Genomic DNA, 56,993 nt, shown 5'->3' on the forward strand with positions numbered 1-56,993 from the left:
CGGGGAGTGTAACCCCCTGAACTGGTATAAAATATAGTTTAGGCCTAGATTAGCTTTCCCACTCTAAAACGAGCATGTACTTAAAAACTACCTTAGGACGCCGGGATGTTAGCATGTAACGTGTTGATTGGCCGTGTTCTGTGCTCTTAAGTAGCTGAAGGATAAAGTTGCCTGTTAATGTTGATACAAGTCAGGTGTTTGAAGTCCAGCAAATGCCGTTGTTAACTGTCTTCCTCAATAGAGTACAGTAACAGTTAATAAATAACAGCCTCATTACTTAAATTGAGTAGTGTGTTCACAAAACATCGCAGCATGGGTATCTCCTTTGAGCCTTGTTCAAGCTGTTACACAAACCCTACGTAAAAGTACATACACGCAAGGACATGAGGGCAGGTTTGGTGTAATGGAAGCACTAGTTTTTGACAAGACCATTTTTAAAAAATGCTAGTATTTATATGTCCGGTAAAAGGCTGTAACTCTTTCAAAGACACACACTGCTTAAGTATCAAACATATCCCCCAAACTCTTAGTCTTGTTATTTCCAGGTTCTCCTTCTAACTTGAAATTGAACACATAGAAAATGTTAGTAGTTGGCACTGGTATCTCCTATTTATTTACTAGTAAGCAAAAAAGTTTCCAACTGTTTTGATATCAAACCTGTACTCCAATTTTACTTGATTTTAAAAAGGAGAATATAAAACAATTGCGTTGAGAAATTTTTCTTGACAAAGCTTTGCTTAACTCGGCAGTCATACATTTGGGGATTATGTAGCTTGTTTATAGTTTTAGCTATCTTTTTAATATTTCTTTTTCAGGCTGAAGCCATTCAACAGACTGCAAGTAATATTACAACATTTGGTAAGAACAGCATCTTATTTGACTTGAGTTGGAAGCTTTTAGTACTCTTAACTCCTCCAAGGCAGACAGTATATGCAGCTTCTAATGTGTCTGCTCACATCGTTTATTGCTCAGGCATAACATTGCCTATGTCTCTGAGCACTTTGTTACAAGTTTTTATTATACTGTAAGTTAAAGTTTAATTATTTTGGCCTTACCTGCTTTTACAGTTAGTTTCTATGATAGCTTCCATATATTCCTGAAATATCATTCAACTGTGAGTTTTAAATTAATTGTGAAAATAGTTTAGTGATTTGTTCTCTACTGTTAAAAGTTATTTACAGACAAAGCAATTTGGTTTTGCAGTGTGAAACTGCCAGGAGGGACACATGGAGCTGTCATTGTTATAATTGTTGTAGGTATTTTCAGAATGTCAGGTCTTAAAGAACCATGGTTTTGTGTTTTCTTTTTTTTTTTTTTTTTAAAAAGAACTCAAATGTCATTGTCAAAGAGTGTGTGGCTCAAAAACTTGTCCGAGGGTTATTACTCTGAAAGACTCATAAAAAGGTTTCAAAAGAACTGTTTACGAAATGCAAATAAATATTGAAGTACAGTGGGAAAGCCTTAGCATACAATTCCAAAATGCATGTTTTATGATCTTAAATAGTGCGTTTTAAGAATATATTTCCATAAACACTCCTGTAAGTATGTTACTGAAGGTATCTAACGGATAACATTTGCTTTATTTATTTGTTTTTGCATGTACAGAAAATGTCTAAGCATACAGATTCGACAGGTGAAGTGTTGTTGGAAAAGAGAGGAGGTGCAGGAATAATAACTTTGAATAGACCCAAGGCTCTCAATGCACTAAATCTTTCTATGATCCAACAAATTTATCCACAAATAAAGGTTAGTAGCTCTGCTTCTACCCCATCCGCTATACATACGTTATCCAAAACTAGTTTTAAAATTTAGTCTGACACTTCTTGGTGTACTGATTTAAAGAATGAAAGTCTGTGTGAGTGCATTGGCCAATGAGCTCAGATTTAGAGGATGGGAAAGAACAGACAGTTTCAAGCAAGTTTGACGTGTCTTTTCCTCTTTCTAAGAAACAAGCTGTCAGACAAAGTTAAATTTAGCATCTGGATAGATAAGAGACACCCATTTAAAACCAGGACTGAATTAAAAGCAAGCAGCGCTGAAAGTTTATATGTTCCTTTTGGCAACACCCAGCTGGTCAGTCGGCATGCACGAATTCCAAGCTATACAGTGGTGTTGCCTCTTGATTGGGTGCATGTTTTGTGGGGAGGCTGCATGGCTGAAAGTCATTAAGAAGCAAGGTGCTGTCAGTGTCATTCTGTAAAGAACAACTTCATGGATTTACAGGCACTGTTTCTACAAGCTAGTGAAGTAATGTGAAATTTTAAGCATGCAAATAGTCCTTTTTAATTTAATGATACTATTTATCATATGCACAAAGTCAAACTTATTAGATACCAGTATTTGTTGGATAGTTGCCCACCTTTTGGTATTTTGGTAGATGGTTGTTGCAAATTTATGCATTCTTTGAAGAACATTTAAAGAAAAAAATACTTAATCTGTAGTGCTGAGTACCAGGCTTTATTTGAAGCACAACCTTAAAAGGGGGCATAATTTTAAGTACAGTTGCTGGCTTGTCTCTTTTATCTGGCTATACTTACTTGAACAAGGGATATACAAGCACAGTTTAAGGGGGGGAAAAGCCTGTAAAAGGCATCTTTTCTCAATATGGTTGCACTACTGCTGAAGTCTTGTACCAGTGTATTTAATTCAGAACATGCCCCCCGTCTTTGTACCTAGCAAAACATCTGTGCACAAATTGATTTGATCCAGTCCTTGATTAGCATTGATTGCAGTCATTTTGACAAAATCCATCAACAATTTAAATGCTGTTTTCCTTGCCATGCATCGTAGATTTACACAACTTTCATGATTTGGCCTGAAACACTGTTGTTATATCTTGCATGTTCCCAGCTTTCTGCCCCAGCATTGTGTTCGCACTGAGATTTAGGATGGGCCCTGTTTTAGGGAGTGCTACCTTTCTTCAGAGATTGGGAGCTCTGCATAGGCGTTTTTCTGAAATACACGAGGCAGCTCTGCTGATTTCTGATGTCAAGATTGAATAGGACACAGGAGTGGCAGAAAGACATCTAGCTCTCAAACTTCAGTTTAAGACGAACTATTTTAAGTATGGTTTGATTGGCTTTTTTGGAAAAATAAAATAAGAATTATAGACAGTATACAGAGAAAGCATTTTTTGCACAGACTTTAATCTTACATGGAAATATTTACTTCTTTTTAGACTTGGGAGCAAGATCCTGAAACTTTCCTAATAATTATAAAGGGAACTGGAGGAAAAGCTTTTTGTGCTGGGGGTGACATCAGAGGTAAGGACTGTAGTCACTTAAACATTTGACATATCTTTGCCAGTTACTGCTTTGCATTGATTTCCTTTATTTACTGTGACTCAGGTAAACAGAGGCTTGCTACACAACAGTAAGAGAGATTAGTTGTGCTGACTTCTTATAACACCTTGATGTGCAGATGCTATTTAAGTTATTTGTCGGGAGACATCTATCAGAACATTGTATAAAAGAGTAAAAATTGGGTTTTTTATGAATAACTGGTAATAGCAGCCAGTCATTCTTGGGAAGAGAGGTTCTTGTCTCTACCTTCTTCTTCCCAGATTTTCATTACTGACAGCTTCTTTACAAGACATTTGAAGGGTCCTAATAGATACCTCTGTTACTACTGGATAATTTGTGTCTGATGTTTGAGATGGCTAGATACAGAGCTGACAATGGTGATCAATGTATCTGTGATTATTTTGTAACTATGTAGGAAGTCTCCAAACTGTGAAAATTAGCAGTTATTTAAATTTTAGGTAAACAAGAAGCACAGGTTATTGTTAGATTATGCCCTGCCCTAATTGGCTTCTCATTTTTAGTATGCAGTGTCTTCAGTATAATCAGTTTTAAGTGGTGTTCTATATATTGATATGAAATATCACAAACAAGACTACCAGACATTAGGAGGGGTTTCATAGCGTACAAAATAGACTGCACTCTCAAAAGAAGTATGTGACAAAGCCTCCAGCATAATAAAATTGACTCAAATTTGCAACTTCACGTCCATATTTAAGTTTGAACAAATTTTCTCAAATAAAATGAAGCAGGATTAAGTTGCTGTTTGATTGCTGAAGGAAAAAAACTGTTATCATGTGATATTAATTTTTTTACTTGTTATTGTATTTTCTATTAAACTTACAGTTATCTTTAGAATTTTTATTTCTCTTAAGCCATCACAGATGCAGGAAAAGTTGGAGGTAGACTGGCACAAGATTTCTTCAGAGAAGAATATATCCTGAACAATGCCATTGGTATGTTTAATAGCAAATTCTGAAGCAGTACAGTTTTCATAATAGTGGCTTTGAATGTAAATTCACTTTCTTTCTTTGCTAACCTGTAAAAGGCTGCCGTAACATAACAGAAGTAGTAATTTTTTTTTTTACTAAGTTCAATACCAGTAGTGTAACATACCTCGTTTTTATACTTTGCGTGCAGAATTTGTTTCTTTTGTTTAAACTATTACGATAGCTACCTCATCCCATCCCATTTTTCTGGGTAGTTATATTTGTACTATGGATGAATTAAGTCTTAGACACAGTCAGTGCAGTTCTGCACAAGTATCATTGATCTACTTTGAAGAAGACCTGAGATGAGAATAGATGCATGGAAAATCATTAATATTCAGTCAGAAAGCAGAAGATCAAATTATGTTAAAGCTTTCTGTTTAAATAAACTGCATAAATGAATACTCAAGCTAGGAGTTAACTGCCTTAATTTATTGCAAAGAACCTCGGAGTATGTGGTCTTAAAATAACTAACAGCAAAGATACTGGGTAAAGTTTACTAGGGTAAAGGATATTCAGAAAGGATATTAATTCTTTAGGGTGAAAGTCAAGAGTTGAATGTTTTGGTGAGAAGAAACTTCTCCAAACATACTTTAATTGAATACAGTTTGAGTTTTTAAACATTGTATCCAGTATTAGTCACTACAGGAGGAAAGGTAAACATGTTGCATATCAACTTAAGCTGACAGAAGAGCATAGTTATTAGAGTAAGAATAATTTCTGAAAAGTTATTTTTACTTTGTTTGACAGAGTTTCCAGTTCTAGCATGTTTGTCATGTGCTTTTCTTGCCTTCATCAAGAAAAATAGTTTAAGGTTTCATGTACTTGGGAAAAACTAGTATTATCATGGCAGTTGGACTAGATGATCTTTGTAGTTCCCTTCCAACTAACTATTCTAGTCTATTAAAATATTGCAAGGGTACATACTTTAAAAGTTTTGGGTTTTTTAAATGATTAGGGTGTTCCATGTCTATAATGCATGTAATTACAAAACCTAGATTTTTTATACTTTGGTATGATTGTATTCATTTAAGACTGAGACTTCTGCCAAAAACATTTATTTATATCTTATATTTTACAACTTAAAAATACACAGGGGAGCTGCTTTCACAGCATTTGCTATTGGAATTTCTGTAGAAATTTAGTAGAAATTTAGTTCAAAGACTAGCATCTAGAGCCCATGCATTAGCTTATATGTTCATGTAAGAACAAAGTTAAAAATGCAATTCCATTGTATTTTCTAACTACTAATTTGAAGGATTGAACTGCCTTTTAAAATAGTTCTTTTTTTAAACAAGGATCTATAGTTGCTGCAGAAAAGCTAGCAACATGTTGCAGTGAATACCCATATCAGCAATCTGACTGAACTTTAAGTCTGACCTGAAAACACTGAATATGAGGCAGTGGTTTCATTCACAGTGAACTTCTGAATCTTTCCATGAATGGTAATAGAAGGCATCGGGTCTTTAGTTTCATGCCTCCTAAAGGCCCCAACAGATAAAGTTGTAGCTAAAACTGTGGTACTTTAGGACATTATCATCTTGACCTGCCTGCGCCACATTCAGTATTGTAACATGCAACGCAGTTGGCAAGACAGAACACGTTTGCATTGCAGTAGTTATAGTCACATTTTGGCTGAAACCTACCAGTGCATTTGGCTTTGTAGTAAAGTACTGGAGTGCTGGTACACACTCCGTGCTGTTAATCCAGGCTGTGAGATGGGGTGAAAGGGAAACTGTTGTGTTCCAACATCCTACAAAGCTATTTATAATAGCCAGATGTGGCTAAATTGTCAGGTACTCACATAGCAAGCAACATGACGTTTGATGGTTGTATAGTGTTCTCTTACAACACTCAGAATGCAGTAAGTCAGTAACTGGTGTTTCTTTTCATTGCTTAAGAATTACATGAAGTACCTTCATTATAAGTTGATATTTTACTGTTTAAGTCACCATTTATTTTCTGTTGCTCTTGCTGAAGTAAGACATGGGGAAATATGTCATGTATACAGTTAGTCACAGGTCCACTCTTTTGAAAAAAGGTACTTTTTTTTTTTTTTTTTTTTTTACATTCCTTACAGGCACTTGCAAGAAGCCATATGTGGCACTTATCGATGGCATTACAATGGGAGGGGTAAGTTATGTACCTTGGTGTGATATCTGATATAATTTCTTTTAAAGTAATGTAATATTCTGTACTTGAGTTGCGTGAAGTGCACACAGGGCATTTCAAACATTTCAGTTCAATAACAAGCATTGTAATCTGAACATTTGTCTCTTGCTTGTCAAAGTAGATTCTAGTGCTTCTGCTGTTCTTTGGTAGCTAGTGCAACTGCTTTCTCTGAGGATCTGGCAACTGTGTTGAGAAAAAGAGCAGAATTGTGTCACTGTAGGAGACACCCCTCACAAAGGTTTTCAGAATACTGAAGTGTGAGTTTGTAGATCATACAAGAACTGAGATGAATTTTCCACTCAAAGTGTATTAAAAAATAGAACTATATAAAAATCAATTAAAGGACAACTCTCTGAAAAAATGGAAAAATACCATTCTAAGCTATACTTTAACAAACATTCATGAGTTCTGTGTTTTTCCAAAAAATAATCTGGAAGTGCATCTACTTTCTCACCTCTGCAGTACTCGTAAAACATGAGTTATAAGATCCCGATTCTACCGCACCCCACCAAGGCCACACCTTATTACTAAAGCAACATGGAGAAGACTCCATCACGTTGCTGGTTATACTCAGTGCTAATAATTGTTTCAGCAATTGTTGGCTCTAAACACCATGAGTAGGTAGTTAAAAGGGCAATACCATGATTTTCTACATGCTAAAATGCTATTCTCTTAAATTTGACATCTGTTGTATATATTTGCATCATAGCAGGGAGTAGAATACAATAATCTTAAGTTACTTTGAACAATGAGCTTGACAAGTGAAGTCTGTCTGTCATATTGTCACTTAGATTTACATTGTTTTCTTGCACGTCAGTATGATATAGGTGTACAGTCTATTTAAATTAAGCTTGTCAAAAACAGGACACGAGAAGTGGAACACTACATGATCTATCACCTGTCATGACTCTTCCCTTTCCATCTTTCCTTGCATGTTTCATGTTGTGTATTTCAATTGTGTTTTTTTCAGCTTGTGATAGAACCATGCAATAGCTCTCTTCCCTTCATTTCTCTGCTACCAGCTAGATAACCATCCCTGCCCCCCGCCTCCCCAATCTAGTATACATAAATTGTTTGCAGCATAAAGGGGACTAGTCTTGTAGCTCTTCTTGCAGAAAAAAGTTTTTTATTGAACATAGGAGACCTGAAGATTTGTGGATAAGAGATAGGGAGTCCATTTATTTTATGGAGTTTTGAATAATAGCATGGATAGCTATGAAAGAACAAAACTGCCCAGCAGCTGATGTCTTTTTAGAGGTCCTATAGATTGCTCATTATGTTTGTGGCCTAAGCAGGAACACAATTTTGTCCTTTGAAAGGAAAGTATTTTATTGGACTGAAAAGAGCATAATGCAGTCAGATGATCCTGCATTACTAAGATTCTTTATTAGTTCCCTTTTTTTAAAAAGCTTTTAAAAGGCAGCAGTTAGTCTGAAATTTTAGTTGGATACCCAAATTTCAGTGGGACCTTGACAGAGTTTAACTGCCATTAGAGTTTGAATGACAACTTACTTGCTTATCCTCAGTTTGATGATACTAGTAGCAGTTATCTTCATTTGGGGATAGGGGACTAGATTTTGATTGAGCAAGTATGCAACCTAACATAGGGAAACAAGTTCCAGACTACTTTTAAATACTTTTTTTTTTCAACCTTGAGTGCTATTTAATTTGCACTTGTTAATACAGCTGCAGTTTACTCCGAGATAATGTCCTTCCTACAGGAGCACATGTTTTCATCAACACACATTTTTTTTTTCCTTCCCCTCTGTCACTGGCAGTACATGGAAGTATCTACTGATAATTTAACAAAGGAGGTCAGCAGTAGTATTTCTCAACACCGATTAATTTTTGTGTATGTGTTTTGTGTTAGTTTTGAGTTGTCTTCTATGCTTTTCCTTTCAGCCACCTCCCCTGTCTGTAAGATTTGTTCTGATTCCTCTAAATGGACCAATGCTTACATAGGAAAAGTGCATTAGCTCCCATCTTTCTCCACCCTCTTCAGCACTGGGAGGCCCATCGCAACTGACCTTAACCAAACTTAAGGCTTTCAGCAGCTGTTTTCTATTGTGCTACAAATAGGTTCATTGCAGTGAGATTTTATAGATTAAAACCACTAGAAGAGCCCTTGAACTTGTCATGGTCATGCTATTACCTTGTTCTGCTTGCTGTGTGGAAGTACTCTGTCCTACTGTAATTATTCACTAGACCTGCATTCATACAAAGGAGTTATTCTATACATATATATGTATCATTAGATGCTTTGTTTTAAATCACTCAAATGCTAAGATCTATGTTTTTGACACAATCAGGTCAAATTTCATCTATTTCATATGCTCAAGATCTGGCTATCTTCATCCCTACAAGTCAGTGGGACCTAGAAACATTTGTCAATTACAAACTACAGTAAATGCCTTTAAAAAAAATTTACATTCAAGCCCTTGGCTTTAGAAGCAAATGGTTTTAGCTTAGGCTTAAAAATCAAGGGACACCTCTTAAACACTGCAATTTCACTATAGACCATTTATCTATGAATGAAAATGCAAGCAAGTCAATCTCAACCTTGCTCAAAAAAGCAGCACTACACACATGGAGTGCTCTGTTGTTCTAATTTAAAATAAATTAGAAATCACACAGTGTATTAGAAACTCAGTTATTATGTGCTTAGGTAGTAAAAGTGGCTACTGATGCACAGATAGCAGATTTGTGATAAAACTTGGAATTGTATCAAAAAAATGAAATGGTTCCACTTCAATATTGTCTAGAGGCTGGTAGATGCTTTCTTCAGAGCTAATTGCCAACAGATGGGGCTGTGGAGCTTGCTTTCTGCACCTTCTTGTCTATACTCCTGTAGTTCATAAAAAAATTGATATTCACTATAAATGTATCTTTTCATCTTTATGGTTTATTCAGAGCAGTAGGTTCAAGTGGCAGGTATGTTTGATGAAGCAAAGATGACTGCATTTTACTAAAAAATAGTGAAAGAAGTTATTAATACCATATTTACTGCTAAAGGGCATATACTGTTGAAGGGCACGGTGGGCACATACTCTCAAGTTGCTAAAAACTACTATTCAAATTATTTTAGTTGAATTCTATCCGTAGATTTTTATTTCCTTGAAATTAAATACCTGAACAGTAGACAAAAAATGCAGAGTATTTAGATGTACTTTTTTTTTTTTTAGAAAATGTTATTGTCTGTAAATGAGGTCCTAAACTTGGGCTTCTTGGTTCTAGAAAAGTCCCAATCTTTTCCTGAGTTCTTTGGAGATGAATAGCAGTGTGCTTTATAAGCTCAGTCTAAATCTATGGCTTTAAATAGGGCTTTGGCACAAAATACATTATGGTGTCAGATGCTCTCTCTAACAGACTAAAAGGATTAATAAAAATGTATTTTAAACATGTTTCAGAACCAAAGAAAGTACACTAGACAGATTTGAGTGGTGGCTTTCGGATGACTTGGCTTAGAATTCAAAGTGAATATTTGACAGCAAAAATAAAAAGAAATACAGGGCATAGACTTTGGCAGTTAAATGAATGTGGTCCAGGTCACTGGGCTAACATTATGTAAACTGTACTTAAAACTTTAGTGGCATATTGCCAAACCAGAAGTACATCATTTTCAGGAGCCAAAGGCCGTTGCTTTTAGTTTAGGGAGGAATCTGTGACAGCGTGTACAAAGTACCTTCTTCCTTAGTATCGTATTCTAGAGCATGCATGATTTAGAAGCTTCCTGAGCTAGGCTTTATTTCAGAACCACAGTGCTAAATAACCATCAGTAATCATACTCACCTCTCTATTCATCTAGTATTTTTTTGTCATTAAGTAGGCTTGGTCTTCAGAAAGGCATGCTTAAAGAGATAAAGGTCACCCAACCTTATTTCCATCCCTGACTCCCTTGGATTCTAGGGCCCAGTTTGTGAGAGTGGTAACAGTATGCAGTACTGACTGCTTTATTCTCTCCCCAGTAGAGAAGGACCTTGGGTATATGGACTGCGAATATTAGAAGACAACCTGTTAATTTGGGTTCCTGAGGGGCTTTCCATTAGTTTTGTCAACACACCTAGCAGTACAGTTTTTTTAGGCAAGGGCTTTTTCTTAAACTGAGAGTCTACATCTAAGTTACTTACATAGACTATCTTTAAGGTGATTCTACTGTATTAGAGTAGAATTTTTTAAAGTACTGTTTGAGTGTGTATTAGTCACTTAGGTAGTAACGTCAAATATGTTAAGCTTTAGACTATACAGAAGTATAGTCTGAGAGGAGCCTTAGGATTATACTTTTGCACTGGAAGTAGGGTTACATATAGCTAGATGATTGCTTAGCAGATTTTTGCCTAATGAATTCAGAACTCTCCAACAGCAGTTCTGTTTTTTCTAGATATCCCACCTGAGTGCTTAGCTATTCTTTCAAGTTAAGATTTCCTAGTGTCTAATTTAAGTCTTTAGTATGTGTAATCAATATATTCCTGTCTTAGTCACAGCTCTCTAAGACCATTTTGAGATACTTGCATTCCTTGCTCCCAGCCATCTCTTTTTAATAGGGATAAGGATAGTTATTCAGCCTTTACTATAGATTAAGTCTCTTGGTCTTCATGCAATCCTCTGGAATCTTTCCAATTTGTGTACTTTACAGTTCATTACTAGAGACCAGACAATATTTCAGCTGGAGGACTCATCAGCACCAAGTAGAGCAGAATAATTATCCCCCATATATTACACAGTTATTCTGTCACAAACAGCTTATGTAAATAGCAGCCTCTCAAAACATCAGGTGCTAGGAGGCCACCACTTCTAGTTATTCGTAAAGCTATTACTCTCACCTCTTTCCTCCTTGCATAATACAAACTTCCATCACAGTACATTTCCTTATTGCTTACCTTTTACCAACTTTTAAATCTTCTTCCTTGAACAGAACTTGTTTGTCAAAGAGTCAATCTTGTGGGGCTACCCTTTTCCTCAAAGACTACAAAGAAGAAGAAAGAAAAATAGTACTCATTTCCTGCTTCAAGAAACCTGTGTGCCCTATCAGCTGACATTGCCTTTTATAGCTCCACCACATCAATCTGGTTAGGCTTCCTAGGTGTATTGAGTCTAGGCTGAGTGGGTATGCTTCAGCCCTTTGGTGCCTGCTAGTAGAGACTCTGCTGTAGTGTAGTTCTTTTTGCAACAGCATTGCATTATTATTTGTATTAAGTTCATGGTTGCTATAACCCCCTGAAAAATGTCTAGGCATTTGTTCCATAGAAAACATACTTGTAATCTCTGCATTTGATTTTGCTTTTGTGGTTTTCTTCATTTCGTTAGTTTCTACCTGATCTCCAAAGTGAGATGGTTTTGAATTCTGATCTTGCCCTTCAAAGTGTTTGCCTTCCCAAAAAGTAATCTGTACATTACAGAAATTCTTGTAATTTCATCGTCCAAGCAGATAATGAAAATATCAAATAAAACTTCATTAATGATTGGCTTCTGTATGACCTCAGCTAGGGTGCCCTCTCAGTTTGATTGCAAACTGCTGGTGACTCTTAATATAGTTTCAGATGATTGTGCCCTCCATTTCATAGTGATACCATCTAGGCTATGTTTCCCTAGGTTGTTTATAAAAGGAAACCATGCTGTGTACTGGGAAGCATCAAAAACATCACAGTTCAAAACATGAAGCTTTTTCAGAATGCTGCTTACTGAGTAACAACGTAATTTTAATCAGGGGGTTATGTAGGCGTTCCAGAGAAACAGATGCAGCCAAATTCCTGAACCTGCTCTGTGGTTTGAAACTATTCCTTCTGTTGTGCATCTGACGGTGCTTCCCTTCTGGACTACAGATTCAGACTTACTGCATCTTTTTATGTTGCAGTAGAAGAGTGAACTGAGTACCTAATATTTAGCTTTACTTCTTCTTTGTGTTAGTGCCACTTCATTTTCAGCAAAAGACTCCAGAGGCTGACATTGTTGGAGGAATCTGACTTTCCTTGTAAATCAGCTCCCAGGACCTGATATGTAGGTCTTTAAGGCAGAAATCTGCTTAGCTGAAGTTTGCATCTTTCCTCTGTAATTATTCTCTGTTGCATCATGTAAAGGCCATTTGTCTTCGTAAGGGTTTAAGAAGAATTTGACTTTTGAGGAAGGGTGACATTTTAACCCTCTTCAGGAAAAACTGGAACACTTCTCTGTTTTAAGCTTTTACTCTGCTTTAACCAATAAAGACTTGTCAAGATTTTAATTAATAGTTTTCTGGAGGGAGTTTGCAGTGTCTTATTTCAATTTTAGCCTGGCATATTTGTGAAATTTTACCTCACAACGTTCTGAAGAGCTTTTATAATTATAAAAGTTTGTTCAGTAATGCTTTGTGTATTTCCAGTGTTAACTCTTTTTAATAATGTTCTGAGATCTATGGGGAAAGACTTGATAGAGATTTACATCAGATGTGTAATTTTTCTTGGTAGCAAAGTTCTTCAGTAGGTGAAAGTAAATGCCTGACATGCCAAATATTAGATTAACTGCAAGTGCTAGTGAAATCAAGCATCAGGCTTTGAAAATAGTGAAAAAACCCCCAGTCCCCTGTGCTCTTGTGTGTGTTTAGGGATGTTTGCTGCCAAAAAATGCATGTTGGCGTGACACAAAAGGAATTGGCCTACTTCCCATGGTTGCACTGTGTGGAAAAAAACATATTTGCTTATTTCTTAGTTGTTAGAGGTTCTTGCATGGAATAAATAGCTGAAAGCTGTGGAGGAGTTTGCTCCAAAGGTATCATATAAAGTTACCACCTTTTTTCAGGAATTGGTATTTCTAATAGAAATCATTCTCAATCACAGAAATAAGAAGAATTATGTGAAGAGAAGGCCAGTTCCTAAAATAAAGGAATTTCTTACATGGAGTGGTGAAGTCCATTTTCAGGAGTATTTTTAGGAGTACTTTTACACTTTGCACTGCTTGCATGTAATTTACACTGTAACATTTTTTTCTAATGCTTATTTTAATAGGAAAAACATCTAAAAAGTTTTCCAGTTCACTATTCAAAATATCAGCTGCATCTCTCATTTTTCTAAACTACTGAAATTGAAATGTCATCGAGGGGAAGATGTTCAGTCAGTATTTTGTTTACTTAATATATTGGTTATTTATTAGCATGTCTGTATATTACCTTATGTAATATATTGCCTATATATGAGTGCTCTGACAGATCTGGACCACGTTCATCAAAGAAAATGAGGGCTTAGATATACAGTACAAGTTTAAGAGTATTTACTGAGACTAGAAATGTAATTTACAGTGAACATTTTCCAACAGCTAAATTAATATGATGTTTTCTTGAACAGTGTTGTTAGAGGCTTGCTATGGGTACCATGGGGATTCTACCAATATAGTTACGAATGTCTAAACTTACCCTTTAGCAGGATTTGGTTAACAGTTCTTATTACATTAATATTTCTTATCAAGTAAATTGGTAGCGATGTCATAAGCAGCTTGTATGTTATACATTTTAGTCAACAGAATTCCAGTACATAAAGGAGCTGGAGTTAAGCAATAGCTGTTCTTACCCTGTCCCATTTTTATCCAGATTGCGTGGCTGTAACTCTTCAGGAGTGTTCCTTTCACTACCAACATATATGTAAAATTTCTGGCTTACATCTGCAAACAACATTTTTTCCTTGTTTCTTCCAAAATATGTTTAAAAAAGTGAACATCAATGTTGAATTTAAATTACGTATTTGTAAAATGGAATTATTTGGTTTTTTGATTGCCTGATGTTCTGTAGTCAGGACCAAAGCAGCATAAGCAAAAACACACCTTTCTTACTGCTGCAGAAAAAAAACACATATAAAATTCTTTATTCCTAGGCTTCATGACTTAGCCTCTGAGTTACAACTAGCTGGACTGCTGCAGTAGGTGGGAGGAGGAAATGGAGGGAACGTCTCAAAGATTCAGTGGTCCACAGCCTGAATCTGCCCACTACCAAAACCAGTTCCCAGTGATGTAAAAGTAGAAGAGAAGGGTCTGCCCTTGCTGTCTGTGCCATTAGTGGGTATGGACATCTAAGCAGAGTCTTTCCTTCTGAGCAACTTGCCTGGCATTCCTATCCTCTCTTCCAGACTAGTGAAACAAAATCATTGTGAACATAACACCTGATGTTTGCCTGTTCTTCTCCATAAAAAGTATTCAAATAAAAGTTGTGAGCCCGTATCTAAAACCAAAGTTTCAATCTTGTAAACCATTGAATATTGGCATTTCAATGTTTAGCTGAAGTGACTGAAGCCTGAAAGAGGAAGGTGGGAAGTGTAAAGACAACCAACTGCTTTACTTCATCATGATCTCAATTGAACTATGAGCTGTTAATAGAGAATCTGCAGAAAAAGAAGCCAGACAAATATTATAGGCTGCAACAATTGCAGCTGCTATGTAAATGTTTAAGTTAGGTGTCTTCTGCTATTCCTCAGGCATATACGATACAATGCGGGGGGAAGCTCCTCATTTTCCTCCACATTGTAATATGTTTTTCCATCTGTTTATTTTATTTATTTGCTTTTAGGATGTATTCATATAAGTTGTGTGCATATAGCTTTTATACAGAGGTGTAGATAGCAGCATTTGAGGCTAACATTCAAAAACTAGGAAATACTAGAATTAACCATATCTGTAAAATCTCACATTTTTTGCCCACTTGTGATACAATTTTTAATTAGAGGAATGTGCATTCATGAAGTGCACAGGTGGATATTGCTCACAGAACAAACAGCTCTTCATTTATTGTTTAATGGGTGGTGCAAATTTTAGTGCAAACTATAGAAATTCTGCTTATTAGTTATTAGTATACATATATACATATCATGCGCTTTGGGTGACTAACTGCCGCATATAAAAGTTCATGAAAAATTATTATTTTACATAGCACAGCTCTTCTATACTGTAATGGACATTATTACCCCTTTAACTATTTTTTACAGCTAGGAAACTGGAACTTAGAAATGTCAGTGCTTCTTGGGGCTTCTCCTGATTCTTCTTTTTCTTCCTTTTTATAAATATGCCATGCCTCTTGTCAGTCATCATGCTCTGAAACTTGAACGTCTTTGGTTTTGTTTTAATTTATGCTCCAAAATCTGCCCCGAAGTAAAAGTAATTGTCATACTAAACCTAGATAAGCTGCTTTCCAATTCTCCCTCTTCCTCTCCCCCTCTCTCCCTTCCTCTGGAAACTCATGCATGTGTACCACACAGAAGCTTGTGGCCCCTTTTGTTGCCAGTGCTTCAAAGTTGAAGGCAGTTTTACTGTAAAATAGAATACAGATTTTGCAAGTAATTATTTGTTGTACTTTGAAACAAATCTTTGTGAGATTGACTTGTGTACACTTAGCTTGTGTAATATAGGATGTTGAAAACAATGCTGAGGCAATACTAAGAAAGGATTCGCTCTTTGCTGATATTACAGTATATTTACCATCTGGCATGTTGGTCTGCCTGCTAAGCTCCTGCATATGATCCTAGGGACAAATGGTGCACTTCATTTTGTAGCTAATCGGACTATAATATCAGCAGCTCTTGACATCAACAAAAATAACCACTGAATGGTCAACGATTTGCATGTGATGTTATTCCCCAAACGGTTTATCGTAAAGCACTGCCTTGAAAACAAGTATTTTAAAGTATGGGTCAGTACTGGTGCAGGAAGTAAAACTCCTCTCCCCTCCCTCTCCCAAATCTACAATGGCTGAGTTGTTTAATGTACACTATGAAAAGGAATGGATGCCGCTATTTTACACCCAGAAAAAAAAGCCAGACTTCCTGAACGTACATTGTACAGATGTTGGTATTATACAACGGTACTGCACTTCGTATTTTAGAATGACAAAATAAGTGTTTGCCTTCCTGCGCAATGTAAGGACATATAGATCACATCATAAAGCAAACATCCCTTGTCTACTATGAGACTAAAGTTGAAGTTTTAAGCTGTACTTTCTATATTTTTTTTTTTTTCTGAAACCTGTGTATGTTTAAAGGAGGTTTTATTTGTGGCTTCATGGACAGCTTTCCTACCACTGCACTGTTGACATCATTGCAGAGATTTTTGCCGGCTTCTGCACAGATTTATGCTTTCCATTTAACACCAGACTCTTTCTTGCTAAAAGTTCCACTATTTTTCTCTAATTCTATGCCTTTATGGAGATGCCTCGTCTCATATTGAGAGTTATCTCATTATTTCCCTCTCCTTCCCTTTATTATAGATCAAGGAAAAAAATTCTGAAGAGAATTATCTTTGCCTGCTTCTCCATCCTTCCATATTTCTGCTAATTTTTCTCATTTCCAGAAGAATTTGAATGCTCATTTTCTCCTTGAGTTAGTTTTAATCTGTCTTATACTTTTAAAGCATTTTTTCCCTGAGAAATAGAACATCATTACAAAATCCCCTCAATTCACTCCTGTCATCCCAAATAACTGCGTTCCTGTTTAAATAAAGTTCTGTTGCATGTGCTGGACTTTAAAAGCAAGAAGTGTTCTTCAGTTTTAGGAAAAAAACCTAAAAGCTTAGTTATGCGTTGATGCAAGTTGCTGAAACAGGTTCCCTCCCACTTGCCTGCCTTCCCTTTAGACATTAAGATGTGGCGAGCTGGACATACAGTTTTCTTGCAGTAGCTACATTTTTAGGTGATAGAGAGGGACAAAGGGACAGAGCTTGTCTTCCAGAATTTTAGAAATAGTAAAAACCCCATACTTACTATCTTTTTCTGAACATAGAATCATAGAATCGTTTAGGTTGGAAAAGACCTTTAAGATCATTGAGTCCAACCATTAACCTAGCACTGCCAAGTCCACCACTAAACCATGTCCCTAAACATCACATCTACACGTCTTTTAAATACCTGCAGGGATGGTGACTCAACCACTTCCCTGGGCAGCCTGTTCCAATGCCTGACAGCCCTTTTGGTGAAGAAATTTTTCCTAGTATCCAATCTAAACTTCCCCTGGTGCAACTTGAGGCTGTTTCCTCTCGTCCCGTTGCTTGTCACTTGGGAGAAGAGACCAACTTCCACCTCGCTACAACCTCCTGTCAGGTAGTTGTAGAGCGCGATGAGGTCTCCCCTCAGCCTCCTCTTCTCCAGGCTAAACAGCCCCAGTTCCCTCAGCCGCTCCTCGTAAGACTTGTGCTCCAGGCCCTTCACCAGCTTCGTTGCCCTTCTCTGGACACGCTTCAGCACCTCAATGTCCTTCCTGTAGTGAGGGGCCCAAAACTGAACACAGTATTTGAGGTGCGGCCTCACCAGTGCTGAGTACAGGGGCATGATCACTTCCCTACTCCTGCTGGCCATGCTATTTCCGATACATAGATGGCCAGTTATGTATAGGGAAACACTGGGGAACAACATTGGGGAAAAAAGAATGCTTTCGAATTTAACACTAGAAAAAGTTTCACTGGCCAGTAATAAATTACTTTTGTTATAGGCTTTTCAGATATAAGTGCTTTTACATCTTCTCTTTTCTTTCTGTTGCAGCAGAAGACTTTGTATTCATAAAAATTTCTGCTTCCTCTGACATGAAAGAGTATTTTTTAAAAGATGTAGCTGACTCTTGTTGCCAGGACATTTTGTAGGCTTACTAAATGTGAGTCTTAGAAAGTAATATACACTAGTGAAAAAGGAACAAGGAAAACATTCTTAATTCTAGAAATAAGTTAGTTCAGAAAATTCTGACTAATCAGAAGCAATTCTTGGTAGAAGTTTTTGTTTGCATCATGGTTGTTGAGCCAGAGTGTCTGTAGGCCAGACTGAGACCAAACCATTCAACCTGCTGCTTTTTGCCTTGGAGAAGCCAACATACATGGAAAGGGAGGACATGAAACTGAAGGCACTCAATCCCTGCTGCGGGGACACGCATTTAACTGCAGGCACTCAATCCCTGCTGCGGGGACACGCATTTAACCACGGCTTCCAGAGGGTCCACCAGGTGGGATTGCAACACTAGTATGGGTGCTCACCATCAGAAGACCGGATCAGTCCCTGCAGGTTATGCAGCGGAAAAAATATGGCTATTGCAGATAACTACCCTAACAAAAATGGTTTGAAATCGTTGATAAGTTTTGGCTGGTAGTAGAAAAATCAAATCAGGGCTTTTAAAAATTCAGTCTAAATCCTGTTGATAAAGGACACTCACTGTAGCAGCATTGGTGCACAGAATGGCCTATGTATTTTTTTTTCCCAAGTTGCACTGTAAGAAGAACCTGACCTAAATGATTTCTATTAATGGCGTTGGATCAAATTTGTTTAAATAATCAGGGGTCAGGAGAACACGTAACACTGGTAGTTCATCATACCAGATATTCAGAAATTGGGGGGTTTTAATATTATTTTTGTGTTTAAATCTATGGTGAAGATAGAAGTGTGTTTTTGAAAACACATGACTGGAATGGGCTTTGTCACTGGTTTGTGCCACAAAGCATCAGAGTCTTCATGAAATATTGGTCATTAATCATAGCACAAGCTTTCTTGCTTTTTTGGCACTAGGCTGTAAGGAAAATACTTAAGAGTGAAACATCAGATATTATTACATATAATATATCTCCAGTCAGCTCGTTGTGCTTCTGTATGTCTTTAGAAATTTGGACTGAGAATCTCTAATACATAATCAGTATGTGGAAAATAGTAATTTATATTTAAATTATATTACATTAATATTTTATGTTTTAAAATACCACACTAAATGATTGAAAAGTTCACAAAAAGCACTGTTTTTTAATGATGTTTTTTAAGTACTTGTATAAAGTTGATTTATATGTCATCAACCAAAGAAAGTTATATTCTTAGTCCAGATTGATCTGTTATGCTGCATTGCTCTGGTTCACTAAGTCATCTTGTCCATTAGTATCTACAGATAAAAATGGATTATAGTCTTTGCAGTGGGTCCATAACATAAATGATAAACGAAGATTAATTTTGATTCAGTTTAAGATTTGCTGTGTCTGAATGCAGGGGTTAATGCTCTTACATCAGTTATTTTGATCTAACATAGCTATAAGCTCCTGCTGCTTCCTGAATCAATTCCATTCGCTTACTTTGCTAACTAAAGCTTTTGAAAACATTTTTGCTGCACCTTGGCTATTTTTACATGTCTGTATTCAGATATATTTGCCTTTTGTTGTGTTATGCTCAGTTTGTTTGTTGATTGCCACATTTCTTTTGTGGTTCTAGCCCTACCAGGAACTGTATTCTCATGCAGTTAAAAATGAGTGTAATCATTGGATGTGAACTGTTACAACAGGACTTTCACTGCAGACAATATGAATATTGGTATTATCATAAAATTGTTTGCTTGAACAGTTAAAAATTCTTTATCAGCCTAGTGAAGATGATACAAGCAACATTCCTGAAGGCCTTTTCTGTTTGTATTTCTTTTATTCTGTTGCTTATGCTTTTCTAGGCAGTGATTCTTTTACAGTCTGAGTTAGGTTATTTAGTAAACAGACAAGTGTGATTTATGGTTTTGCTGTGACACGGATCTACTTTTCTGTATGTGAACAGATGTTTACGTATGTCATTCAGGAAGGGCATATTTATTTTGCTCTGTATGGTTCTCTGTTGTGGTGGCCCTCAATTTCTTAATAACTTCCTAGATGTGATGAGTTCTCTGATTTACAAATATGGGTCATTCTCAATTTAAGATAATACAGCCTCCCGACTACAACTTAACTTTTAAGATTTATAGTAGCTATATTCCATTTCTCCATCTATCAGTAATTTCCACCTTGTTTTTCATTAGAAAAGTACTTTAATAATGTTCTGTATTCATCATGAGAAAAAAAAAGGAAATCAATGATAATTTTCTATATACAGTCACATAATGACTTCTGAAATATGGCATTGAGTAGGAAATCATGTGTTTGGGAAGTAAAATTCGGATACTCTACTGGCTTTTTCAGAAGCTTGTTGTTGAATTCAAACCGAACTGCCTGTAATATTATGTGCCTCCTTGAGGTGCGCTGAGTTTAATAGTCAAGTTGTAACACACAGTTTTCAAGATTAATATCGTAATATCCATGTAATAATAAATGCGTAATTTGTAACCAAACACCTTCGTAGCAAATCTATTTCCAGTAATACGTTGTCAGACCACCATTTCTGCTCTTATCTATGGTTTTGATTAATTCATATATAAACCCTACAGAAAGATTGTTTAAATTGATTGCTTGGTAAGTTCTTAACTCCTTAATTTCTAGTCTCATTCTTTAAGTATCCTTTACAAAATTCAAACATTCAGCTGTCAGTGGGAAAAAAAGTTTCATGCCAGTATTAGGATAAACTATCTGGATTAAAAAACACACCTGATTCACCATAGGAATCTATTATCTTGGAAAAGTCTGAAGGAAGACATTAGCTTTAGTATATATTTGAAGATCATGAAAGGTAGGACTCTGACAGTGCAGGATATAGTGTGTTTTAATAAAGACATTATAGCATCAAGACTTGTATGTGTAAATGCTGGGACTTTGATGAAATGAATACAGCCCAACTGCAGGTATTTTAATAGTGTGAAGGGTCTCCTAAGTGGGACTCTAGCTGTGTAAGATTTCAGTTAAATTAAAAAAAAAAAAAAAAAAAGAATTACAAAATCCAGAAATGGAGGAGGAATGCATTTAGACTTCTGACTGGAAGAGTTTGTTCTTTACACAGGATACTATTAAACTAATATGCATCTGTCCTCCGTATTAGATGGAGAAGGTTAAACACATACAATGAATGTGTTAAAATAACCATTTGGAAGCTGCAAATAAACATACGAAAGCATATGAATTAATAAATTATTGGGGTTTGTACTGTCAAAGCGTTAACTCATTTTTCTTTCCTAATTTTATTTTAATGTTGGATTATTTAGAAATGATCTTCAAAGAAGTAAGGACATATTTGCACCATTTTCTTTATAATGGATAAGAAGAAAATATAGTTCTGGTCTTTTTAATATACATCTGAAATTAAGCTCTTATCTATACTATGAAACTTGAAGGCTATCTGGAAAACAAATCCAGTTATGGCTTAAGCATTTGAGAAAGTGAAATCTGGTTTAATTACTTCTTTCAAAAGAAAATTATCTCTTTCAACTTTTTATTATTAAAACTCTAGAGTTATTTTTATCACTATAAAAAAGAACAAGCTTGGAAGAGAAGCTGTCTTCATGGAGTTCACATTCTAGTCTTTGTTACTTAATACTCAAGCTGAAAATTTGAGTCCTTATACAAACTTCTGATTGTCTAGAAAATAAGCCAGAAAAAATGCATTATGAGAGATAATATTTGTATTCTTAGATAGGGGATTAGAAAAAATTAATTTAAGCATTAGAAATAGCAAAATGGGTATGGTTTTTTTTAAAATGTCATTATCTTTATAAAAAGGTCATTATTGCTGAACATGCATAAAAATAATAGCAGAAATATTGTGCTTTCTCTTGCTGTAGTAAAGGCTTTACCCAATGCAGTGAAAATATGCTGTTATGATATAAAAAAAAGTTGGAAGTGATGAAGTCACATTTCCATTTCATTTAAGAGTTCTAGAGCTGTTTTAGGAGTGAATGTAGCTTTGCATTTGCAAGAGAACTAAATACAGGGCCATTGCCCTTGCTGCTGCTCAGATGAGATCTACGGCCTCTGACCAGTCCTCAAGTGAAAGGGCTGAAGGAGAGATAAGGGACGAGACATAAGATTGCACCCTATTTGCTCAAATCCCATTTGCCTCCTTGAAACAGCAGTACTTCATGCATATAGATTTGGCTTAGTCTCTGGATATAAAATCAAGTACGATATCCAGTTACCTTAAGCGTCCATTTCTCAGGAAATTAGACTGGAATCTTAAAAACTTCATACATCTCTATTAAAGCCTGAGACTGGCAGATACTCATTTTACAGAAAAAACTTGAAGATATTTTCAAATTTAGTCATGTATCACCCTAATGGAATAAGCAGTGACAATTAATTTCTTGCTGGGCAGAATTGTAAGAGAGGCCAGGGAAGAATGCATGAGAATGGTGTGAGGAAATGGATGTAATTTTTATTAAATTGAGATAACTTTTAAAAATTTTAATGTAAAACCCACCCAGAGATCTCTGTAGATAAGTGAAATGAAAAGATGTGCTACTATGTTCTCCCCTTAAAAGCCTATCAAATATATAATGCTGGTCCAAGCAAGTATCACCCAATTAATCCCACTGTTTTGGATGGAAAGTATGAAATATTGTAAAGATGTTTGTGAAGACTAGTAGCTTAGTAGGCTAGTTGGGTAAAGTGCCATTTTTCTAGTATGTAAACAATTAGAAATGTTACTTAAAAATCTATTACATCTTCATGAGAGACTGACTTCTTTTGGCCAATGATATTTAAGATATCTTAGTTTTAATAGAAAAATCAGATGGATAGGAGGACTAAGCAAAGGGAAATTTAACAGTGAGGGAAGGAAGTAAGCTGAAACAGTGGAAAGGAAGAGAGAAAATATTTGTATGAAGAAACTTCTTGTGAAATATTTGGTAGAGGGTTTTGCCTCCAGGTAGGATCTAACACACATTTCTATTGACATGTATCATGTAGCTAAGCTTTGAGAAGTGAGACTCCTTTACCCATGTGTTTTTGTTGTGCCCAGTAATCCAAATATTCTTGGATTACTTTAAATATTATTACTAAATAATAGTAATTTTGTCAGATAACCACTTCTCTTTAAATTTGCCAGTTTGCCTATTGAACATTTCTCTAAATTAAATTAATTTTGTGTAAACTGAGAATACGTTGTGGGGGGGAGGGGGAGGCCCTTGCTGCTGCTCACTGCCTAAATCAGAAAATATGTGATAGACAACACCAGGAGCTCTTCTGCTCTTGAGGGAAGTGTCTCATCAGAAAGGTCTGCTAAAAAAGAGGGCTAGATACTTAGAAATGTGAATTCTATTTCTGACTTGGAGAACAAAGTCCCCAGGTTAAATAAGTGAATTTCTAACTACATGCTTTGAATTTTAATCAATAATGTTGAAGGCTTTTCCTGCTTAAAATACTTCTGTATTGATAAAGTAGATAATTATCACATTATAAGAATAGTTAATTATTATGTCTTTTAAAATTATTATAATTACAACTTTGTGCAATTCATGTATATTCCAAAAGTATTGGCTTTTTTTGTTGTTGGTTGTTTGAAGTATGTGCAAAAATAATACATGGGGTAACATTAGCAAAAGGATGTCAACTCCCTGAGTAGTCTAAGGGAGAAAATGGGGCACTTGTTTCTGTTGTTGCTGTCACTCATGAGTTTTTGAAGTTAATCTCTGTATAACTCATCTTTTAAAGCATAGAATGCTATTTCAGCCAAATCATAAAGGTAATATGATGCTTTATTAGTGTTTGAACCGTAAAAGGCCTTTTAATATTTTGTTGAGATGTGCATGGTAAATCTAATATTATTTAATTGTAGAGCAAAGCAAGAGGTGTGTTACATAGGATTATGATTATTTTTACTGGTAATTTTATAACTCTGTCCTTTGCTTGTGCTCCATGTGTAGGGAGTTGGCCTCTCAGTCCATGGACATTTCCGAGTTGCTACAGAAAAGACACTTTTCGCGATGCCAGAAACAGCAATAGGTAAGTATTTTAACAGCTTAGCACACGTTAATGTGTTTAAAGTTACACTGTTTGTGTAATCAGGATGAAATGTCTTTGACCGAAAGCAGTGGCAGTAGTGAAAGAATTTTAAAAAGGAATTGGAGATGACCATATATGGAAAGTATTTTCTATTAAATTGATTGAAACTTATCTGTATTCTGGGAGATTGATCATTGAGGTTCTTAACCTGGGGTTTACTGTTTAGACTGACACAAAGACTGTCAGGATACAATTTTTTAAAAATGGAAGTAGATCTGAGGAACTAAGTCTTTGCTACAGATGTAGGCAGATAAAGTCTGAAGATCCCAGTGCAAGTATGTCAGCTTTACATTTGGAACTCAGTATAAGCCAAACTGGCTGTACTACAAGCTGATCTGCAATGTTAATGAGACAGATTTTGAAATTCCAACTTTACTTGTAGATTATTAATATAGACCCATTACAATTGTGTACAGATTATGTGCAGGCGAGATCACAGTGTCATCGTCTTTTTTTTTTTTTTTTTTTTTAAAATAGCAACATGTACCTTGTGTTTTCTAATGTTTGATCCTACAGCTTCTTTGTCAATTCTGAGATGTACAAAAGAAAATGTTGTGTCTCAGAGCTATATGAAGATCGTGATACGGCTCAAGAAAAGTCAGTCCGATTAAAGTGAACCCTCCTGTGAGGGCGAACCCTTTCCCTTCAAGACAATCCTGGCACTAACAGGGTATCCACACTGAACCTGTTACTGTCTGGCATATATACTTCTTTAATGTTTCATCAATATCCAAGTCCCTTCTCCCTGCTTATCAACGATGTTTATGAAGAGTGCTCAAAACCTATAACCTATCCTGCATTTCTCGCCTGCAAAATTTCTAGTTTCTACATCTTTCCAAAGCAAGGCAGCTGAAGGATGATTGCAATTGTTCTTATCTCTATGCAGGAGAATGAGGCTAGCCTGTAATATGTGGCCCTGTTGAACATATTTATTCAGAATAGAGAACCTTATCTGGTGGTTAAACAACTTAAATGGCACCAGACATGGTGCTATTAGGTTCCATCTTAGTTTCACCTCAAAAAATTAGTTGTAAGGAGTAGTGACCATTATTTTCTTAAAAGAATTTCCAAACAGTTACGTAATGTTAAAACTAAGAAATAATGTAAAAAAAAAAAAAAAATCAGGACTCAGTTCTGAAAAGAGAATAAAAGTTGTAATATTCTGCTTTTGTTGAGAATATTTTAAGTACAATAATGTCATTACAACTGAAGTTAAAATGCACGCTTAGCTAATGATTGGATTTTTGTAGTGCCCCCTGTTAGTAATGCTTAAAAGGTCTAGCATTCTTCATATTTTAAAGGGTGTCTTATGCATATTATCTATTTTTTATTGCTATCCAGCCTGTATGAAACATTTCACAAGACTTATTCTGAAATTCTTAAAATATTAAATGAGCTGTGAGTGTCAAGTCAAATAAAACATAATAAGCCCCCCAAATGTAAGCAAGCTCATTATCATTTTAACTCCTGGGAAAAATATTAGAGCAATTCCTGCTAGCTGATAAACGTCATGTATTTTTTCTGAACAAATAAGTTTGGGATGAGAAAAAAAAAAACAACCTATTGCAGCACTCCAAATATTTTTCTCTGCTGAAGGAAAACTTAGTAAACTAAATAAGTCAAGCATTAATACAACATGAATTTGCTAAACTCCTGAAGTTCATAATCAGCTGTTGTGCAAGAAAACCATTTGAAGGAAACAATTTTTTTTTTTTTGAAAACTAAACAGAGAGGTTCTTTGGCATATAAAATTATTCTAATAATAAAGATACCTTCTTTGCTTTCTTCTTCAAAGGAAAAGATAGGAGTAGTCTTACATTAACAAAAATTATGTACTTTACATACATTTCTTGTGTTGACAAGGACTTATTTAAACAAAAATAGTCTGTGAAGACATGTAAAGGAAAAGCTTAGAATTTGCTTAGGAAAGTAAGTAATTAAAAGCCTTTTACGATCAATTAGAAGTGAAACCACTGAAATCTGTTCGGGTTTAAGGGCTTAGCTGCTTTGATCTCTGTGGTGTATGTTTAAAATGTCTAGCTGTCTAGATACGGTATTAATTGATTTTTTCATATGTTCACTTATTTCAGTAGGCATTACACCTTTTCTGTGAAATGAAAACAAAGCGTTCATTCAGCTCCTACATGTTCACACAATTATTCTGCATTTATACACCGCCATAAATAAAAGGATATAGATAGATATGCCACTTTGCAAATATAAATAAAAGACAGTTCTAGACTGTCGGAGTTTGAAATTTAAATAGATAAGATAAAGCACTGGAAAACAGCTTAGGTGTAGGAGGCTGTAGGAGGAAGAACCACTGATGGGAAGAACAAAAGATGAAAGTATATTGTAAGAAGTGGGTTTTAAGGAGATGTTCAAATAATAGTGGACGCTTTCTTGTATGTCCCTGTAAGTTTTTAGCTTTCTGTAAGTCAATTACTAATAAATCTCCAACCACCTCTGCAAGACAAGGTAGGAATGTAGTAGCGCTACCTTTATCTTATGCTTGGCAACTGCAGAGTTTCACAGTTGGGATTACAGTGAAGCATGTTGCATCTGTCTCAGAGCATAGACTGCAAGTCAGCATTACAGGCATAGGCTTTTAGCCTGGTCAGCCCAAAAGACATTCAGTTCTTCTCTCATTTAAGTAGGGATTTGAAAAATAATTGGTAAATGCTATCAAAAGGAAAAAAAAAAAACCCAAGTGTTTGGAATACATTAAGAGAAACCCAGTAGCAGGCAGAAACATATGGGAAGCATTATTGAGAGAATTAAGAGGAATATGTAGAACAGAGACAAGAGGAGTAAAATTATGAAAAGAAAGGAAGACAGGGACCTTGAAAAGGATACAGTAGAAGCTATAGTGGACTACATTTATGCAACCAAGTAAGTTTAAAATGGATTAGTTACACCTTCACTAATCCTGTTTGTAAATTCCTTAATAATTAAAGAAACCTTCATTTGGTTTATTTTATTTGCCTCTAAAGCAACGTAAGCTAATCAACTTCACAGTTTATTTAGAACTAATTTCCCTGTGCATGGCCATGTGGAAGGGCCCTATAGATCCCAATAGGAAGATGGCTTTTCCTCTGGAAACTTACTGGAGCATGGGGAGAATAGTACTTCAGCATCGGTATTTTATTTACAGCAAAGAGGAAAAGGTTGTTGCTGTTGCAGTCCTGGTGGATGGGAAGAATAATGTAATTGCCTTTTCGCTTTGGAGGGCATTTGTAAGAGAAGTTTCATTTTGAAATGAGGGATTTTTTTGCAGTAGTAGGATATCCAAGGGGAGACAGATGAATAGAAACATAAAACTAAACAACAGTGTTGGCATCAACATTATAGATACGATGGCTCAAACTAGAAGGCAAAATGCAGAGGAGACTATTCAGAATGTGAGTACAGATCAAAAAGGTAGGTGATGAATTGGGGTTAATACAGCTTAGGGCTTTTAAAGGGTACCAACAAGACATTCAGCATTTTAGGAGAAGAGCTGTATGTCTCAGTGGCCTGTGGGATGAGGAATAAATCAGTTAATGGCAACATGCACATCAGTGGGAATGGGAATAGAATACTACAACTATAACTGATAGGAAGTGGCTCCTAAAAACAACTTTGTGATGTATTAGAGGCAGCAGAACTTATGGAGGACCAAGAGGGAACCAGAGGAGAAGCTAAGAGATGGGTGAGAACATAAGGCAGTGATGAACTTTAAAGATTATTGAGAAGAGGAAAACACTGAAGAGAAGCTGTCTGAAAGAAACCTCCCCTCGATTCCATCCAAGGGGGAGGAATATTCAGGGACCACTAATTTACCACATCTTAAAATACTTGTAATAGGGTCTTTCTATAATACATATATTGGCTCTTTTGTGACTGAAAGCAATTGCGAGTGAAAAATTTACCACCTTTTACCAGAACCGCATTTAAACTCCTTATGTACATCTTAATCTTCCCAGTTAATAGCTCTGCTTTGGCAAGTGTTTTCTGAGTTTCTTGTTGCTCGTTTATATTCTTATTAATTTATTTTCATGTTTCATTTATTCTCTCAAAGTGGAAAAAACACCTTTAATATCTTCACCACACCTTTAATATCTTCAAAAGACTTTCAGTTTCATGAATGCACCATTGGTGATTATTTTGAAGTAATAACTTGACACTGCTTCTTTCCATTTCGATTTCTGAGATTAATACAGCTAAGCTTAAGTTTTCTTAAGTTTAAGCATGTTAAAAGTTACAAAAACTGTTTCAGTTTATTTTGTAGGTGATTAATGTATGTTACAGAATAAGGTAGATATTGACAAAGTGATGATTTTAAATATTTAAACTTTGATAAAAGTAGTTATATATTTTTCAACTACAACTTTTAGAAGTCTCTTAAATTTCATTCACAGCTTTGAATTTTTAAAAATTACCCTACTCTGTAGATTTAAAAAAAAAAAAATGTAAAAGATAGTCACTGAACTGGAAAGTTTTATAATATTTTTAAATTGCAGGTTAGTCATAGTCCTGTCAAAGAGCCAGGTATTAGGTCAGCATCTCGTGCCTCCACCTTCAGGAAGACCCTGGCAATATTGTTGACCTATCGAATCCAAAATTTTTTCAAACATAGCTGTGCAAGAGGCACTTCATCGTTTGATATTTTTATCGTAATAAAAGATTTCAGAGAAAAAGCAGCATCCAGTTTGAGTTTGCACAAATTATTTCACAGTTCTTTGTGTCATTTCTGTTTTTTGCTGAGAGCACACTTGATTCTTCAGGCATCTAAAAATGTCTCAAGTTGTTGGCAGATAGAATGAACACTATTGTCTGGTATATGTTTGTAAATCATGTGCCAGTGGAAAGGATACAGTTTGGAACGTGTTCAAGAGTTTGCTTTCAGGAAGGGTTTTGATGACAGAAAAATGTCAAACAAAGTCAAGGATAAACTTGGGCAAGAGAGTCGTGCCTAAGTCAGGGAGATGAAAGTGAGACAAGAAGAAATAGCTAAGTTAAATGCATGATTAGGACAAGTTCTTCTCCCTTCACGTTCTTCTGTTTTGTTTTGCTTATTACAGGCCTTTTTCCTGACGTAGGTGGAGGATATTTCTTGCCAAGACTATCAGGAAAGATTGGCTATTACCTTGCACTAACAGGATTTAGGCTGAAAGGAAGAGATGTACTAAAAGCTGGCATCGCTACCCATTTTGTAGAATCTGAAAAGGTAAGCTGCTAATCAGTGCTAGCAAGGGCGCAGTGTACAACCATAATGACAAGTTTGAGTTGTGTAGCACACCAGTATACCTTTACTAACTTGAGTGTATACAGAGGCGCGATTATATTAACTGGTCGTGCACTGTGAACAGGGATCATGAGATACTCTCAAGCTGTCATTATAACACTTGCCAGCTAGTGACAGCTTTGCTTGGAAGAGGGGGCAAATGTTGCTGTCTTCATGATTCTACTGTTGAAGGGCATGATTTACTAAGCATAATTGAAGTTGCTTGAAAAATTGTACAATTAAGACAACAGTGTCTGAGATTAGAGATTATTTATACAACTGCAAAGTTTTTAGTCTAGGTAAGATTAGAGATTATTTATACAACTGCAAAGTTTTTAGTCTAGGTAACACCCCATTATTGTGTTCTTTATCAGTCTCCTTAACAGACACCCTATTCGTTTCTTACAGTGGCTGTAAGAAAGTGTAAAAATTAGCATATTTGACGAAGTCAGAGTCATAAGATTCCAGTAACTTGCATGGACATAAGTGAAGGAGAAACAATGACTTGCTTTCCTTCTCTGTGTAAAGACCCATGACTGTCATTGTGGAGCTGGTTAGATACTATTTTGAGCATAGCATGGTTGCCAGGCTCCTGCTCTTTCCTTTCAGACTGTTGTAGGCTGGCTTTAACTGCTGCAGCTGTAGCACTGCATTGGGGGGCTGCTTGGGAAGCAGAGTTCTTTGCTCATCACTGCAGACATAATTAAATCCAGGTGGTTCAACACCAAAAAGTGAACTCTGGCTCCTTGTATTGTTTACTTGGTACCTCTTTAAGATCTGTCCGAAAGTTGGGGGGTGTTTATATACATATGTACTATATAGTACTATTACCATAGCAGTAATAGTCCAAGAAGTACATTTTGTTTTACTTTGAATTAAATCTTATTTTTAATAGCTACCTGCCTTAGAGAAAGACCTGATAGCACTGAAATCTCCTTCAACAGAAAATATTGCAGACTTACTGAACTCTTACCATGTGAAGGTAATCTGATCAGTTAGTGAAATTGAGCAGAACTGTTAAATATGTGTAAAATCAAATTCTTTTTTATCCATGCTACTGATAATTTGTTTTGTGGTTAAAAAATAATGGGTTTCCAAACTCTTTGCACCCTATAAAATACTAATTTCTAGCACTAATACCTACAGTAGTCAAAATTAAAATTTAAGTCTTTCTTCACTTTTTATTCATTTTGGATACCCCTCAAATTCCTATTGTGATCACCTCTCTCTTTTTCTATGTGTGTATGTAAGTTTCCAGCCAGTAACATGATGATGCAGAAAATATATTGCTGCTTAATTTTTCCCCTGTTATTCTTGGATTTCTAGCATGCTTTGCAGAAGGCAAAAAGATAGCCACTAGCAGGCTGGGAGTTGTACATGATGGCAAATGCAATCTGGGGAGTTTGTCAGAATCCCTGAATTTCAGGCTAACACAAATGACAGGGCTAGAACTACGGGCCTAGTCCAGAGGCTGCAGAAGTTATAGTGCCAGTTATTAAATGCCACGCTGCTCACTTGGAAGTGGATATTATATTTCCATCCCAGAAACTTTATCAACCTGAAGAAATATTTTGCTAGCTTGATGCATTTGATGTGAATTTTAGCATTATTTTGATGCAGACCATCTGCAGTCCAGATTTGAAGCCTGAATTTAAAGGCTCAAATTGTCCCTTGAATTTCTCAAATATTTTATATGTTTGTAATCTTGAGATAATTGAAAGATTGTGAATAAGCACAGTGAATAAGCAGTTATCAATAGGATAAGTATTAGCAGAGTGCAGATACCTTGTAGAGACAGCATCTGAGGTCTTAAAGCAGTATTTTCAGGGGGAGAAAGGTGCTGTTTTCCCAGTGGACAAACCCATAGTTCCCTGTTGTGATTTTGGAGGTGAATGTAACTGTATTGATAATACATAATTAGTATTTGCATTAGCCCCATGTAACAATGGGCATGAAAAGAAAAGGTTTTGGCTTTACAATCAGTTTATTCAGTGGCAGTTTTAGCTGTTTTGATGTGCATTGTAATTTTATTTCAAAAGAAAGGAAACTTCTGGAGTCAAATCAGGATTCAATGTGTTCAGTCAGTCTGAGTATTACTCCCCAGTTGTTTGGCTTTAAAATGAGCAGTGTCTACTCTTGTTATTTCTGTTTTGGAATTACTAAGTTTCTATATAAAGATCAATTAGAAAAATAAATGGGATGAGCTAATTTACATAGTAGTACTGGTTATTTTGACAAAATAGAAAGCTATGAAATAGGAGTGATTGTATGTTGCAGTATACTGCTTTACAAGATGACATTGAGTGGAAAAGGAAGCTGTGTATTTTTAGTTATCAGAGCTGAAATGACAGGGAACCTTTCTCAGCTTCAGCTGCTGTTACTGAAACATCTGCTTATGTCCTAAACCCCTTAATGCCAGAAGATCTGAAACATTTGACAGCGTTTCCACATAGGGCCAACAGATCTTTCACACTCTTTAGTTGTCTAAATAAAATTTTGTAAAATGACAGAGAAAAGATAGGGAAGAGAAATGTATTTTTTTGGCCGTTTTTTTTTTTTTTAAATACATATATACATGCCTGTATATTTTTTTAAGAAAAGAAAACTTTTTTTTTTTTAAAAACATTCTCAGGTTTTTGAGTAGATTTATCTACACTGGCTTTCTTAGTATATTTGATGGAAATGCCTTGATAGAATAATCATGATTACTAGATAACCACCCAGTCAAATACACATACATAGTAGCTCAGAGCAAGCACTGCATTATGAGGTGACATCTTTAACATTCACAAGATAAAGTGACAAGTTCATTTATACACACTGCAAAATTGTATTTCGTTAAAAATGTGTGTCTTATGAATATTAAATGTTCATTTATGATATTATGATGTTTCTGTAACACAAGTCATTGAAATTTTTCAGTACTGATAAGCTTTTCAGTCTAAAATAACCAAGTAAAATACGTATTTGCTTTTTAAACAGAGCAAAATTGATCAAGAAAAAGAGTTTGTACTTGATGAACATATGGAGAAGATTAACAGGTATTCAGCAATCTTTCTTCTTTTTTATTCTTTTGGATAGAGAACATGAAGTTAAGTCCAGTAACAGTATCAGTGTTCCACAGGTAAGGCGATAGAAATGACATTCAATTTAGCAATTTAAATTTTTTTGTCTTTAGGGTGCTTCATCTGAAGCTCATTAAATATTTCACTGGTCAGTATATTAAATACTTGAGCATATTTGCCTGATTCATACACCATTATATTAAGCAACTACCCTACGGCACATTAAAATGAACATTTTCTATAAAAATTGGATGGGAATTTGTGAGAGTAATTGTTCAGCTGGACAGGAAATGTTACGTAGCGCATTTATGCTCATTGGTATAAGGCCATTTCTATGATTGTTTGGAACTTCTGTGTATCAGAAAGGGAAGGAGAAATAAGTGAGTGATAAGAAGCAGCTAAAACTCTTGAAGAAGGACGGCAGTAACTAAGTTTAGAGACAAAAGATGTTGATACCAAACCAGTAGAATGGAGCTGATAGCTAAAGATTTAATGTGTTATAAAAATACAGATAAGACTGATGGTAGTAATTAAAGTTTCTGGAAAATACCAGAGTTTGTAAGTGAGGTTTATTGAAATGCTAGAGATTTGTAAAGAAAAAGGAGATGCCTGTCAACTGAGTTACTTAAAACTGAGCAACAGGGAACACATTGCTAAGAAAAGCCAAATGAGCTGGTTACGCTCTGTTTCTAATTTCTGTGTTACTAGCACTTCATAGGGAAGAGGAAGGCTGAAGCAGTTCATTCATTTATTAAATTTTTTTTCCCCTTTTAGTCTTTTTTCAGCAAATAGTATGGAAGAAATTGTTAAAAAATTAAAGCAAGATGGTTCTCCTTTTGCCATTAAGCAGCTAGAGGTAATGTCTTCTATGGTATTTTTGTTAGAGGTTTTAAGTCTGGTTCTGTACTTTCTTATCATGGGGCAGACTTTAGTCACCTTATTAACATAACTAATACTACGTAACACCAGTAAGGCATTGGACTGAGATCCTCAGGTTCTCACATATAGTCCTGTGGGATTGTCAGTAGTTCTACTCAGACAAGAATATTCCTCTGTAAAACCACACCATCGTATGAATACCATCATATGTTGCATAAAATTGTGATCTAGTAAAAAAAAAACAAACTCCCTTTCCCTTTTCCCCTCCCCACGATCAGGGGGTTATTGGTGACAAAGGTTCCTTTTATAGCTTCTCATTTTATTGCCAAGGGTTAGAATAAAACAATGCCAGAACAATGTTGTTCACTTTCTTCCATTCCAGATACCTCATTTAGGTAAACAGCAAGCAATTTACCATCACAAAGTGTTTTTTGATCTTTTTAATGCATTTCTAGGTGTTGGATGTAGTCACAACTCAAAAAATATACAGTAATACTACACACTTAATACACTCTTCAGCCTCAAAAGCAAGAAGCAACTTATATTCATTTATAAGTAAAGTGTGTATTTTCTCTTTTTCCTTTGAAGTATCTGTATTCAGGTGCCGTGTAGAAGTTTGTCTTGGAGCTATTAAAATATTACTTACAATTGGATAGAACACAAGCATTTCTCCAACAAAAGCTTTGTTTTAACTTTAGTTACAGCTCACAGAAGAAATCCTGCTCTTGTAATAAAATGAAACATCCATCATCTGCAGACTTTCATTTGAGCCGAAGGAATATAATTTTATTATGTAGTATCATTAACATTAGGCATCCTGTCCCAGATACACAGATACATTTTTGGTTTTAGTTTTTAATTAAAAAGATTTAACATTTTGTTACTGGAACTCTCAAACAGTTTTTGAGAAAGGAAGTTTTAAAATTATCTTTGTGTCAACCAGTACGCCTAGTACATTGCAAGAAGTTTAGCGTATGTATTACAAAAGAAAAATCGAATGAAAGGGAAAGCTAATTTCCCCCCCCCCCTTGTATTCAGGTTTCATTGAATAAAGGAGTCAAAAGACCTAGTGCCAGACTAATCATTTCATGAGTTTGTAGACTTGAATTTTACCATAGGCTACCATCATGGTTTTGCCCTGAACTATGTAGGCTGTATGATTCAGTTCTTCACTTTTTCCCTATGTTATAGATGGCAGGGAAAGTACTTATATTAAGGTCTGTTGAGACAGTTTGATAGCATGTTAAAAGCAGTCACTTTTGGTGGCTCTTATTTCTTTATAGTATTGAGTTACAAGGCAGTATTTTATTTTAGATTTTTATTAGATTTTATGAAGTTTAATATAATTCTACAGGGATATTATATTGATTAGTTTCAGTGGAGGTTGAAAACAAGAATTATTTGCATATAGCTTTTCCTAAGTTAATTTCATACAATTTTATGGTACTTTAAAACATAATCAGTCCTAGTGGAACTTTTTAAAATAGCATATAGCCTTTAAAGGATGCTTTGTTCCAAATACAGTTTCTACTAGAAAAGATGGAAAGAGTCCGGAAACACTTTGTTACTGAAATATGTTAACTAGATAGTTTGTTCTGCTGTGTTTGCTCTAGTTACCCAAACCTGCTCCATTTGTTTTCTTCATCTGCAGCCTCATAACTCAGATGTCACCTATTAAAAAAAAAAATCTTGTTGTTTGGGGGGGGTACATTTGTTTAATATTTTTAATTTAGAACTTCAAACCATGTCATCTGCTTCAAAGTTATGATTTTGTGTAACTGATTTTTTTTTTTTTTTTAATTCCTGAACAAAAGAAGTGGTTCTTTTATTGCTTCTTCAGTTTTCTTACTTCATGTCTTTAATAGGACTTTATAGCAGCTTTTTTCTTTCATACAATTCATAAATGAATGACTGTCCTTAGAGTTGACAGAAGTTCCTGAACAATTGTCTGTTATCTGTTCTGTTCAAGAGATGAGACTGTGTTAACAGGAGTTGCTTCTGTCCATACAGAAATTTGTAAAAAGAAAAAAGCAACAAAAAAACCAAACCACCTCACATTTTCAAGCAGGAGCAAGGCTTATTAGTATGAACAAGTACATAAGTTTCAGACATGTTTCTAACAGCACATATTCTGTGCTAAGCAGTAGGATTAAGTAAGCTTGTAGGATCAGATACTTAATTTCTTCTGTGAAAGATCCACAAAACCAAAGGAGAAAAATGCATTTGTGGGGGAAAAAGGTTACAAAGGGATTCAGGTATAAATCTGGCTTTCTCCAGGAAATGCTTGCCAGTTAAACTGGAGGTTTTGTTTTACTAGGGAAGCAGAATTGTAATTAAACTTAATTGTAGCTGGAGGAATAATGGTAGCTTGCACCCTGGCAGTTGAGCATTTTACACCACCTACAGACAAGAGCACTGGAGGTCACACCGCTCAGAGGAGCGGAGTTCAAAGAACTGATTAGAGCAGGGAACACGTAGCAAAACCATGGCAGTCTGCGATTATCAGACGTTATCCTTGATAGCAGTTTGCCAACTTGTGTGAAGCAAGTAATTTTCCTTAGTAAGTACCAAGAGTATGTCCATAGATGATAGTTTCCTGTCACTTTGTGAAACCAAGGTTTCACTTCAGCGTCCAGGTACAGGAACAACAGCATATTCAAATGATAAGTATAGAGACTGTAAAGGATTCAAGACAGCAATATGTATGCTTATTTTCTTTGTTTCCCTGTATATTTATTATGATATGTAGTAGTAAGCTTATGGAATAAGCCCTAGTTGGACGTCTAATACAAATACCCTAATTTGGAGATACAACTTGGTACATCCACGCCTTGGATGTACAGATACCTTTTAGTGTTAATAAATGGAACTACTAGTTCTGCTATAATCCAAGTGTGCTGTGAGCCATGCTATCCTAGGTATCCTGTTCTGTTCAGTCTACAGTACTACTGCTTTTTATTTTCAAAACATGCCTGCTTGGCAGGCTTTCATGTATCTGATACTAAAGTGGTTTGCATGAATAAGAAGAATGTAAAGTTGTTAAAATTCTACTTGAGAATGGCTTCGTGATTTAAATCCCATTTTGAACCCAGTTACAAATAGGTAGAAAGCTAGAGTACTAACACACTTTTCGAACTCATAATAAAATATTTTTTAAAACCTTTTATTTTGTAGCAGTACTTTGTTTTCAGGATTTACATGAGCCAAAAAGCTTTAATCTGAGGGACAGAAGTACCACTTCTAACTGGATGAAGTAAGCATGTGGGGTCAAAACCTGAAAAGCATCAGATCATAGAACCACAGAATCATTTGGGTTGGAAGGGACCTTTACAGGTCATCTAGCCCAACCCCCCTGCCATGGGCAGGGACATCTGCAACTAGATGAGGTTGCTCAGAGCCCCGTCCAACCTGACCTTGAGAGTTTCCAGGGATGGGGCATCTACCACCTCTCTGGGAAACATGTGCCAGTGTTTCACCACCCTCATTGTAAAAAATTTCTTCCTCATATCTAGTCTAAATCTGCCCTCTTTTAGTTTAAAACAATTCCCCCTTGTCCTATCACAACAGGCCCTACTAGAAAGTTTGTCTCCATCTTTCTTACAAGCGCCCTTTAAATATTGAAAGGCCTTGGTTTTCACGTGGTGCTTTCTTATAGCTTTTTTTGGCAGGACAGTGCACCTTCTGAGCACCGATACTTCATGATTTAATAGCCTTCATTGTTACTGAATGAATTCCAGTGTAGTGTGCAGGACAGTGCAGAGACTAAGAATTACAGGACACCTTGTCCAGATCTACTGGTCAGGCTGGGGTGCAGACACTAGCTCCTGAAACTTTAAATGGGTATGCAGCGAGTGGGTGAGATAGATTACAGGAATGAAGCTGGATGGTATCTTGGTAGTGTTGTTGAATTCAAGTAAAGAAGCATTCTGAAACTCTGTTAACAGACCAGTAAGAGTGTGATATACCTGTCCTTAAGCAGCTTTCCTGTGTTGCTTTGGCTAGATACTCATATTTTGTCAAAGCTCATCCAGAACCATTGTTCGGTGCAAACAAACAAATGCCTTGGTATCTCAGAAAGTAAGTGATGGGTGTCTTCATCTATTGCAAGGGAAGAGATACACTGGACCTCTGGGAGGTTTTTTTGTTTGTTTTAACTTGAAGAAAGCCTCCCTCAAAGACCCTCAGCAGCTCAGGTCAGAAACTTTAGTGGGCCTTGGAGTCAAAAGATGCAGCCACTCTTACAGCCGTTACACTTATAAGGGACTCCACTGATTCAGTGCCAATTAAATTGGTCACCTTCTGATAGTATCTTACTGGAATTTGGGTCTACTACAAATTCAGCTTATAGCTTTCAGAATCATTATGTTGAAATCAAGACAGTCTCAAAGATACTGGAATAGATGTCAAATATTTCTATGAAGCCTTCTTTGCATTTTAGTACTCCCCACTTCAGCCTATCCTATCTCCTTTTCAGGCTTGTTCCCTAGCACCGATCCCCTCCTCCTCTTTGTACAGAAAATTTATTTATAGATACATTGGTGACTCATTTTTCTGCAATTACACCCACCCATTTTCTTTCCTTATTCCTCTTCCTTCAGCTTGATTTATGGTAGTGCCTCCTCCACCTTCAACCTCATTGATATGCCAAGATACGGCAGCTGCAGGATGCACTAGACTAGTTAAGTGCTGTTTTCAGATCTTCCCCATTTCAGTGCTTTCTTTAACCAGAAAGAACTTGCCATTAACCGTTTCACCTAGGGAGCCATCTGGTTGCACTGTGCTTACCGTTTAACCTGGTCTGAGCAAAGACTTTCTAATCTAGATGACAGAATGTGAAACTCAAAGGAGAAAAGGTCCAGTTCAAAGGTAAAGCCAGCAAGAGCACATTATGGGAACTAAGGGGTCCAGTTAGAGTTGCTATCCATCTGAGACCTACATAGTGATGTAATTAGAAGTATAGCTGGGTTTTTTTTTGTGCTGAAAGGCAGCTTGTTGTTAGAGAGCTTTACCAGAACTCAGGAAATGTTGACAGTTTGAGCCAGCATTAGTTCTTTCTAAGCCAGCTTCTCTCTCAAGCAAAGGGATCAACATGCAAATAACAGAATGACAGAACCAGTGCTTTTAAGGTCCAATTGCACAGCCTCCTTCTTGTATAGCAATTGCACAGCCTCCTTCTTGTATAGCAATTGCATGTTTTCCAGCTTAACTAGGCAAAATGGGTCACTGCTGTATCAGCTGGTGTCTGGAGAGGGATGAAGAATAATTGGGAGCCAGAAAAAATGTTAATGTTGATGACCTGCCATTTCAGTCTGTGGGTAAGGAGTCTAATGTCTGCAATGAAAATAATGTAAAGAGGCAAATCTTACCATCTGCTGCTTTTCAGTAGTGGTAAAAATGTCCTAATTAACAGGCAATGTCTATTGTACTGTGAATAATACAGAGCTTTTAGCTGGGTTTACGGGGGAAGAGGAGTCTTGTTCAGAGTAAGAAAACAAAGATCAGCAACAGTAAGATTTAGCTCCTTTCCCCCACAACCCTGAAAGCTGTAAAGCTCAGTTCTGTTTTCTTAACTAGGTTTTTGTCTTTCTCCCCACCTCCCCCTACTGTTTACTGGCATGCTGTTAATTGAAGGATAGTCATGAGAGCCAGATTTACAGCATTTGTTTGTGTGCCTTAAACAGATCCTGTCTGTTGCATAATATTTATAGCCTGTAGCTCTGTAAAAGAAGGAAGGCAAGACCTTCAGGCTTCCTATCAGCAGAGCAATGGAGGGCTAAATTATTGCAGTATCTGTTGATCCCAGACAAGAAGGCTGGATAAATATGCATTTTTGTTTGATTTCTTTTAATATTTTTTTCTTCCACAATTTTCTTCTTAGTATATTGTCTAGTCTTTGCAGAGGATCATAAAGCAACTACTGAAAGTTCGTGGCTAATCTCGCTATTATTACCTTACTACACTGACTATTGTACCAAATAAAACTTAAATGCTGTACAATACTAATATCAGCTACACTGTCACTAACATCTAAGAGCAATTCAGACTATATATATGATATTCAAAAATGGAGTATAATTGCTTGTAACACTTGCCTTCACTTCTCAAAAGAATCTGTTTGGAAATGGCTTGCAAGCTGCATTACATTCTCTGGCTAGTAGTAATTTGATAATAAATTATATGACCTTAGGAGTTTTAGGCTTTCCACAAGCGATGGCATACATCCCAGAGATCTTGCTGGTAAAAGTTGATACAAGTAAGTTTACTTAGTATGACAGCATGGTGGGAGGGAGCAGGAGGAATAGGTATCATGTAAGTGAGCTCAGGGAGAAGAATGCCATGATTTACTTCACAAAGTTTAAAATGCAAAAAAGACACTTGCAAATGTGCCTAAATTGAAGAGAATAAAAGTAATTGTTAATGTCTTCCCCAGACTATTAATAAGATGTCACCTACATCCTTAAAGATGACTCTCAGACAGCTTAGAGAAGGAGCTTCCATGAGCTTACAAGATGTACTCACAATGGAATACAGACTAAGCCAAGCATGCATGGTAAGCAAGCAACTGAGCCCTTTGTCTCTCTTCAGCCAAAGGGGGGTACCAAGTCTATCAGGGACTTAAGTTTTATATAGATTACATCAAGAGCTCACAATTTATAGGTTTTCATTTTCAGTATCTTTGTGTGTTTGTTAGGCTGTCACTTTCTTTTTTCCAGTTCCATGTCTTTATATGCAACTCGAAGGAGACTACATTAATGATGGTCAGATGGGAATGGTAGAGGGCTTTTGTTAAGAAAACTATGATAATGTTTTTTTATCTTTCAGAGAGGCCATGACTTCTATGAAGGGGTTCGGGCAGGTAAGCATGCACACCAGAAATGTTTCTCAAACTTAATAATATGCAAACTCACTGTTGTGTTGCTTCTCTAGAGGTTAAGAAAAGCACATGCAGCAACAGCCCAGAGAACACTTCCCAGCTTGCTATAGTTTTTGCTTATTGGACTCCTGTATGGCCAAAATTTATTATTTGTTCCAAAGTGTAACAGCCGTGTTGCTTCCTTTGTGTAATCTCCTAAAAAACCCGTTTCCTAATGTTATTTATCCACCTGGTAAGGCAGCACCATGAAAAGGTTTCACTAGTTCAAAATATATTTTATGCTGACAGTAGTGAGTAGCTACATGTATCATTTGTGTGTCCAGATTTAGTGTTGCCACATAGCTGGTTCAGCCAGCTATAAGATGGTTTAAGACTCAAAGTCAAGAGCAACTATTTGTGTAGAAGACTGTTAGGACAGAGACTACTTTTATGCATGTCCAAAATATCTCTGTATAGAGGTGTCTTACTATTAAAAAACTATATATGTAAACTTAATGTTAAATAATTCAGCATTTTAAGGCACTGGTCAGGATAGGTAGTGGTAAAAGTAGAGCAGCAGCTCAGCTGCTAGGGGGACAGACTTAGATTCTGTCCTTGATTCTACTGCTGATTCACTATGCAGTTTGTCAAACCCGATGTCACATCTGTTAGAAACTGCAGTAATTATTTATGTACTATTCAGCACAAGATGAAACAAAGCACAGGCATTTCCTTTTCCAAGGAGCTTACAGTACAAGACATTTGGATGAATAACACTTTGGGGTTGAGGGAACCTAGCTTTTAATTCACACAGTTACATACTCAAGTATGTATTATCATTTCCTCCTCATTTTTTATATCTGTCTTTATAAAGTAGTTTGAAAATCCACTTGAGTAGTGGATATTAGTTTGAGTGTTCACTATTAGTAATACTGTATTAAAGATAACCTGGGGTGAGAGATGCGAAGTTTGTTTGTACAGCGTGGAAAAAGTTTCCGATTTTAATTAATTAACCTTTAGTACTTATTAGCAGAGACTCCTTTGAAGAATTTACAACACATGTTGAGAAGTACATGGTTTTCTTTGTGTTGGTAATGAGGACAAAGAATTCTTAAAAAGAATATTCCTAGGATATATTCTAAATCACCATATAAGCTGCTGAAATGTAGTTATTTAGGAAGTGACAAACTCAAAGTCTGAGAGTCGGATGAACACCAAACCAAATTCTCACTTGTAATGCACAAGGTCATTAAACCATCTGGGGATGCAGTAGAGGACAAAAGCACATCACTTGTCAGTATGGCCAGTAAATTACACAAACTGCTTGTAAAGAAAGAAGCTGCAAGAACAGCAGTTGGGAAGCTTCTGTTTTACGTAGGATGATGTAGCAAAGGCTTAACTATATCAGGGGAAGGAAAAAAAAACCCGCCCACCAGAGATCCAGCTGCACTGAGGGGATTGCTAATAATAATAATTTGTTCTTGAAGCACTTTTGCTCCTGCTTACTGCATATATCTTGTTCTCAGATTTGTCCTCTAAAAAGTGTTTCTCTTGTTTAAGAGTGGTGCAGAATCTGACTCAAGATCAGTTTTGTAGTTGGGTCTAATCTCATAAAAATCATTATCCAACAATGTGCTGAGCATCCTTTTTAATAGGAAGTAAGATTATTAAGTACTTCACAGGATCAACCATAGTGAATAAAAATGAAAATGATAAAAATGTTAACTCAAGTATTAGCTTTTTCTTTATTAAAACATTACATTCCAAGCATTTAAGAGCCAGCTGTTGACCCTATCTACCACAAGAGGCTCTATCACAAAGTAAAGTTAAGATACAATAATCAGATTTTAGTTTTTGAAGATTGTTTTTCAGCAGCAATGGCCACAGGTCAGGTTTTAATAACAGCTTTTATCTGCTTCAAACCATAATTTTAATAGGAATGTTAGGGAAGTAGTTTAAGAGTTTTTTAAACCTGCTTTGACCTGAGGTCAAAATTTCATTTTTCTTTTAGCCTGTTTTCCTTCAACCAGACTGAAAATCTGCTGGCAAACAGTCTTCCCCATTTATGATTCTTGTGATTGGAGCTGCTAAAGAAAAGCCAAAACCCTTAAAGCATAAAATACACAGATCATATTTCATCAACATTTTCCCATAAAATAGTAAATGTGGTCTTTGAACACTTTAAGTATCCATTTTTCATCTTGATTTATATAATAATATATAAACTAAGAAATGCATAGCTCTGGGTAATTTCCAAGAATTTTGTTTTTTAATTCTTACTGCATAAGAGAAGTAGTCATTTTTGGAGTCAGTACTCAAACACATCCAGGTAGACTACAATTTCAACAGCCTGAGGGGACAAAAATCTGTTAAATTAGCCTCCTAACTATTTGTGCAGGAATGTACACTTCAAATGGAATTGTAAAGGCCTTCTACGTATTGTTGATCCTGCAAAGATCTTATTTCTGTATGGCTTCTGCCCTCTCTCCTGCAGTGCTAGCAGCTGGCAGATGTGAGCCTTACCCTGGGCACACAAACCCCCTGCAGTCAGTGAGTAGGCAGAGAGATTTCATTGCAGCTAGCAGAATTTCAGGTGCTTAGAAACATCAGTGTTTTGACTGTGCTGAATAAAGCTAAGCAATAGAACACTAACTGAAGTCTGGTAAAGTCACTGCTACTGAACAGAGAGGGTTTGGATATTTTTTTTTTCTTAAAAAAGGTAAAACACAAGAAGAAACCCTTAACACAATGTCTATGTTCAGTTACTTTATCTTAATGAACTTCCCTTAGCCTACCTTAGAAGTCTCCGGAATTTTTGTTCTGTTCTTGTAGTGATCGATATCTCAAACTGGAGGAACACAAAATATACAGAGATTAATGCAGAAAAGGAATATTTTCATGATACTATTAGAAAACAAGTATTTTAACTCATACAAGATTAAAGATTTCATTGGAGAGACCATTATGAGCATTCAGTTTATCCACCAGAGTAAAACAGGCCACAGATCCAAACAGAAAGATTAACTTGATTATGGCACAGTAGTGCCATAGAGTGGAGAATTATCAGCAATTACTACTGTATTTCAGAGTTGAAGCTGTAGTGGTATACACATGGACTTTTTTTCCTCCCCTCTCTAATTTAAAGCATCTCTTGTCAGTGTTGTTGTGGATAACAGTTAAGATTATTTTGGCCAGACTGTGAACTTCAACTAAAGTTGAAGAAAATAATTAGATAAGTGCTACTCCAATGGAATAAATATAGTTGATTTGGGACAATTAAGTATTTTGACCCAAACCAATCAATGGCTTCGCATCACAATGTTTAAAATTAACTTGTAGGATCATAACTTTTCAGTAAGTTACCCAGTTGAACAACCTAGTAAAATCACTCTTTTACAGGACATTTCTTTTATAGAATTGCCCACATGGATTCTACTATCTGTGGAATTGCAGCTTGTATCTATATAACAGGTTTCTTCTCAAAATTGGTGTTTATTTGTATCCAAGGAGTCCTTAGTCCTGCATTTGCAGGTAAATGGATGCAGGGCTCTGATTCTCCTTTCTCTTTGGAGATGCAAGCTAAAGAGTTGTGATGCCTGTACATCATATTAATTAGTGTAGTTGTAATTTGACTGGTATTTATTTTCTAGGCATTTTCCAAGTGTTGGCTATAGAGGGGAAAGTTAAAAAGTTTTCAAGTCACATTTTTTACCACAAACTGCCATAATGCCCATCTTTTGATAAGACACAATCTTTAGGTGGGTATTCTTTCCACTGAACTTAAAATCCAACTCCTTCGCACATTTCTCATCCTGAATGGTTCTAGTTTAGTCACCAAGAATGAAGTCTGTTGAGAAAGACATGACAACTTACCAAAAAACAGCTGTTACTCTTCAAAATATCTAGTCTCTATGAGTGTCTTCCATTCACATGCCTTTAGAACCATCCTACTCCAAAGTTTTGTCAGAAAAAACAAACAAACAAAAAAACTCTGTTCTCAGCAGAGGAACTTGAGAGGCTTTCTGCCCGTCCTCCCTTATATGCTGTGGGCTCTGTGGGTCAGGAGGTCTCCCAGGACACAGGTGCATCTCCAAATCAGGCGCTGATATCACACGTCTGAAGGGAATGTGTGTTGAGGAGGGATGTTCTGAGTCAGTGCATCCTAGAGAGCCACAGTTACTATAGCTGTTCTTTTTTGAATTATAAAAATTTCACATTTTGAATAGCACCTTTACGGGTTTTCTTGGGCCCAGAAAGGTGCTTGAAAGGACGCTCTGGAATTCCATTCATATTGGTCATTTTTACACACAAATAAACTCTCTCTTGTCTTATTATTGTTTGCTAGTGCAGCTGTTCTTGCTGACATGCCTTCAATATTCCTGTGATACAAGGAATGTTTTTTGAGAATTAGTATTTTCTTGTTACACTTTTAAATGCGATTCATTCACTGATGATTTTATCTTCAGTGATGTATTTCCCAGGATACAGCGTAAAGTATACATACTAAGATGATACAAATCTTCACAGTTAAATCTACATAGGTCTGCAGTATCTGTCAGTATTTACAAATAAATATTCTTGATTTTCCCACAAAGATACTCTGCTTTACTCTTTCCTCATTAGTTATTTCATTATTAGTTTATATGATGTGTTTAAATTAGCTTTAGGCATTTAACACCTATTTTGAGTCATCTCCTATACTCTACTAAGAGTCAGATTTTGCATAGAGATGTGAAAGTTCTTGTCCAAAAGGAGCATTATGCATACTGTTCCCAGTTTCACATGAAAAAGCAGAAGACAGGCAAGAGTAGTAGGTCTAACAGAAAGCACTATTTTCAGGTCTATTCCTTCAAAGCTTGGGCTACTTCTGAAGCGATCCACTGTTCCTTGTATCATCAGGCAGCTCGCAGATATGTCTCCAGACAGGTCACAACTCAAAGAATTTTTATTAGAGTAGAAATGTATGTTACAAAAACTCTGTCTTCTCCAGAGCGTATTGATTTTTCTCCCCCATATATTCACTGTAGTTGTCTGTCTTGATGCAATCTGAAGTCACCTTAATTAGAGAAAGTTTACAAGTAACTTTTGTGTTTTTATACTCCACCTGACAGTGCTGATTGACAAAGACCAGTCCCCCAGATGGAAGCCAGCTGCTCTAGAAGAAGTCAGTGATGAATTTGTGGACGATTGTTTTAAGCCATTGGGAAACAATGATCTCAAGTTGTAAAGATCAAGCCTATTGACATCTTATACATCTGCTTAATTCTATGATATAAAAATTAATAGTAATAAAGTGATAAAGTTTGACAAGACTCTTTTAGCTAGCCTGAGATTCATAAATCTAATTTTTTGCATTCAGGAACGTTCTCTTTTGTTATGCTGCCATAATGACAAAATAATCATATATCTGATTAATAAGGGGAAGAATTACTTCAAGGCAAATTGTTGTTTTTACTGCTTTACACAATGATTAACATTTAATTTTTTGCATCAACTCTTAGTTTAGGAGGAACTTTTGGGGGAGACAGCATAGTTAAGGGATGACCTAATAAGCAAGAAGTCAGGAGACCTTTGTGCTCTTGGCTCTGTCACTGATCTGTTAAATTGGGATTGTGCCACAGATTCTTCTCTATACAATGAAAATAAAATATACTTAAAGCTTTAAAACAGTCAGAGCTACAAAGTAAAATGCAAGACATGCTAAATCCATGGTGTTAAGTAGTCTTTTAAATAAAAGGTCAGACTGACACATTGTTAGTCTGAGAACAAGAAATTGTACTATTGATTTAACATTTGGTCAGTATACAGTCTTGCTATGTGATGTAGACATTTTTTCCAATGTCATAATATTTCCAGAGCCTAGAGCACACTTCTCTTTGCTTGTAAAACCCATTTTTTAAAAATGCCATTAAGTTTGATTGAACTGCATAATTAGTTTTTCATTATTTCAAAAATGGCTTGTTTTTCCTGATGTTAGAGTGGTGAAGAAATAACTGTCTCAGATCTTCCTCTGAATACCAAGCAGCACATTTCCTGTTGATGTTAGTAATTGTGCAATGATTTTAGTGGTAGAGGTCAGCCTGGCCCTAATACTACAAGCGGCTGGAGTTTACCTGTACCAACTAGTCTGGGTTCCCGTTTGCTTGTGCCCGTGAACATCCTGTCTGTGGAAAATCCTGGAAAATTTTCCATCCTGGTGGAAAATTTTTGAAATGTAGGGGGAACACAGAAATATGTACTGAAGGTAGCGAATAGGGGAAAACATGAAATATCTGCTGCTAGATGGATCGTATGGTTTTTTAACATAACATATCCTAACAAATGTATTTGTTGGGACCAAAATTTAAATATACGTCAAAAAACCCTTGTTGTATGTGCATTAAAGGTTGCTGGGTTCTGATACTAGTAATACTTGAAGTTATATGACATAACCAGAGCCCCTTGATAAAAGCATAATCTTTTTGGGGAGTAAAATTAATTTTTCTATTGTGTATGCAACACACAGCTACTAATCTTTCTTCAACATTAAGACTGCATGCTTTTTTATGGTTAATCAAATCATATATCAGTATCTCTTCCTACTTGTTTCTACAGTTATAGGCAGGTCACAAATACAAATTTTGGCTTCTCTGAAGATGAACCACTGAGACTAAAGGAAGAAAACTTTTGTTCAAATAACATAGTCAGTAATCCGCACTGGGGAATCAAAAAGTCAGTGCTACAGCAGAACTGTTACAGAGTTTTCAACATTGGGCAGTTTTTATTACTGACAGTAATGGTCTACTCTGGCTTAAGGCTCCTTCCTTCCTAGAAGCTGTTGCCTGGAAACAAAGTCCAGGAAATTCAGGCATCAAGGTGAACTACTAGAGTGACTTTCAAAGAATTAGACGAGAGCAAAATCAAGAAAAAATGGCACCTTGCTTTGTCACTAGAATCTTAAGATAAAATTGTTAAAACTTCAGCTGCCAGTTAATGTTACCATGTACATATTTGTCCCTAAGTTTATTTTCAAAAGTAATTGAGAGATTTCATTAATATCTCTAGGGAAATTTCTGAAAATATGACTTGAATTTCTACCTCATGCTGTTTCTGTAAGAAATGTAAACCTCCCCCCTTATTTTAAAAATTTTTTATATGTTTTAGTTTCTTAAGCTGGCTATTTTTAATTTATTTTTGTAAGTTGATTCGTTCCATTATTTTTGTACAAAAGGAGCAATCTTCAGTGACTATATTTAATGAAAAACACAGTAATCCCCACGGAGTAGGGATCACGCCTTCTCTGACTGAAAAGGACATACAACATTTTAGCAAGACCATACTTCTGAATCAATAAACTTTGACTTGCATGTTCAGTTGCTTCCAAAATTTATGTGAATGGGATTTATCCCAAACTCATGGTAACAAGACGCTGTCCAATCTGTACATTTTTATCAAATAAAAGTCTTACAAGCAGGTGGTAAGTTTAATTTTATTTGGTCCACAAGAAAGTATTTGCCACAAAAATATTGTAAAAAATATATGTAGTGTGTTTTATTTGGGAATACTGATGTGTCTTACTACAGAAATGACAATTTTACAAAGTTGTGCTGCAGTTAATGTGTTTTGAACCATTATTAGAATATCAAGTCAGTCACATAGTACCCACTCAGACTATACTTATGTTTCCTGGAAGAAATATAAAGCAAATGTATTTTTAACTCCTAAATAGAAGTAAATGGTTTTGCAGAGTATGCCAGTCCCATACTGGAGCGCCTTTATTACATAAAATCAAGTCAAAGAATCAGTGGCAACTTAGCTGGAAAGCCACTATAAGTGGCTTTATAAGACTATAGCACAATTTAGAGTAATCTAATCATAAGTAAACAGATATAATTTTATTTAGGTAAAGAAGTCTTCATTTTTATTTTTATTATGTATTACTATTGTGCCTATTAAAAATACAGCAGAACTCTGGAATGAGCTCTCCTTCAATCTCTTACCAGATTCTAGTATTTAACTTTTTTTTTTTTTTTTGTTAAGGGTAAGTGCATTATTTATTAAGGACAGCATCTTGTAAAAGAGATTATTTTCCTGGTAAGAAGCTGTCTCCCTGTTGTTTGTAAGCTTGTTTGCAAGCTTGTCTGCTTTCCATTTGCTGCATGCTTTCCCTGAAGTGCCAATGTCATAGAAAGCATCATAAACCAGCTGGAATTGCACTTCAGGCCATACTGAAGCTGCTGTAATCTTCGAGCATTAATGAGGGAAGACAAGCGTTGTGGTTGCAGGTATGTGACTGTTGGGACATAACAAGCAGCAGGCGGTTCAGTCGCTGTCACGGGTGGCTCTCTGAGCAAGCAGTGCAGCCGTCCCACACAGCAAGTGCTCCAAATGGAAGCTCACTGTGATGCACGTTGAATTACACCTAGGTAACTTTCTCCTTTGGGGAAATTTTGAGTGTTTATCAGTACAGATGCTATGACTTAACTTTAGGCTATTTTACCTTATAATTCTGCCTGCTGTTGGACTGCGCGGCGGCAGCCTGCCAATGGAGAAGCTGCTGTCAAAAGTGCATCTGATACTCTGACTCCAGAAGAGTGCCAGGTGCTAAGGCTACATCCAAAGAAAGGATTTGAGACATTGCAACAGCAAGCACCGCAACACCTAACTCCCCGTGACAGCCACCAAGGTATTTATTTGTACAGGGGTCAAGGCAGATACACCTAAACGCTCTCTTGAAGTGACTGCAGTTTTCTATCTGCTATTCACCTGTACCCACCTATCTGGCAAATAATGTCTATGGAGTTTGGGTGCGGGGTTTTTTTTTTTTTTGCCTTTTTTTGTTTTAATTACCGTCTTTGGCAGCATCAACATTCTTGAGCCAAGACTAATATTACAGAAAAGTTGGCCTTTTTTTGTAATAAGCTTTATTTTAGCTATAATAAGAATAGGACTCTTTTTTAATACTGTGCTTAAGCAATATCCAGTTAATGTGTACTGATCTGATCAGTGTTTTGGTTTTGCTTTTTTAATTCACCCTAGTATATGGCATGGAGTTTTTTTAGATGGAGCAAATACAGGGTATGATCTAATGTTTTACACGCTTTAGAGCTTCCAGGAGCATCACTGTTAGCAGTAGAATTTAAATGGGCCATAATACCTTAGTCCCACTTTACATATGGCTTCAAAGATGACTACATTACTTTAAAGAAGATGACATTACAACATAGGCAGATTTTTTTCCCTTTTTCAGCAAACGCCTGAGAACAGTCTTAGTAGCAGGGTCTAGTCTGGTCAGTGTGAATTAATGGGAGCCTTGTGCTGTGTTACAAAGAAACATTTTTCACCATTTACTCTTGATACAACCACTTCCCCATACAGGTGAATTTCAAATCACTAAATTTGTGTCAAAGTTTGCAAAACAGCTCAATTCATAGACTGTCCTTTCTGAGAATAAGCTAAAAATAACGATTGACATGGTCCTCTTTCTGCTTGCTTACCATGGCTTGAAAAATCATGCTTTGTATCATTTACTAGAACTACGTGTACCTTTTAAAAACAGTAACGGTTTTTGCCAGTATGGAAAGCATTTTTTATAAAATGAAAACATAAAATGGAAAGCACTTTGATCTAGGAAAAAAAGTCTTTTAAACTGGCCTTAACGGAAAAAGGAACAAACAAGTGCTAAAAAACCAAGCTTCTACAAGGCATTCACTTTGTATAAAATGTCAGCAAAATTGTAGCTTTAAGATGACTATGATTAATTCATCCCTTTCTTGCTATCGCAAATGCTAATTATGACTACCGTAGGTCAGGCTGCAAGTCCTGGAGAAGCAGGGTGCAGTGTGTGCATGCAAGGTAGATAAAATCGGTAAAGAATGTAGCCCTTTAGCTTTGGGCCTAAGGCTTATTCGCTAATTCAGTGCACTGCTCAGGCTGTAGGCTTCTGTAGCTTGTATTTGCATCGCCATACACAGTTTTACCAACAGGTAAGCGATGAGCCTACAGAAGCTGAAGGAAGGCGTTCTGTCCCAAGGGTGTTACTTTAGAGGGAAATTTTAGCGTAATGCAGCCATAGTTCCCATGAAATACATAGTCCTAAAACATTGTTACACCTCTGAAGGTTCATTTCACTAGTTAGCATCAGTAGTTTTTGCACACCTATCTGGGTTACAGTGAAAAAACAAAACAAAACAAAAAGCCCCAAACCCCAGCACCCTAACACCGAAGAAAAAAAACAAACAAAAAAACCAAACAGCTTTGGTCTGAACACAGTGATCAGATGTAATTAAACTATCTTACTGCAGGATTTTAGAGAGCAGCCTTCATGCGTTTACAGAAGCTAGAGCATCTGTTAATTATAATGCACTGTTTATCAATATTGTAATGTTTCTCACTGGTTCACTTAAGAATGGAAGTTGAATAGTACCGTAATCCACATGGTTTTCTGAATATTGCTTGGCTTTATAAAACGCTTCTCATCGCCTTCATTATTTTGTGGTTTACAGATTTAGTCAGGTCAAAGAATCAAAGTAAAATTTATGACAGCAGTTATTTTTGCTACATGTAGACCTTGGTTTCACTTTAGCAAAATGTGGACAAATTTACCAAGCATAGAGAGTTCTTCTCTCTCCACCTACAAACAGGCCACTGATTTTTTATGCAATACATAAAAATAATCCACGCTTTGTTCTTGAGCATCTTTGGGGCCTCTTATGGCAGTGCTTGTACAGTTGCAGGGCAGCCACATTCTTCTCCTCTTTCTTAACACTAATTTCTGATCACATTCAACACATACAAAGACAGAATATACTCAACATACGGCTGATAACAAATGACACTTGATTAATAGATTCTACTGTAATCCAATTAGTTTCTTAGCAATATAGATTAAAAGGCAAATTTTTTCAGCCTCTCCTTGCAAACACATTCCTAGAGTGGCATTATGCTCAAATCACAGCTGATTTTACTTTATTTGCACTAGTACCAAATACAAACTGCTCAACAGACAGGACACTCGCTGTGAAGACAGTCCTTGCCAGCCAGGGCTCAGGGCACATCACTTTCAATATAAGGGATGTCGCTATATTTGCTTTCAGTCACTGCCCACTGTTTCACCGCCTGATCAAGAATCTCACGGGAGAGACGGTGTGCATAGTCTAGCACTATAGTGCTCGATGGACCTTTCTCATCCACCTTCACTGCTATCAGTGATGATTTCTCCCCAGTGCATCCTTCATTACCTTCCCTGATCCTTTCATCCTGGATAGCATTTGAACCTGGAAAGGCATCCTTGGATTTGATGCATCCCATGGTACATTTGAAAATGCAGCTGCAAAATTCACTTCAACAGCATGTTTTGATAACCTGGAAACGGTCTCCTTGTTTGATGCACAGTGTTGCTGCTTCTTGCCAGTGGTTCCAGTTATTTTCACAGAACAGAATGTCTCCTTTTGTGCTTCTTTATTTCTGGAGAAATCTGTCAAAATATAAATGCGATAAATAGTTTGCCATTCTCAGTGAGCTCAAAGGAAAGCTAAATTCACTACAGACGCTTGTAGAAGCAACTTCAATAAATCTCAGCGTGGTGTGCGTAAAATGTTTTTATCGGTAACATCCATCTACTACAAGTAGGCAAAGCTTGACCTGAATTCAAGCTGCCTTTGAATGCAATTCCCAGTACGTGATGTAAGCCATCTAGGAATGTAAACGTCTTAGGAAAAAAAGAAAATAACCTGTTTCTTCCAAACTGACAATGCAGTGCTATTTTCCTGAATCTGTAAACAAATACTGTTTAACTCCAGTGACCACTGCTGCCAAAAAAAATAAAAACAAACCCCAAAAACACCCCACAGAAGCACCACGCACCCACCACCTGACACGAGCTTTATGTCATGGCTGTTGTACACCCTTTGGGCAGGAGTGACACTAATTCTCAGCATCATTCTGCTGTTCCTCGAGGAGGCTTGAGCATGCAGCCACAGAAGGTGTTCGCAAGAAGCAAGAGCTGCTTTTCGTTTTTTCCCTTGAGAAATTGAGGAAAGCAGCAGCGGACTGCTGTGTTCGAGGCAGTTCTGACAGAGCTAGAGCACCATTCTTACTAAAGCGGGACAACTCTAGGTCTAGAGAAGGGAGAGCGAGGAACGAAACACCCGACGGGCCTTTTGTCAAACTCCTCAAGAATCAGAATTGGTCAGCCCCAAATTCCGGTATATGGTTTTTTGTTTACTAGCCTACAAAGCTGTTTCTCAGGCTATTTTCTTTGTACAGGCAAAGCAGAATCTCATGATAGGCCTGACTTGCTTGGCATGAGCTTACCCTCTTATCAGAGTTAATAGACTGCCAGCCAAAATAAAGACCGTGCTGCACAGAAACCAACTGTTCCCTACAGCTTCACCCGATGACGTTGTACTAAGGTCAGCCAAAGTTAAAGATTTTTTTGTAAATAGCCTTTGAAAACATAATCATGGCAAAGATGTTAAGCCTTATTTATTTGCTTTATATACTGGGGGAAATAGGGGCTCCCGTCCAGTGTTTGCAGAGGAAATCAATCCCACTTGCAGGCAAATGGCGCTTCACAGGTAGGATGGGACTTCCCCAGTCTAGCAGCTGACTCATGAGAGCCAGGTTCACGGTGACAAGCTTCTCTCCTCTTTCTGCTAGTGCATAAAAACATCACTACCTGTTTAGAAAACAGTTTGTGGGACTCAAGTGCCAGCACTCAGAAGCGATGGTTGGTGTTCCTGGCAGAAAGTCAGACCTAAAGGGCTTCTGAAACCATGAAGTACGTAAGAATGTTTTCCATACCTTTAGCTTCGCATCAGAACATTTCAGCATTTTAGAGCGATGTTTGTAAATCACTAATAAAATTCAGTAAGCTTCTTTTGTGCGTAACGATACGCTGCAGCACGTGCCAGTGTATTTTAAGAGTAGGCAGTATAGTTAAGAAGCCTGTAACATAAACCTTGCTGCTAGCATTTGTAGTTTTACCCAACACAGAGGAGAGCTAAGCTATCAGTGAGATTTTTATTCTAGTAACTTGTTATTAAATGAGTAAAAGGAAGGATTCCCTTCACTGCCCAAGAAACCACATTTATGGAGGTTTATAAAAAAACCATGAGCTTTATACCCATGTCTATCAACTGCATGCATTGACGAAACTTAAAACGCTTACAGAACACGCTTAGAGACCAGAGGCCAAGGAGATGTCTGAAAGCAATTCAGACATCTGAATAATTCAAAACTTTCTAATAGTACTATCTTGTGCATGTCTAATTTCAATATTTACCATTAATAAAACATTAATGAAGTAATTTCCACTTGCTCTTCTGGACAAATACGTCGCTCGAAGTATCTAACATGGCAAAGAATCACTAATAGCATCTATAACCCACCATTGCTGATTCCTGAAAGCTGCAGCCTTTACCCTGTCGAGGTAAAGCACAAGCTTCACTGGGAGGTACACAGGTATGCTGTCTACTCCCTTCTCACGACACTACTGGTGACAATCAGAGTTTTAGATTAGATATCGTGTCCTCCTTAGGCTTAGCCAGGACTGTAAATATTGTAGATTTAAACCTCAGATTCCCCAACCATACAAATGCTCTACGCCACAGTTGATACAACAACATATTTTATCAGAGTTTCATCCCTGACACTTGATCTGATGACTATGCAGATTTGGATTTTTTATCTCAGTTTGGAGCCATATTCTTTTATAAGTTATCCTTTTTTGCACTTTTTAAAGGAGGTCTGTCAAATGGTAGCCAGCTTTAGTTAGCATTTTATCATTGTTTTAAGATGTTTCCATCCTACAACTGGAGATTTCCTTTCCTCTTCTGTTAGGGGACACCAGCAGATGAGCTAGTGTCTAGCAGAAAGAAGGAGGGAACGCGAGTAGAAGGAGGACAAACATCTCCTAGAGCAAGCAGGGAAAAATTCCATAGGTCAGCATCTTCCTCTGCAGGATTTACCTCTCTTCCCACCTTCTTACTTCTGCCTTTTCATTTGGGCTAAATAAAATGTTTGTCTGACTGTCCTACACAGAGGAAGGGACAGGCTATAAAACTTCCAGATAGCAAGGCATGCAAGACAACTAAATTGTTCTAAATTGGTTACTAGTTTTACTAGTCGAGCTTAAAAGCAAAGTTATCGACCCTAGTTTAAATTCTCGACTCATTTCATTATTTATAGAGCACAGTACTTTCCAAGTCACTGCAGGAAGTTTTATAGTTTGCCCGCTCTACTTGAGTTAATAATTGTTGGCACATAAATGATCGCAAGTGAAGTTGTCCTCAATCTTCTAACTGCTTTCCTGTTTTTCTGACAACAATTGCTTCCACATACATGGTAAAGCACCGTTTAAATCCTCTCTACCTAACTCATCTCCAGAGTGTTAAGTTCTGACAGGAATTCTAACATCTCTAGCTTTCCTCACAACAAGGGGAAAAAAAAAAGTGCATTTTACTCCCAGCACGATGTTTCATTCAGTCACTGCACAAGGCCAAATTGTCTGATAGGAGTCTGTTTCTTTCGGCGTCCAAGCTCTAATCTGTTGCCAGTTGTGTTCCAGAAACCGCCGCGTAGATGGGTCAAGGCTCAGGCCAAAACCTCTGCGGATGCAGCTCCCCACGTGACAAGCTGCTGTGCTTAGCGCAGGCAGAGGTTAGGGAGCTGCAATCCGCTCTCTTACACTCTCAACCAGGAGTTAAAGCAACACCATCACAAACCTTAACACATCGGACTCTTTCTAACGACCGATTTTACAGTAAGTGAAATGTTGATTTAATTCATCTTAACAAGACAAGTTCCTAGTCGTGCTCAATTTCAGTGGACATATAGTCAATATGCTTTTAAAGACCTCATTTAACTTCAATACTATAAATGCTGTGTGTTGTTTTAAGAAGAGTCCTGAAAACAATAAATTCCCTTCCATATCCCTGGAACTGGAAGGTCCCGAGGACAAGTTCAGGTGTTGTTTCACCTATTACGTTATTTACTACACATGAGCCCTGTGGTACTGCAAGGAGAGAGACGATATTGAGGGAGTCATACCAGATAGCTGAACGCACCTTGCATGAGAGGGCTAAGCAGTCTCTTTGCCAGCCTTGCTAAGTGTCTCCTGCCAAGGTAAGTTCATTTCTAACCACTGAAGGAAACACAACAACGGTAAAAAGATGCCTGCAATTCATTATTATACAATAGAAAATAGAGGGGGAAAAAGCATCAATAGCGTAACTGCAGTTTTATTTAGATAAATAGACTTTTTAAGGTATTAAAATCATCAATAAGAAATAATTACAAAAGGATAAATGTGAGCTATCCAAAACCAAAGAGTTTCGCCTGCCTCTCTGGAATATGTCTTCATATGATGAAGACAGGCATACGAGAAAGTTTTGCTGTTAAGCAACATCTCGAGCTATCATGGACAAATAAGTTCCTGCTACGATTTAAATGGTTTCCATCCATAAGACCTTTGAAAAAATCCCCTTGAAGTTCAATACTATACTGCAAGGAATCGCTTTCTATAACACTTTTTGTTATAGCAGTCACCGGATTAAAAATAAGTCGTACTTTTCAAAATAGCTTAGTGCAGCTTTGCCCAATTGAACACAGCGAGTAACTTCTGCTGTCAGAGAGCCAGGCTCCTCACTTTCCAAACTTTTAGGCTCAAATTTGGCTCCTTGTAACCCTCCTATAGCCAGGGAGGCTTGTAGTTTTTTCCTCTGTATCCACGAGAGAAGGTCAGCATGCTACTTACCAAGAACGCGTCTGCTTTTAACAAGTTGTCCCACTTGTCCCCAGACAGACAGCTTCACAACTGGGACTCTGCAAAGAGAATCAATAAATAAAACTTAGCACTCATGAAGATGTCAAAGTTGCACATTATCACAAAGTTAGATGAATCTGTAGCGCTGACCTTGCAGAAGTCTGTTCACCCACAGTATCTGACTTTGCCAAAGGTAGAAGGATGATACAGCACTTGGGAAATCAGACTGAACGGCAGGCGGCAACAACTGATACACGGCACCCAATCCCGGTGCACAGTGGGGCCACTGCTCGGGCAAGCGTACCATATGCAGGATGCCAACCTCCTCCCACAGCAAGTCCAGTTAAGGACGATTTCAGCAAGGATATAGGAAGGGTACGCCAGCATCTGGGGCGCCCCATCTTTTGTCTAAGTTTAAAAGTTCTCCCCTGTTTTCCCTTCTCCCTCTCAGAGCTGCTGCTGAGACCTGGACCTTTATCATCCAAGTGCATAGGGAGAATAGTCAGATAATCACAGTGCTGCCATTATCATGGAAACCATAAACATTACTCTTTGTAACAAGGATATTCAAACTCAAGGCAGGTGACCCAACTGACGTACCACAGAGGTCAACCACATAGCACTTAGGCATCCAGACCTCTGAACTGCACCTAATCGCGTTAAGTATTTACGTCCTCCATATAATAACCACAGAATCATAGAATACCAGGCTGGAAGGGACCTCAAGGATCATCTGGTCCAACCTTTCTTGGCAAAAGCACAGTCTAGACAAGATGGCCCCGCACCCTGTCCAGCCGAATCTTAAAAGTGTCCAATGCTGCGGAATCCACCACTTCCCTGGGGAGATTATTCCAATGGCTGATTGTTCTCCTTGTGAAAAATTTTCCTCTTGCGTCCAATCGGAACGTCCCCAGGAGTAACTTGTACCCATTGCCCCTCATCTTTTCCATGTGACTCCTTGTAAAAAGGGAGTCTCCATCTTCTTTGTAGCCACCCTTTAAATACTGGAACATGGTGGTGAGGTCTCCCTTAAGCCTTCTTTTCTCAAGGCTGAACAAAACCAGCTCTCTCAGCCTTCC

At 36.8% G+C, this 56,993-nt stretch overlaps 2 protein-coding genes across 2 annotated transcripts; one reads left to right on the forward strand and one right to left on the reverse strand.

The window, feature by feature from the left end:
- Positions 1-815: 815 nt before the first annotated feature.
- HIBCH (3-hydroxyisobutyryl-CoA hydrolase) lies at positions 816-45,396 on the forward strand (the record flags this gene model as incomplete). The annotated part of the gene is made up of 13 exons (XM_009572876.1): positions 816-858; positions 1,606-1,746; positions 3,179-3,263; positions 4,175-4,255; positions 6,369-6,421; positions 23,968-24,046; positions 29,170-29,315; positions 30,268-30,354; positions 32,355-32,413; positions 33,212-33,293; positions 39,747-39,866; positions 40,139-40,172; positions 45,281-45,396. Coding segments are annotated over 13 exons (1,126 nt in total), but the record flags the coding sequence as incomplete, so codon positions are not given.
- A 5,798-nt stretch (positions 45,397-51,194) lies between these two features.
- On the reverse strand, positions 51,195-51,458 carry LOC104073186 (chromosome unknown open reading frame, human C2orf88). The gene has a single exon (XM_009572875.1). The coding sequence runs from the start codon at positions 51,456-51,458 to the stop codon at positions 51,195-51,197; it is 264 nt and encodes an 87-aa protein (XP_009571170.1).
- Between the last annotated feature and the right edge of the window lie 5,535 nt (positions 51,459-56,993).

The sequence above is a fragment of the Fulmarus glacialis genome, unplaced genomic scaffold (genome assembly GCF_000690835.1).
Source record: "Fulmarus glacialis isolate BGI_N327 unplaced genomic scaffold, ASM69083v1 scaffold8682, whole genome shotgun sequence".
NCBI classification, from domain to species: Eukaryota; Metazoa; Chordata; class Aves; order Procellariiformes; family Procellariidae; genus Fulmarus; species Fulmarus glacialis.

What these genes read in the sequence shown, in the direction of transcription:
- LOC104073186 (XM_009572875.1), bottom strand. Translation starts at nt 51,458, where the DNA reads ATGGGATGCATCAAATCCAAGGATGCCTTTCCAGGTTCAAATGCTATC.